Below are 72,089 nucleotides of genomic sequence, written 5' to 3' on the forward strand. Positions count from 1 at the left end.
GACAGGGTGAGACCGGAGCCTGAGGGAGGGTGGACGCGGGTGCTGATATTGAAGGTGCAGTGTTGGAAACTGGGCTGCCATAGCAGGTGCCTGTGGGGGCCAGAAAAGTTCCTTCACACCATCTCAACCACGTTACCGAAACTACTTTCATTAGTAGTTGTTTGTACTTTCATATAATAATCATCAATTTTTGTTAGGTCTCTTGGGGTATGACCAACGCATGTTTAAGTTTCATACCAATGAAATAATGTCCTACATCCAATCACTCTCTCTTGAATGTCGGGTGACAATACCTTGAGGTTACCTTGAGGTGCTTCCGGGGCTTAGCGTCCCCGCGGCCCGGTCGTCGACCAGGCCTACGGGTTGCTGGACTGGCCAACCAGGCTGTTGGACGCGGATGCTCGTTGCCTGACGTTTGAGTCACAGCCTGGTTGATTAGGTATCCTTTGGAGGTGCTTATCCACTTCTCTCTTGAACACTGTGAGGGGTCTGCCAGTCATGCCCCTTATGTGTAGTGGAAGCGTGTTGAACAGTCTCGGGCCTCTGATGTTGATAGACTTCTCTCTCAAAGTACAATCAACTATTTGATATTTTGCTGTTGCAATTAAAAAAATTTGTAAATTTGTAGTAGCATATTGTTTAGCCTCACTGGCGATAAAAATATCTGGGGTCACCCTTTATTAAAAAACACTAGAGCAAAAATCGTGCAAATAATTTCCCATTATACTATATTGCCCAATAAGCTAAAACTTTAGAGTTATAAGACCACGCACAAGCTGTCGACCTCATATTAATACGAAGACACTTAAGCTTTTAATCTATTGAACGAAATCAAAAATGAAAACAGCCTCAACCGAGATAAAAAAATCGATTCCCGGTCTCTACGAGTCCTTGTATTGTGCATAACAGCGGCCCGGTCTCTACGAGTCCTTGTATTGTGCATAACAGCGGCAATGTAATAAGCAGTCCCCCGTGGCGAGGTGGTAACACGCTCGCCTGGTGTTTCGCGAGCGCTTTAGCCTGGGTTCGTATCCTGGCCGGGGAGGATTGACTGGGGGAGCCAATCCTTAACTGTAGCCTCTGTTCACCCAGTAGTAAAATGGGTACCTGGTGGTTCAACTATTTGGCGGGTCGTATTCCGGGGAAATTTAAGATTAATGACCTGCCCGAAACACTACGGGTGACACACGCAGAGATCACACTAACGTGATGCATCAAATGAACAAATCCACAAGGGCCGTGACGAGGATTCGAACCTTTTACCCTGTCGTAGCTCAGTCGATTAAGGCAGTGTCTGAGATGCTCCCGGACGCAGGTTCGAATCCTCGTCACGGCCCTTGTGGATTTGTTCGCTACGGGTGCTTGTGGCTGTACAAGAATATAAGAACTCTTGTATGTATAAAGAAATAAAAATAAAATGTCGGCTTCGTATGCCCTTACCTTACTTCCGGGACACCTGATAGACCATACCAGATATTCCCTTTCAATACACGCATGCTCCCACATATTAGGATAATAGTTAAAACAGCCCTCACCTGTGAAGGGGCCTGACAGCTGAGTGGACAGCGCTTCGGATTCGTAGTCCTGAGGTTCTGGGTTCGATCCCTGGTGGAGGCGAAAACAAAGACTTTTTTCACCCTGATGCCCCTATTCACCTAGCAGTAAATAGGTACCTGGAAGTTAGACAGCTGCTATGGGCTGCTTCCTGGGGTTGAGTAACAAAAAGGAGGCCTGGTCGTGGACCGGGCCGCGGGACGCTAAGCCCCGAAATCATCAAGATAACCAGAGACCATCCACCCATAACTGTAGTACTTAAACCAATAAGACGCGGGTGTACAAACACTCAAACGTACAAACATTGGCTCTTGGACTCAAAAAGTAAATATATTATCTGATTTACCCAAATGGCAAAACAATTTTTTTTTATGATTAAAAACAAAGATTTGGGACCTGTCCCTCCAGCATTTTTCATGTGTATATTATTTGGTATGTGTGAAAATCACGAAAAATAAACACGATTAAAAATGTGACAGTGTCAGACCACGGAGGAAAATTGAAACAAGAATTTCCTTAAGTACTTTCGTATATTAATACATCTTCAGAAGGAGTCCTTCTGAAGATGTATTAATGTACGAAAGTACTTAAGGAAATTCCCGTTTCAATTATTTGGTACCTCACTCGTCTCCTTTCTAGTGAGTACATTTGGAGAGCTTTGAGACGATCCCAATAATATAGGTGCTTTATCTTGTCTATATGTGTGTGCTGTGTGTGCGCGCTATAGGTGCTACACTAGGAATGTTTAAGTGTGCTGCTTCTTGTTCGTGCTCTCTACACAATTAGCAGTACAAAACCTGATGGTTGGTGGATGCAACAGTCGATTTGTGCGCGTTAGACCAAATAATAATAATGATAATTAATAATAATACAAAATGAAAGCAGTAGTAGTTAGACTATGTAGAACTGGCAGAAAAAGTGGTAGTAGTGGTAATAATAATATCAATGAAAATCATTTTGAGTCAATGGAGTGACTCAATGGAACCACTAGAGTAAAAACAAACAGAAAACCAACTCGGTATCCCTTAAGTTAGGCTGGCCAAGTGTTCTGGAGATATGACGTGGGGGCAGAGTGGCCAGATGGAAGCGACTGTTCACCACACAACATACCATCTGTTGCTCGCTACAACCCAGACCAAATACTGCACCACACACCTGATGCCAGATTCACGAAAGCACTTACTCAAGCACTTACGAACGTGTACATCTTTCCTTAATCTTTGACGGCATTGGTTACATTTATTAAACAGTTTACAAGCATGAAAACCTCCCATTCAACTGTTGTTATTGTTATTAACAGCCTCCTGGTGCTTCCGAGCTCATTTAACTGTTTAATAATTGGAAACAAAGCCGCTAAATATTGAGAAAAGATGTACAGGTTCGTAAGTGCTTGCGTAAGTGCTTTCGTGAATCTGGCCCCTGGCCTTTCCGACCCCCACTTCCTTCACAACCACCATTGCAGGTAATGCAACAAATTAGTCTTCAGCATTTCATATGTAGCGTAGATTTCTGTGTGGTGGTGCGGGTGAGGTGGGAGGGCAGGGAATGGTCGTTAAGGTTATGGATGCTAAGTACAGACTATATTGGAGATGGAGCGCCGCATAACACTATATTCCAACATACACGACACACTAACCATACTAGGCGTCTGGGAGCAAGATGTGACCACTCCCCCCAACACACCACCACCCGCCAAACACACACCGAAACTACGACGTTGGTACAACGTTCGAACAAGTTTTAACACCTCCAAATCAGTTATAACAACCAATATAGCAAGTTGTAACAACGTTCTAATACGTCATAAACACGTTAAGCCAAGATGTAACAACTTTATTACAAGTTGTAACAAGCGGAAAATAGAGACAGTTTCGGTTTGTGTTTCAAGGGCAGTGGACGAAGACGGGGGATGGAGAACTGAAGGAAACACTGGAAGAGAGGAAGTGGATACCCAAGAGAAACGAAGGAGAGTAGATGGAATAAAGAAAGAAGAAAGCTAGCGGAACATATTCACAAACGTCACCCAGATCACCACCTAATTAAAGTTCAGGCAAGCATAGGCAATGGACCTGCACAACCAGCCTCGTATCCAAAAGGAGGAGAATTCAGCAAATTAAATTGTAATAAACCGATTAACTGGAAACAAATATACCAACACCTCACAGAAATCGGCTGGAAAGAAATGGTAGACACTGCAAACCCAACTCAACGGGTTTGCAATATCAAAAACTTACAGACTGATAACATTATATCTCACAACATATTTTTTTTAAAAAGAGCGCAAAGTAGTAATGTCACGAAAATGGAATCACACCCTCTACAAAACCCACGAGAACATGGGTTCAGAACAGGGCGATCTTACCTCTCACAATTGCTGCACCAATATGACATCGTCTTAGATGCCATGGAAGACGAGCAAAACGTGGATGTAATAGGCACAGATTTCACGAAAGCCTTCATAAGTGTGACCCGCAGCAAGTGTGACTTGATCCAGGTAGGCTCATACCTTCGAGCAAGTGTGACCATGATGTTATTGAACTCAAAAGAAATTAGTGGTAAAGTTGGAAGATAGAACTTTAATTTCCTTACGAACACAACCCAAAGACCAATAGTCAACCATTTTAAGAGGCCGTATTACAGTAAATCAAAAGTTGTTCAATTTCAAACTTTTTTCCACTAGTTGTAAACAAAAAGGGCTGCAACTGTTCTAAGTTTCAGTATCGCATCCTAAATAAAAGGGGAGGAATTTTTTTTTGTTTTGTTTTGTTTTTTCAACGAATTTTACACATTTTCAATAATACATTACAAGCACAAGCTTAAAATTAAATAATTTCTATCACACTCCATCTATCACATTAGCATATAATAAAGGATTACAAATCTTTTTTGTAATAAAAAAAATAATAAGGGGAGATTATCCAAAATATATTTAGTTTTAATAATACAAATAGTCTAAGTTCCCCCTCCCCCCTCCCCCCCAAAAAAAATTATGCCAATATATCATATTTGCAAATATTTATAAAATCAATAAATAAACTTAAGAATAAAATTTTGTATAGAGATTGTGTATGACACGTTCACTCTACAATAAGGTGTAAATTTCATGTAAATTGGAAAAAAAAGGAAAGGAGTGTCAATTTTATGTTACTTGACAATAAATAAGGTCAAAGATTCTGCCACTTGTGGTTGAGGATGACATCAACCAATTTCCTCCAAAATTTGCACCCTTACAGATAGGCTCACGTTCTGTAAGGTGCATAAGTTTCATGCAAATCGCCTGATATAAAATATGAGAAAAAAAATCGAGAAAAAATCTTTTTTTTTAATTTTGTTGCATAAAACTAAATACTAAAATACTCTATTATATGCTATTATGATAGTTTAAGAGTCATAGACATGATTTCAGTTGACACTTGTATTTGATGCTAATTTTTGACCATTTTGGAAAAAAATGACAATTCAATATTTTGTTCTCCCTTCCTATTTATGCTACGATGCTGAGACTTGGACCAGTTGAACTCAATTTCATATACAACTAGTCAAAAAAGTTTGATTGAAATCGAACCAGATTTTATTTTTTGTATATTTTCGTTATACGGCCCCTTAAAACGGGACGGGCGAACCGTAGGGTGGGTGGGATGGTAGAAAGGAAGAGGAGTGGGGAGTATGGATTCAGGGAAGGGGACGAGTTTCGGTTAGTTTATTTAACAAGCTTCAGGCTGTAGGCTACTGGGAGGGCTACAGCCGCCAGCGCTAGGTGTGGGCCAGCTTTGGGAGGGAGAGAGAAAGCTGCAGATTTTGAGCGAGTACAAACTAACTGCCATATAGATCAACTAACATGTAAAACTCAGCACCACGGTCATGCTCAACTTTTAATTGGCAAAAAAACTACTTTGGACAAGTTCGGAAACTAACAAACCAACATATAACATTTAGTTATTTTATATTTACTTTAAAACACTGTGCAGTTATTTGCCTCCTACCCTCGATCCCCTATGTCCCTTCCCCCCGCACTCCCTACCATCCCATCCACTCGATTCTGTTTTACTGGCTGACAGTTTTCAACATTCCCTATACCAACCCTGGGACCCCCTCCTTCACCCCCTGCATCACCCCTCTCATCCTTCCTGCTCCACCTACCTTGTCATGGTATTGACAACCCAAGTCCCCTGCGGACCCGGCCTCCTGGTTGGTGGTCTGCTCTGGTCGCCGCAACATCCTGTTTGATCTTGGCACCTTTGGAGGTGTTTATTACTTCTCTTTTGGGAACCGTGAAGGGCCAGCTAGTTATATACCTGGAGTATACCTGGAGGTTGAGGGTTGAGAGGGTTGAGAGACTACTACTACTACTCCCCGAACCCGACCTGCGACCAGGCTAGACTTATAATTTCATCCAACAGCCTGTTGCTTGGAGAGGTCCTGCTTGATGGGGTTTTGGGAGTTGTTCTACTCCCTAAGCCCGGCCAGAGGCCAGGCTTGACTTGTGAGAGCTTGGTCCAACAGCTTCTTGCATGGAGCGGCCCGCAGGCCCACATATCCACCACAGCCCGGTTGGTCCGGCACTTCTTGAAGATGTCCACGGTTGTTCCGGCAAAATTTCTTATGCTCGCTGGGAGGATGTTGAACAACCGTGGACCTCTGTTGTTTATACAGTGTTCTCTGATTGTGCCTATGGCACCCTTGCTCTTACCTGGTTCTATTCTGCATTTTCTTCCATATCGTTCACTCTAGTATGATATTTTACTGTGTAGATTTGGGACTTGGCCCTCTTGTATTTCTGACTGCCAATAAAATCTCTACTCTTCATTGGGTCTGGGAGACCCAATTTCGAGATGTTTTGCTGCTGCTGCTGCTGCTGCTACTGCTACTGCTGCTACTGCTGCTGCTGCTGCTGCTGCTACTACTGCTGCTGCTGCTGCTGCTGCTGCTGCTGCTGCTGCTGCTGCTGCTGCTGCTGCTGCTGCTGCTGCTGCTGCTGCTGCTGCTGCTGCTGCTGCTGCTGCTGCTGCTGCTGCTGCTGCTGCTGCTGCTGCTGCTGCTGCTGCTGCTGCTGCTGCTGCTGCTGCTGCTGCTGCTGCTGCTGCTGCTGCTGCTGCTGCTGCTGCTGCTGCTGCTGCTGCTGCTGCTGCTGCTGCTGCTGCTGCTGCTGCTGCTGCTGCTGCTGCTGCTGCTGCTGCTGCTGCTGCTGCTGCTGCTGCTGCTGCTGCTGCTGCTGCTGCTGCTGCTGCTGCTGCTGCTGCTGCTGCTGCTGCTGCTGCTGCTGCTGCTGCTGCTGCTGCTGCTGCTGCTGCTGCTGCTGCTGCTGCTGCTGCTGCTGCTGCTGCTGCTGCTGCTGCTGCTGCTGCTGCTGCTGCTGCTGCTGCTGCTGCTGCTGCTGCTGCTGCTGCTGCTGCTGCTGCTGCTGCTGCTGCTGCTGCTGCTGCTGCTGCTGCTGCTGCTGCTGCTGCTGCTGCTGCTGCTGCTGCTGCTGCTGCTGCTGCTGCTGCTGCTGCTGCTGCTGCTGCTGCTGCTGCTGCTGCTGCTGCTGCTGCTGCTGCTGCTGCTGCTGCTGCTGCTGCTGCTGCTGCTGCTGCTGCTGCTGCTGCTGCTGCTGCTGCTGCTGCTGCTGCTGCTGCTGCTGCTGCTGCTGCTGCTGCTGCTGCTGCTGCTGCTGCTGCTGCTGCTGCTGCTGCTGCTGCTGCTGCTGCTGCTGCTGCTGCTGCTGCTGCTGCTGCTGCTGCTGCTGCTGCTGCTGCTGCTGCTGCTGCTGCTGCTGCTGCTGCTGCTGCTGCTGCTGCTGCTGCTGCTGCTGCTGCTGCTGCTGCTGCTGCTGCTGCTGCTGCTGCTGCTGCTGCTGCTGCTGCTGCTGCTGCTGCTGCTGCTGCTGCTGCTGCTGCTGCTGCTGCTGCTGCTGCTGCTGCTGCTGCTGCTGCTGCTGCTGCTGCTGCTGCTGCTGCTGCTGCTGCTGCTGCTGCTGCTGCTGCTGCTGCTGCTGCTGCTGCTGCTGCTGCTGCTGCTGCTGCTGCTGCTGCTGCTGCTGCTGCTGCTGCTGCTGCTGCTGCTGCTGCTGCTGCTGCTGCTGCTGCTGCTGCTGCTGCTGCTGCTGCTGCTGCTGCTGCTGCTGCTGCTGCTGCTGCTGCTGCTGCTGCTGCTGCTGCTGCTGCTGCTGCTGCTGCTGCTGCTGCTGCTGCTGCTGCTGCTGCTGCTGCTGCTGCTGCTGCTGCTGCTGCTGCTGCTGCTGCTGCTGCTGCTGCTGCTGCTGCTGCTGCTGCTGCTGCTGCTGCTGCTGCTGCTGCTGCTGCTGCTGCTGCTGCTGCTGCTGCTGCTGCTGCTGCTGCTGCTGCTGCTGCTGCTGCTGCTGCTACTACTACTACTACTACTACTACTACTACTACTACTACTACTACTACTACTACTACTACTACTACTACTACTACTACTACTACTACTACTACTACTACTACTACTACTACTACTACTACTACTACTACTACTACTACTACTACTACTACTACTACTACTACTACTACTACTACTACTACTACTACTACTACTACTACTACTACTACTACTACTACTACTACTACTACTACTACTACTACTACTACTACTACTACTACTACTACTACTACTACTACTACTACTACTACTACTACTACTACTACTACTACTACTACTACTACTACTACTACTACTACTACTACTACTACTACTACTACTACTACTACTACTACTACTACTACTACTACTACTACTACTACTACTACTACTACTACTACTACTACTACTACTACTACTACTACTACTACTACTACTACTACTACTACTACTACTACTACTACTACTACTACTACTACTACTACTACTACTACTACTACTACTACTACTACTACTACTACTACTACTACTACTACTACTACTACTACTACTACTACTACTACTACTACTACTACTACTACTACTACTACTACTACTACTACTACTACTACTACTACTACTACTACTACTACTACTACTACTACTACTACTACTACTACTACTACTACTACTACTACTACTACTACTACTACTACTACTACTACTACTACTACTACTACTACTACTACTACTACTACTACTACTACTACTACTACTACTACTACTACTACTACTACTACTACTACTACTACTACTACTACTACTACTACTACTACTACTACTACTACTACTACTACTACTACTACTACTACTACTACTACTACTACTACTACTACTACTACTACTACTACTACTACTACTACTACTACTACTACTACTACTACTACTACTACTACTACTACTACTACTACTACTACTACTACTACTACTACTACTACTACTACTACTACTACTACTACTACTACTACTACTACTACTACACTATACCAAATCTTCGCGCTTGTGGCGTCTATCACGCGGAAATTCGCATTAACCATACTCGAGGTCACATTCCCATTCACAATTAATCTGACATAGTACACAACCTAAAAAAAAATAACCTATCGACCAAAAACTGATTTCCTCCTGAACGTTATCTGGGCCATAACCAGCACAGATGATACTACGGAGATCATCGATACGATTCTCACCTGGGCATTATGAGGGAGGTAGCGAGCAGGTGATTCTCAGTCTGGAGTTGTTAAGAGGGGTAATGGAGTGGTTCAGCACCCCAACAATGATCCCATCGCCACTAAAACTGGTGTTATCAACTACACTATCGATTTAAAATGGGGTTTACCGCCCTCTTACACTCTGTCTATCGAAGAACGTTCTCTCGAAAGACACCAGGGCCATAGATAGCAACACCTGGCGACTCAACCCCCACCAGGCCACCCGGACCAATGACGGGACCTCTGGTCAAGGACCGGGCCGCGGGGACACTAAACTCCGAAATTATCTCAAGATAACCAGGGGATCACTATCACCAGCTGCACCTCCAACACAAAGACCAATAAATACCGGCAGAACTCGACACACCATTCACACCGCGCAGGAAGCTAACAAAGGCTGCAGCAGGGCGCCACAGTCCAGGCGAAAGCGCCATAATCACTACTGAACGAGCAGCAGCAGCCATGGATGACAACGGGTAAGGAAATCCAAGAAAACAAAGTAGAAAAGATAAGACGCCACACGAGACGCAGAATAAAAGGAGGCATAAAAGGAGGAAAACAAGAAGAGCTGGGAAAGAAACAGAGCACTGAGGAGAAGAAACCGAGAGAGAACTATCAGGGGAAAGCGCCAAGTCATTACGACTATTTAGCACTGGGTCAGGATAAGGATTTAGGATAGGACGGAGGGAAGAAAGTACAAAAAAAAAAAAGGTGCCCAACCAGTTGGACGGTCGGGGATTGAACACCGCCCTGCATGAAGCGAGACCGTCGTTCAACCGTCCAGCCCGAGTTGTCGCGAAGAAACCGAGAATCTAAGCATTATCACTCGGTAACAAGGAGGAATATTTTAAGTTCTATGAAAGTGAGAAACAGGCCGGGGAGATCAAAATGCTAAATATAATTGGTTCCGTTAAGAACTAACTAAAGCTGCATAAACTAAGTATTTATCTTAACATTATCTTAACATTGGGAACGGTTTACAATCCAGGCTCCTAGCCGTGGACAACTGGTCCCTTCTATCCTCACCTGCTCTCGGCCTCTGGAATCCCATCATGGTAACTTGTGTTCCAGAGGAATAGTTGAGCAGGCAGTGTGTTGGCTCACCACAACATGCTTGCGACCCTCCAGCACAAGGAGTCCAGGACGCACTTGTACTAGTCAACATTTGGAAGCGTTCTGGGACCTTTAAAAAGATCCGTGACAATCATTATTCCGTGTCGAGTTCACTTTAAATTTTCTAATACTAATTGGATTGGTCCTTGAGAGGGTTCTGGGAATTCGACTCTCAAATCCCGGCCCCTTAACAGACTGTTGCTTGGAGCGGCCCGTTGCCCACATATCCACTACAGCCCGGTTCCTCCACCACCACTTCCAGAAAACTCTCCAAATGTTTTCTTGAAGACTTACACTTTTGTTCCGGCAATATTTCTTATGCTTGCCGGGAGGATACTGAACAACTGTGAACCTCTGGTGTTGACAGCGTTCTCTGCGTATGCCTATCAAAACATCTTAATATTAAAGTAAGTCTTGCAAGAGAGCGCCTCAAAACACGTCCTAACCAAGGCTATACACAGTAATTTTGGACGCTGTATATATAGGTGAAAGTCAAGGAGAGTTATATTAATTGTTTACTGTGCTTTAATGACTTCCCGAATCCATATATCCAAATCGAAACCCATGAGCCGTAAATTCTAGGTTGAAAATATTGGAAGCTTAATACTACAAAAAACTTTTATATATATAAATCATAAGTATATACCATTTCCTAAATATTTTAAACATTTTACGTGGCTCAAACAGCTTTCATTATTTCTTTGGGGTTTTACACATGCATTACAGGAAATTGTACAAAATTTAAGTTAAAATAAGTTCCATGATAACAAAATAATTTCATTACTTAATAACAGGAATATGAGACTTGTTTCGGTCAAGTTCTCCATTTGGAAATGTTATTGTAAACATGACCTCTATGTAACTGGACACGTTCAGGAACTTAGACTCGCACACCATAAATCAAAAGCTATTCCCCAAATAACACCGCGCCCTCACACACCCTTCCCATTATGCCACTCAGATTCAAAAGAAAAAAAATCCCAGAATTTCAAGGCACTTTAACTAAAACTTTATCGCAATTTCCCCACAAATTCTTGCACACTTTTAGGAGAACTTTTCATTTGTGGATTTTAATGTGTTGTGTAAAAGCTTCCGTCTCCCACAGTGCTTGACGCATATACCCCTCTCCCCTCCCACAGTGCTTGACGCATATAACCCTCTCCCCTCCCACAGTGCTTGACGCATATAACCCCCTCTGCTCCCACAGTGCTTGACGCACAACCCTCTCCCCTCCCACAGTGCTTGACGCACAACCCTCTCCCCTCCCACAATGCTTGACGCAGATAACCCTCTCCCCTCCCACAGTGCTTGACGCAGACACCCCTCTCCCCCTCCCACAGTGCCTGACGCAGATGACCTCAATCTCCCACCATAATCACGGGGGCCAGGAGTAATAGTGCTCCCAAGCCAAAAAAAACAATAAATGTACAGAATAAGACGACGATTTTGTTAATTAAGAAAATTAATTAACGGTTAACATAAAAGAAGAGTGATCGCTGGATTGTTCCAAGCAAAGCGTTCACCAGTGTTAGAGAAGTGCATATCTTCTTGACCAGACCACACACTAGAAGGTGAAGGGACGACGACGTTTCGGTCCGTCCTGGAACATTCTCAAGTCAATCTTGAGCCACGTTATTGTGACTCATCGCCTGCATATCTTCTTGAGGTTATCTTGAGATGATTTCGGGGCTTACCGTCCCCGCGGCCCGGTCATCAACCAGGCCTCCTTTTTGTTACACACCTCCCAAGCAGCAGCCCGTAGTAGCTGTCTGACTCCCAGGTATCTATTTGCTGCTAGGTGAACAGGAGCATCCGGGTGAACGAAAATCTCCCTATGTGCTTCCACTTCCACCGGGGGATCGAACTCGGAACCTCAGGACTACGAATCCCAAGCGCTGTCCACTCAGCTGTCACGCATGAATAGATGACTCACATAGGTAACACACTTAACGTAAACTTCCTTTGTTATTTTCTTGTCCATGTTCAAGATAACCTGTGACTCCCCTGTGACACTTGGCTTGGACGGTAGAGCAACGGTCTCGCTCCATGCAGGTCGGCGTTCAATCCCCGACCGTCCAAGTGGTTGGGTACCATTCCTTCCCCCCTCCCCATCCCAAATCCTTATCCTGATTCCTTCCAAGTTTTTATTATTATTATTTTCTACCACAGACGTGGCCACACATTTACAATGCTAACCAGAACATATACATTTTCTCCTGTCCTCCATGGACAGGCAAGTGTTATACAGTCGTAATGGCTTGGCGCTTACTCCTCATAGTTGCCGCCCCCTTCCCCAAACCCCTGGAGTAGTACCTGACGCCAATGGCCGGCTGAGCCTCGTCAGGGTGGAGCTGGCAGCCTCGCTCACCACAGGTTGCAGACGCCAAATTACCACCATATACAACACGCCCTTACGCCTTCTCCACAAACAACTCCCCGGGTCGTCCAGCTTAAGAGTGCTTCGCAATGATACTACGCTGGATCGACTACCAGCAGGACAAAAAAAAAAAAATCCCTAACACCAGCCGCTACAATAAAAAAAATAATAAAAAAATTTGCAGCAGCAGAAGTGGAAGATCCAGCAACACCATTTCTACAATGTGTGCTGCCACAACATGCCCGTATATTTTCCCCAGCAAGTGCGGTAAAACACAACAAAGTGGCCAATATCATGCTACCACCAAAAGCAGAAAACGCTGCAGGGAAACAGCCAACACTGAAGCAACAGCATCAGAGACAACAGTGATCAGCAACAGGGGCCACATCAGGAAGGAACGAAGAGCGACAGTTGCAGGAGGAGAATGCAGGTGAAGTAACATTAGCATTGAGAGTGAGAGTAAGACTAGCAGTTGTATGAGCAGCAAGCACACAGCAAGAGCACTAGGATGAGGCAGGAGCGGCGGCCAAGTGAGGGTCTGCCAGAGGCAACTTGGCGCGCGGCCACCAGCGGCTGCTGGATCAATAGACAGCCCGACGCCCACATCCCAAAATTCATTCAAACCGGGAGTGTGAAAGAACAGTGAGCGTGTAGTCCGCACGCGCCTCTCACAGGGCCGCCACCGCCACATTCATTCACAACGTCTCTACCACCACGCTACCAAACACTACCCAATGACCTTGCATAACACACCGCCACAACACACTACCCCACCTCAACGTAGGAGGAGAGTTTTTAGACCAAGTGACGTCAAGGATACCTGGTTGATGGGGTTCTGGGAGTTGTTCTACTCCCCAAGCCCGGCCCGTGCCCAGGCTCGACTTGTGAGAGTTTGGTCCACTAGGCTGTTGCTTGGAGCGGCCCGCAGGCCCACATATCCAACACAACCCGGTTGGTCCGACACTCCTTGGAGTAAATGATCTAGTTATAAGATATAAATATATATAACATTTCTGTCCTCCAGGACTTTATTAAAGATCAGCAGTTCTCCGACATACAGTGAGTGCAGCGGGCTACTGAGCACTATCACGAGGGACTGCTCCTACTGGGGAAAACAAAACAGTGGGTGGAAGAAGGCGAGGGAGAACCTGACATACAGCACTAAGCAGGAGATAAGGACCAAGGGCTATACGTTAACTATTTGGGTAGAAGTGGCCGAGGGCCTCGACAGCTACTCGGAGTAAAATATATACCTCCCGAGCTTAAGGTTATACGCAGATTTATCTGGGGGACAATTTCTAATCTTCCAGAGGTTGACCAGACCACACACAAGAAGTTGAAGGGACGACGACGTGTCGGTCCGTCCTGGACCATTCTCAAGTCGAATCGACTTGAGAATGGTCCAGGACGGACCGAAACGTCGTCGTCCCTTCAACTTCTAGTGTGTGGTCTGGTCAACATACTTCAGCCACGTTATTGTGACTCATCGCCTGCTTCCAGAGGTCTTTAACTATGGAGGAATTAATTGCAACTCTGAAACAAGACAGCCAACAGCAGAGAAATTTTTAAAGGTTGTGGAAGACTGCTGCCTGACCCAATATGTAAACAATACCACTAGGGCTGAGTACTGTCTGCACCCAGGTCTGCCAAACAGGAAACCCTTGTGTTGTATACCGGAAACACGTTGGGAAGCGAGCCATCATCGGGAGATTAGAGTTAGGATTATATGGAAGATTGGAGCTCGACACATCGTGGTTTCACAAGAGACCAGGCGGCAGGAACCGTGACACTGGAATATACAGATGGTATTACACTAAGAAATTATAATAAGGCACAATGCAGGAATTAAGAGTGGCTCAATTTAAGTAGATAGTATACCACAGTTAAGAGCCTTTCAGCAAATTAAGATGCACGGAAAAGGTGCAAATTAACGAGGCAATTCAAGCAACATAGGAAGGTTGTAGACATTTTATCTAAAATTAGTTTCTCATTAAACAAGATAATGCCCAGAGAAACGAGCAGCTCGAGACCATTTACCTTGTGGACGACCACTTTCTCGCTAATGTATAACTGTATAACACACAATGTGTGCCACTGGCCCTGGCACTCCGGGTCACACTCACCAACAGTTGGGTGCCACGCTCTTGTAGTGGCCTTAGGCCTATGCACTTTTTATAATTTTCAGGCCTAGTCCTTAAACATACTTTAAGCACGACAAAACTATTTACCCTGGATATACCACGACGACATGTCACACTGGATGTCCAACAACCACATAATACTGTGTATGGTCTCAACAAATGTGTATAGCTTAGAATATTAAAAAAAAAAAATATAAGAATCTACATTGTCCAATTCTGAAACTATATAAAAATACTATATATTCTTTACATTAAGTATAAATTTAATTTTAAATTTATTAAATTTATACGCTTTGTACTCTGACTCAAAAATCGTATCTTCTCTCTAATATAAGAAACACCGGCCGCGGGTCATTCTTTAATAACGGATACGTTTATCTGCTCCCCGAGCACGCGTGGAGTGGTCCTCCACCAGTGGTCCTCCACCAGTGGTCCTCCACCAGTGGTCCTCCACCAGTGGTCCTCCACCAGTGATCCTCCACCAGTGGTCCTCCACCAGTGGTCCTCCACCAGTGGTCCTCCACCAGTGGTCCTCCACCAGGCACTCTCAGCTACACGGTGTTCTGGAATATTAGATAATGTCATGCTCTCTCCCTCCCTGTTGACCCTATTCCTTCCTTCACAATGCTTGGGTCCGCCTGGCTCTTATCACCTCTTCCACATCACTTTTTTCTCCTCTCCTTCTAAACGGCACATGTCTTACACTTTTTTCTAAATATTTAAATCCTCTTCTAGAATCCCTTCACAGTTCCCCCCCCCCCCGCCCCAAATCAGTGCGTATTTTCCTGTGACCGGTTTCGAGAGTTGTTCTATTCCCGTAAACCGGTTGGGGACCAGTTTTTTTTTTTTTAACATTAACTTAATTTTAAAGCTGTTGCTGGCAGCGGCCCGCAGGCCCACATATCAATCACAACCTGACTGCTCCAGCACTCACCGTACCAACCTGTCTATCATTTAAGAAGTTTTAACTTTTCTGGTAATATTTATGTTGTCTAGAACGTCTAGGGGAGCCTGACACCTGGGTGGACAGCGCTTCGGATTCGTAGTCCTGAGGTTCCGAGTTCGATCCCCGGTGGAGACGAAGACAAATGGGCAAAATGTTTCTTTCACCCTGATGGCCCTGTTACCTAGCAGTAAATAGGTACCTGGAAGTTAGACAGCTGATACGGGCTGCTTCCTGGGGGTGGAGACCTGGTCGAGGACCGGGCCGCGGGGACACTAAGCCCCAAAATCATCTCAAGATAACCTCAAGATAACGTTGCACTGTCGTGCGCCACTATGTCCATACCAAAGGTTAAGATGCTTTACCGCACATCTACTCTTCACACATTAGTCTACACTTGCTCTCTTATCATTCACAAATTGTATTGTGCAGATTGAGGACATAATTGGATTAGTCCTATCCTACTGTTATCCTTTAACCCAATCCTCCAAAACAATTCCTCGTTTCACAGTTTTATCTATCACATCAACATACCCCCCGTGGCCTACATGGGTTGAGGCCACTGTCTCATTATTGCTAGACCACTGTTACATGGTCTTCAATGTCATGGAAGACGAGCAAAACGCAAATTTAACACACTGAAATATCTCCTCAAGAGACCAGAAAGCACGGCAGGAATTGAAAAATAGGTTGGTTGAAAAGTTAAGAGGTACAATGGGTACGCCGAGACCCACTGCACCTCTACTCTAGTATCGCAAGAGCCCCAAGACTTCTCGCAGGAATTGAAAAATAGGTTGGTTGAAAAGTTAAGAGGTACAATGGGTACGCCGAGACCCACTGCACCTCTACTCTAGTATCGTAAGAGCCCCAAGACTTCTCAACACACTCCCTATAAAAGGAATAAATATCCAACCCTCTCACGATGTTCAAAATAAAAATAAACTCAAAATCATAAACTCTAAATGTTACTTGATCCACCGGGCTAAAAACCCAGCCAAAGGAACACTGATCCTCGAGACCACTTTAAGGTAATCCTACCTAGGACTCCTCCTACCTGACTCCATTTGAGTCCTTTCTGGTGATCTCCCCCCCCCCCCCCCCGTGACCACGCTGCACGTTTCTTAAACACTTAATGAAACAATTACGTATAACATTAAAATAAATATATATATATATATATATATATATATATATATATATATATATATATATATATATATATATATATATATTATATTATATTATATATATATATATATATGTCGTACCTAGTAGCCAGAACTCACTTCTCAGCCTACTATGCAAGGCCCGATTTGCCTAATAAGCCAAGTTTTCATGAATTAATGTTTTTTCGTCTACCTAACCCACCTAACCTAGCTTTTTTTGGCTACCTAACCTAACCTTACCTATATATATAGGTTAGGTTAGGTTAGGTAGGGTTGGTTAGGTTCGGTCATATATCTACGTTAATTTTAACTCCAATAAAAAAAAATTGACCTCATACATAGTGAAAAGGGTAGCTTTATCATTTCATAAGAAAAAAATTATAGTAAATATATTAATTCACGAAAACTTGGCTTATTAGGCAAATCGGGCCTTGAATAGTAGGCTGAGAAGTGAGTTCTGGCTACTAGGTACGACATATATATATATATATATATATATATATATATATATATATATATATATATATATATATATATATATATATATATATATATATATATATTAATTATATGCGCAAGATAACGCTTGTACCAGTAATGTTGGCCTACTCCTAACTCATCAACACCTCAGCAACTCTACTCGCAGTCGTTACATACGCTCTTAAAATTAAACAAGATGCACAAATGAAAATAATGATGACAAAATCTAGCAGCATGCAAACAATGTCATATCAAAGGATATATATCAATAAACAACAATGAATATAATAACAAAAGCTGCCGGAGCGTTGACAACGAGGCATCAGCTGCTGTCACACCAACTCGTCCCCCCCAATTAATAGATGGCGTTTTGTTTGTTACGGTAATCAACGTCGCAAATACATCCTAGTATGAAAAGTAATACACCTGAAGTACTAACTGTTTTTTTATACAACAGACTCGATAGGTCTGATGGGATGCATGGAAACATACATCTCTGGTTAGGAGGTTGGATTTTTGACGTAGTGGGGGAACGAAGAGAACCACCACCAAGTGATGCTCCAAGCAACAGCCTAGTGGACCAAACCCTCACAAGTCAACCCTGGCCTCGGGCCGGGCTTGGGGAGTAGAAGAACTCCCAGAACCCCATCAACCAGGGATCAACCCCCCCCCCCCCTGGTGCCTCACTAGTACTAGCCTAGTATAGTGGCCACAAAGAGGCGGGACCAAAGAGACAAAGCTCAACCCCCGCAAGCACAATTAGGCGAGTACAATTAGATGCGTACACACGAGACGCATGTTAACCTACATAATACTGTACCGAACATGTTGCCAACACACTTGCCCCTAAAACAAGAGGATTCCTGCATAAACTTCAATATTGTGCGTGAGTGCAATGTGGCACAAAAGACATAACGAGACCTCACGTTTGTCAAGCCGTGAACACGCTGCACACAACCTGTAAACACGCGTTTAAAGACGCACTTGCGGTATAGGCCACCCAACTGGACGCCATATTAAATATAAGAACCCTCTTGTTAACTTGCAGTTCTTCCGAGGATCAACGTCCCCGCGGCCCGGTCTCTGACCAGGCCTTGGTGGGGGTCTGATCAACCAGGAAGGTGTAAACAATTTTCGGGCCCTCAATGATTAACGAAGTGTAGCTTAGACGAGTACTTTTTGCATCCTTAATTTTTACCAGGATTGGTCTACACATTTTAGCGTGCTCTTGATCTCTTTAAGAGATTATCTAAAGTGTGTCGATATGGCATCAGCCCCTCCAATATTCTCCAAGTGTAGATTATATCCCCTCCCCCCTACTTTCACCTGAGCTCCAAGGCGCACACACGAATTGTTAATAAATCTCGATAAATTAAAAACTTTCTGGAATGGATTCATTAAATGGAAGTTCTATGCACGTTCTGCAAGCAACAGTTATCCAGCCTTGATATTATTGGCGACTTAATCAGTAACCGCATTGGTCTTTTCTTTGAAATATATATATATATATATATATATATATATATATATATATATATATATATATATATATATATATATGTCGTACCTAATAGCCAGAACGCACTTCTCAGCCTACTATTCAAGGCCCGATTTGCCTAATAAGCCAAGTTTTCATGAATTAATGTTTTTTCGTCTACCTAACCTACCTAACCTAACCTAACCTAGCTTTTTTTGGCTACCTAACCTAACCTTACCTATAAATATAGGTTAGGTTAGGTAGGGTTGGTTAGGTTCGGTCATATATCTACGTTAATTTTAACTCCAATAAAAAAAAATTGACCTCATACATAGAGAAAAGGGTTGCTTTATCATTTCATAAGAAAAAAATTATAGTAAATATATTAATTCAGGAAAACTTGGCTTATTAGGCAAATCGGGCCTTGAATAGTAGGCTGAGAAGTGAGTTCTGGCTACTAGGTACGACATATATATATATATATATATATATATATATATATATGTCGTACCTAATAGCCAGAACGCACTTCTCAGCCTACTATGCAAGGCCCGATTTGCCTAATAAGCCAAGTTTTCATGAATTAATGTTTTTTAGACTACCTAACCTACCTAACCTAACCTAACCTACCTTTTTCGGCAACCTAACCCAACCTAACCTATGAAGATAGGTTAGGTTAGGTTAGGTAGGGTTGGTTAGGTTCGGTCATATATCTACGTTAATTTTAACTACAATAAAAAAAATTGACCTCATACATAATGAAATGGGTAGCTTTATCATTTCATAAGAAAAAAATTAGAAAAAATATATTAATTCAGGAAAACTTGGCTTATTAGGCAAATCGGGCCTTGAATAGTAGGCCAAAAAGTGAGTTCTGGCTACTAGGTACGACATATATATATATATATATATATATATATATATATATTGTGACAATAATCTCCTTCAAGAGATTGAGCCTGCTCTTCCCTCCACAAACACGTCGTTGAAATTATATAAAACGACTATGGAAGACATGTCCAACAACAACAACAACACCAGCAAGGCTTGCCAGGGTGAGCAAAACAGATGCAGCCAGCCACCTGTTCGGACTCAAACCACCAAACTACATGTTGATCGCTACCGGCTCCGCTGATTGGTCGCCGGTCTGGCTGCACCTGCACTCGCCCCCCCATACTACTTGATGTCTGGGGTCGCCCCAACCTCCTACCTCAGAATGTTCAGTGCTCTCGTTGTCACCACTCCTCCCGGCTAGACGCTAGCGTGTACTGAGAGAAGTGGTGGCTTAAAGCCAATATTCCAACACCTCCCATTTACTTTTGTATTGCACTTCTTGTTATTTTGCCTTAACGTAACTTTTCATTGTGTCATCTAATTATTCTTATTATTTTGATTGATTTTATTATAAGAATTTGTTTGTGCATTTTATTCATGTTTTGATTTAATTAACGTAATTAAAATTTCATTGTTAAAGTTTACTTGTGTTTGTGTGTCTTCTCCTTACCTTACCACAGACGAAGTTCCAGTTTTTTCTATTTTTTTTTATAACTATGTGACGAGGCCATACCCCTAGCCTTAAACAGCCGAACACCAACGCGTTACCGTCACAATATATATTAGTATATTTTGGTAGCAGTCTTTCCTGTAGACATATATTATTAAATATGACCGAAAAAGTAAGATTAATAATTCTAACACGAATTTTCTCAATCTTTCGTACATTACGCTTCACTGTTGGAGGTAAATCAAAAATCACTTCTCCAAAATTCATTTTTATTTCTAGTCTGACGCGACACGGGCGCGTTTCGTAAAACTTATTACATTTTCAAAGACTTCACAAATACACAACTGATTAGAACTTGCGTTTCCCTGATTTTATATCTACATTTGAGTGAGGTGGGAAGGGTGATGTGGCATTACATTTGAGTGAGGTGGGAAGGGTGATGTGGCATTAACACAAGACAGAACACTAGGGGATATTAATAGGGTATTAAAAGTATCAACACAAGACAGAACAGAAACAATGGGTATTGAATAGAAGTGTTTGTAGAAAGCCTATTGGTCCATATTTCTTGATGCTTCTATATTGGAGCGGAGTCTTGAGGTGGGTAGAATATAGTTGTGCAATAATTGGCTGTTGATTGCTGGTGTTGACTTCTTGATGTGTAGTGCCTCGCAAACGTCAAGCCGCCTGCTATCGCTGTATCTATCGATGATTTCTGTGTTGTTTACTAGGATTTCTCTGGCGATGGTTTGGTTATGGGAAGAGATTATATGTTCCTTAATAGAGCCCTGTTGTTTATGCATCGTTAAACGCCTAGAAAGAGATGTTGTTGTCTTGCCTATATACTGGGTTTTTTGGAGCTTACAGTCCCCAAGTGGGCATTTGAAGGCATAGACGACGTTAGTCTCTTTTAAAGCGTTCTGTTTTGTGTCTGGAGAGTTTCTCATGAGTAGGCTGGCCGTTTTTCTGGTTTTATAGTAAATCGTCAGTTGTATCCTCTGATTTTTGTCTGTAGGGATAACGTTTCTATTAACAATATCTTTCAGGACCCTTTCCTCTGTTTTATGAGCTGTGGAAAAGAAGTTCCTGTAAAATAGTCTAATAGGGGGTATAGGTGTTGTGTTAGTTGTCTCTTCGGAGGTTGCATGGCTTTTCACTTTCCTTCTTATGATGTCTTCGATGAAACCATTGGAGAAGCCGTTATTGACTAGGACCTGCCTTACCCTACAGAGTTCTTCGTCGACTTGCTTCCATTCTGAGCTGTGGCTGAGAGCACGGTCGACGTATGCGTTAACAACACTCCTCTTGTACCTGTCAGGGCAGTCGCTGTTGGCATTTAGGCACATTCCTATGTTTGTTTCCTTTGTGTCCAGTTATGTTATCCAGGGCCAGTTATGTCCCTTATGTGTAGTGGAAGCGTGTTGAACAGTCTCGGGCCTCTGATGTTAATAGAGTTCTCTCTCAGAGAAAGAAGACCAAGGAAGATATCTTCCAGGAACCTGACATAAATGAGAGAAAGAAGACCCACAATGCAAAAGGTTTTAACAATAAGGTTTTCCGAGACGGACATCTAAAGAAGAGATTTTCTGCGACTTTCTTTCCGTTTTTAAGACATGAGAAGCAATATGGCTGAAAGTCAGACACGGAGGGATGATAAGGATGAATGTAACGGAAATGATTAGCACACGTAGACCAGAGAAGCAGTGTAGACAACTAGAAAGGGCGAGGTTGCCACAGTATCTGCCCGAGACTTAAGTCCGCACAGCACCACCTTTATTTAAACCACGGGTGCTTTACAAGAGTTAAACACCTCCCGGCAGAGAACTAAGTACAGTGTTACAACCCGTCTAGGAATTCCTATTTAAACTTGAGGTTGAGAGGTGAGACCAAAGAGCCGAGAAGGTCAACCTCTTCAAGCATAATTAGTAGAGTTGAGCAGACGCGAGTCAGGTGATAAACGGGAGGGGGGGGGAGGGGGGGAGGTGGGGGTGGTGGTAGCAGCAGCAGTCACCTAATTGTGCTTGATTAAGCTTCAGCTCTTTGGTCCCACCTATCAGCCTTCAACCAACGGGTTTACAGGATCCAAACCGTACTGGGATTGTCATATCAACATTTAAAGGTGTGTGTGTAGTGTGACTCCACCACTTTCAGAGTGAACGTCACGTGTTCGCTACAGGCCTACGTGTAAGCCTGCGGGCCGCTGCAAGCAACAGCCTGTTGGACCAAGCTCTCACAAGTCAGGCTTGGGGAGTAGAACTACTCCCTGAACCCCATCAACCAGGTGTTCACTACTGACACCAACAAAATTCTAGGTACTGTCCGTGGCTCATTGGCCCTTGTTACCATCTGTGCCACTTGTTTGTGTATCAGCCATTCCTAATAATGTCCTTCTCAATTACCCCTGACAATTTTTAATGTTGCAATCATGTCTCCCCTAAATATTTTGCCTTCCAGTGATGTGAGGCTTAATTTCTGTAGTGTCCTCTCGTACGTGATCACTCTGGGTCTAGGAAGATGACAAAATAACAGAGATTGATCATGGCTCCTCGAGTGTTCACCCACACACACAGTTAGCAGTAATTGGGGATCTGGTTGTCCAATGATTGACAGATCGTGTTCCAGGGAAAGCTGGCAAGGTGAGGCTTACCATGAGCTGTGGGAGCGAGTGCTCTTAAGCTTATTAAGAGGAGTATCTATCAGATGAAACATTTTCAGAGAGCTACTACAAAGTGCATAAAGATATAAATATACCTATAAAAATAAATGGTTCGCAATTTATTTCTACTTAGCATGTCAAACGGCCTTGCCATTTTTACTATACAGAATATACTATATAATTATAATCTGTGTTAGGCTATTAATATTACATTTTTAAATTTCAAATTAATAATAACTTCGTTTATACAAATTTCAAATACAATTATAAATGCGCAACCAATTTATGAATTTATATGAATGTAAACACTTATACATTTATGAATAACGATTTTCAAAGTTCATTTTCACTTCACTATGGAGAGGAGGAACGTGGGGGAGACTGTGGGAGTGTGTGCAGGGGAGCAGAGGTGGAAGGAGAGAGGGGGCGGGGGGAGAGGAGAGAGGGGGCGGGGAGAGAGGAGAGAGGGGGCGGGGAGAGAGGAGAGAGGGGGGCGGGGGAGAGGAGAGAGGGGGGCGGGGGAGAGGAGAGAGGGGGCGGGGGAGAGGAGAGAGGGGGCGGGGGAGAGGAGAGAGGGGGCGGGGGAGAGGAGAGAGGGGCGGGGGAGAGGAGAGAGGGGGCGGGGGAGAGGAGAGAGGGGGCGGGGGAGAGCGGTCATTAGCAGTCCCCGGAGGGAGTAGAGTGAGCGAGCCGCTGATCACCGGATGGAATGGATAATACCAGTAATGAGCGAGTGTGTGCCAGTTGGGTCATTACTGGCAGTCATCAGCCGACCCGGTGCGCCCCGGCTGGACCTCATTAGCCCTAGTTTACCTGCAGGTTTATGTCGGGGTTTACACCCTAATAAGTATACCTCGCTTCATCATAGAGCATTGCTGCTGCTGCTGCAGGCTGTCACCTGCACACCGTTCATATCACAGAGTTTGAGAGCATTCAGCCCATTCTCACCAGTAGTAACAATCTTCACCTTGCCATTATTTCAGGGCTCAACGTCCCCGCGGCCCGGTTCTGGACCAGGCCTCCTGGTTGCTGGACTGGTCAACTAGGCTGTTGGACGCGGCTGCTCGCAGCCTGACGTATGAATCACAGCCTAGTTGACCAGGTATCCTTTGGAGGTACTAGTCGAATTCTCTCTTGAACACTGAGGGGTCGGCCAGTTATGCCCCTTACGTGTAGTGGAAGCGAGTTGAACAGTCTCGGGCCTCTGATGTTGAGAGAGTCCGCCACACATGCGTATAACTGGTACATGTATTGTTACAATATGCTACTGAAAATAATTCAACCCCGGCCGTAGCCTAATTAAAATAATGGCTTTTTTTATGAAGATCGTAGGTTGTGCGAGGCTAGATTTTGAAAATTATAACACTGCTCTGTATTACCTCGTATTTAAAGCTTTACGAATACAGTACATAGTCACTGACATTTGCTGCTCTAAATTTGTCCCCCCCCCCCTCCATATAACATGATTCGTCTGTTTAGTCATTATCAATGCAGTATATGAAATACAGTATATGCAATGCAGCATATGCTGAGTATGCCTGCAGGGGAACTCTGGGAGCTGTTCCACCCAACCCCGGCCTGGGGCCAGGCTGGTCTTACCGTAACTGGGTATTCCTCAAGACAATTCTACAAACATTAAAGCCAAATGCTTCCCAACATCCTTCAACCTATAAAGGTTACGTCTTTCGTCATTTAAGAGGTAACGTCATTAGCACCTGCAAACGGGTACTTGATCAACCAAGGCTGTGATTGCTACGTCAGACACGTGCAGTGGTTGGCCAGAATGTCAACCAGTAGGCCTCGCCGAAGACCGGGCCGCGGGGACATTGATCCTCTGGAACACCTTAAAGTAGCTCAAAAGTTGGAGGAAAATGGTGAAGTGAAGAGGCATTAATATAGTGTACGTATGTAAAGAACACGAAATTAAAACTTTTATGTCCATTCACATTTACACAAAATACCAAAATCCCGACCAACTCTGCCAATAACAATGAATCAACTAATCCCTCGTCTAAACGAGGGCAGCTAATGAGCACAATTTTTTATATTAATGACTAATAGCGAGGGAAATAATTCATGCAATGCTCATTAGCACATTAAGCAGGATATTATGTCACGGTGCAGTATTGTGTCATTTCAACAATCTGAACCAACATGTTCCATGGCGATTTAATATATATTTAATTCTGGAGCCTGTCGGCCGAGCAGACAGCACGCTGGACTTGTGATCCTGTGGTCCCGGGTTCGATCCCGGGCGCCGGCGAGAAACAATGGGCAGAGTTTCTTTCAACCTATGCCCCTGTTACCTAGCAGTAAAATAGGTACCTGGGTGTTAGTCAGCTGTCACGGGCTGCTTCCTGGGGGTGGAGGCCTGGTCGAGAACCGGGCCGCGGGGACACTAAAGCCCCGAAATCATCTCAAGATAACTCGTTCGATAAAACCTTCTAAAGTCGCCAGATTCACAACAATATCAGTTTAAGAGACATTGGAGCAGAAGCTCCTTGCGTTTGTCACCCTTCGAGCGTCCCAACTATCTTCTTTATCTTCAATTTAACTTTAAATATTCAGATAAAAATACTATTATGTAAAACGTTTCAAGAGTTTGAAAGCTTTGCTTTCTCCTTTTCCATTTCACAGCCATCTTTAATATACGAGATCTTAAAGACAAATATACGAGATCTTAAAGACAACATATCCAATTATTTGAATGATCTCCAATTATTTCCAATTATTTACCCTTCTTAAATTTATGAACTTAGTTTATGACTATTTCTTTGTATAGAATTTGAATGTACAAACAAAATTGGGGAAAATGGAGGCGTCTCAATTGGCTAGGATAGCGCTTCTGTCAGCTGTACCCTGATATCATACCCATACCATAACCACCATGCCAAAGTTATATCACAAGAGACGTTGATTTGTAAGCCGATCTAAACATTAAGTTTAATGCTAAGACATGCAAAGTATTACACACTGAACACTTAAAACACCAGACAGTCTATATTGGATGAACACCAGACGTAGTCCATCTGCAGGTCTCCTCCACTGTACGACGGGACCCAGCACACCTGTCCTCTCCAACACTGTACCTACTATCACCACGACGACGGGACCCAGCACACCTGTCCTCTCCAACACTGTACCTACTATCACCACGCAACCCGTTCTCGCAAATTTAATAAGTCAATATTGACTTATTAAATATGTGCATAGGTGACATACTTAACATAATAGATACCCTTACAAAGATTCATAGAAAACACCGACCTTACCTAACCTACTTAGTATGTTAAGATAAACATCTTATTGCTTCGTAATTACAATTATTACCTAACCTATAATAGGTACAAGTTAAGTAATAATTGTAATTACGAAGCAATAAGATGCTTATCTTAAGATACTAACAAGGTTAGGTAAGGTCGGTGTTTTCTATGAATCTTTTTAAGGGTATCTATTATGTTTAGTATATCACCTATGCACGTAGTTAATAAGTCAATATTGACTTTACGAATTTGCGAGAACGGGTTGCACCACGACGACGGGATCCAGCACACATGTCCTCCCCAACACTGTACCTACTATCACCACGACGACGGGATCCAGCACACCTGTCCCCCCAACACTGTACCTGCTATCACCACGACGACGGGACCCAGCACACCTGTCCCCCCAACACTGTACCTGCTATCACCACGACGACGGGACCAAGCACACCTGTCCCCCCAACACTGTACCTACTGTCACCATGACGACGGGACCAAGCACACCTATCCTCTCCACCACTGTACATATCACCATGACGACGGGATCCAGCACACCTGTCCTCTCCAACACTGTACCTATCCAGGGTTCCACCGTCACATTCCACTTACCTGAAAAAAAACAGAAAAAACTATTAACGCACGTTACCAAATAAATATTTCAATTTTAAATTCCACACAATATAGTTGCAAGGAAGAATTGCATAAGTAAGATATCTTGAGCATGTAATCGAAGTATCACCACAGTTTCCATTGTCTGAGAACATCTGGCTAACGTATGCTCACACCAACCGACCCAATTGTCATTTAGTGTCCTCCCTACAGGAATATTCCTGCGTGCGTTCAGAACCCCTGTCATACTCATGCCACCGTTATTTAACAATTTAAATTTCCTATTTCGATTTCAATATGGTTATGTTGACTGTGCATTACAACTACCTCTGGGCTGCCAGCCATCATGGTTTGTTTGATATAGTTTGTAACTTAACATTGTATTATGTAGTCTGCCAGGTCTTTGTCTAACATGCTGGCATTTCCTCAAATACTGTAACCTTTAAGCTATTTCCTGAGTATATGCGTATCAATGCCGGATGCACCTCTCCTGTGCGCGCCTTAAGTAAAATAGATGGTTTGCATATATTAGGTATCTTTTAGTGAAATTCTCTGGTGCGTTATGAAGGTCCCTCTACATCACGTGTAGTGATTTTAGCATTAGGCGTTTTCTTATTTTTGCTTGTGAAATGCAGCGCCTAATTGTGAAGACCACCTATACCGAGCATGAAGATTCCCTTGTACGCTTTCGACTCAAATGTATCGTATGTGGGTACTTCAGGTCTCCCGATCACTCGGTGAATCAGGGTTGATTTTGACATTAATCTGTACCTGCTTCATGGGATTCTGGATGTACTTGATGTGGTACTTGATGTGCAATAACGCGTAGCAGATAGTGGTTAGTTCAGTCTCTCTACTGCAGTGTCTCAACGTATTGTATGTTCTCGCGTCTCGTATCAATACTCTGGAAGTTACCTGAAGAGGGGTTCCAGGAGTAGTTCTACTCCCCATCTCCAAGTGTGCTGCTTCTTGGTGTACCCAAGGGCTTGGCCAGCATACAAGACCATGGTAAACGACTCCAAATATCACCCCCGCTTCTCTTGTCAGACTGCATATAGCGGCGTCTAACAGTTTGGTCAACCAGGAAGCTTTGTCAGCCTCAGGGCCGCGGGGACACTGATCTCCGGAACTCACTCTCTCTGTAACCAAGGATTTTCTTCTAAAAAAATCCTCATCAATACACTCGTACCGGAAGAACTATGTTTTTTATATATTCTTTAAGATTTTCTTTGACGTAAAATATCAACCATGAATGAGTGAAATGTGACACATTCTTCACATATATATTGCAAACAAGCACAAGTGTGTGCGCATGCGCGCACACCCACCAGTCTTTGCCGGCTGAGTGGACAACGCTCTGGGGTCGTAGTCCAAGGGGCCGGGTTCGATCCTCGGCAGAGGCAGAAACAAATGGGCAGCTTTTCTTTCACCCTGGTGCTCATGTTCACCTTACCTGGGTGTTAGACAGCTGCTACGGGCTGCTTCCTGGGGATGTGTATGTAAAAGAAATATATGTAGTATATATAACAGAGGAAAAATCAATTGGTTAGAAACGCGGGGTCCAAGAGCTAATTCGATTCTGCAGATACAAATAGTAAATACACACACACACACACACACACACACACACACACACACACACACACACACACACACACACACACACACACACACAGCCATTCGTCTCCTCTGGAATACCTATTACCATTAACATGATTAAAGAAGTTAACTGAGGAAAGAACAGCTGTAAAACTGTGTTTAATAGTTTCTCAAACTAGTCAGGAGCAGAGACAATCGTCAGGTCCGCTTCTCCTGTCACAGTCCAACCACTTGGGCTGGACGGTAGAACGACGGTCTCGCTTCATACAGGTCGGCGTTCAATCCCCGACCGTCCAAGTGTTGGGCAACATTCGTTCCCCCCCCCCCGTCCCATCCCAAATCCTTATCCTGATCCCTTCCCAGTGCTATATAATCGTCATGGCTTGGCACTTTCCCGACAATTCCCTTCCCCTTCTCCCGTCACAACATTCCCAGCTTCTTACAACACTTTTTCATCACACTGAAAAAAAACCACGTTCAAGCTCGAGTGAACTTACGCGTCTAATACAGGTAATATACAACACATGTTCGACTTAATATATATTAGTGAAAATGCAATATATTCCAATACATATTTATTTTCGAGGTTCGACCACCCTCACAAGAACAAAATGAACCACTGAAAAAATTTAAAATATCCGGGAATTTATGTATACCAGGTTAAGAACAAGATGTAACGAGCAGGGGGGGGGGGAGAAGGGTGAAGTAACGAGCAGGGGGGGGAGGAGTAACGAGCAGGGGGGGGGGGGGGAGAAGGGTGAAGTAACGAGCAGGGGGGGGAGGAGTAACGAGCAGGGGGGGGGAGAAGGGTGAAGTAACGAGCAGGGGGGGGGAGAAGGGTAAAGTAACGAGCAGGGAGGCGGGTTGAGACACGAAAAGAGTGACTCTTGTAGCAGGTGCAGAGTATCTACCATGAGGCCCCAAAGACGCTAGAAAACAAATGTACAGGGGATACAGGGTACAAATGTTTATACAAAGAAAACCCAGTACAAACCACAAGGTACCCCCCCCCCCCCCCCCCACTGAGAACACACAGGAACAAGGCAGGCGAGCCACAAGCCCTGCGAGGCCTTCACAAGAGGCAACATATTGGATCGCAGTGTGCTAGTGACAGTATGATTAATCTGGTGATTGTGTGCCAGGACGAGGGTGGAGCATACCCCCAGCAGGAGTGGATTCACTGACATGGAAACCGCGGCTCGACATGGAAACTTGGCACGTGGTATGTGGGATGGCGGCCGGCCGCTTCCCAAAGATTCAAGACTGGTAAGCACAAAAAACTAAATAAACCATCAGGCGACGGTGTAAGACGACAAGAACCGGTTCATGTGACAACGCAAAAAGTGGGAAAAGAGAGAATAAGTCGAGACGAGGTAATGAAAAATCATCGAGCGCGGGGACCCTTTTTTTCCCCAACTTTAATAATACGTTGTTGTCAGGATGGATGGATGGGGGGGGGGTGAGGGGAGCACTGGCCGGGTCTTTGGACAAAGGTGAACTAGTACCAGCGACGGAGGACAACCTGGCATTTCTAAAGAGAGATACTTTTAATGGCCGCATATGAAACTACTATTAACTGCTCGGGTTCTTATGAACAATCCGGAAATCCCAAATTAACATCAATGTGTTATGTGGGTGGTGGGAGGAGCGGCTTGCCTTGGAAGCCAGCCAGTCGTCAATAGTGGGCGTCACATCTATGCAGGTCACTATAGACTGCTGGCAGCGTGCCATAGGTCACTATAGACCGCTGGCAGCGTGCCATAGGTCACTATAGACCGCTGGCAGCGTGCCATAGGTCACTATAGACCGCTGGCAGCGTGCCATAGGTCACTATAGACCGCTGGCAGCGTGCCATAAGTCACTATAGACCGCTGGCAGCGTGCCACAGGTCACTACCGACCGCTGGCAGCGTGCCACAGGTCACTATAGACCGCTGGCAGCGTGCCATAGGTCACTACCGACCGCTGGCAGCGTGCCATAGGTCACTATAGACCGCTGGCAGCGTGCCATAGGTCACTATAGACCGCTGGCAGCGTGCCACAGGTCACTATAGACCGCTGGCAGCGTGCCACAGGTCACTATACACCGCTGGCAGCGTGCCATAGGTCACTATAGACCGCTGGCAGCGTGCCATAGGTCACTATACACCGCTGGCAGCGTGCCATAGGTCACTATAGACCGCTGGCAGCGTGCCACAGGTCACTATAGACCGCTGGCAGCGTGCTCCATACATCCTGCTTGACAATGCCAGTCATGACGGTCTGTGTGACGAAGGAGACATTACAGGTACAAAAACAAGCGCTTTATAATAACATTCAGAGAAATGTAGACAAATTATGTAACACCGAAGCTTTGTTGATCATAAATCAACTTGACAAAATATTAACCCCGGTTACTTTATCTTTATGGTTTGACTGTTAATTCAAGACTCGCTTATTCTGACAGTTACTGTAGATGTCATTTGTTTACATATCATAATTTAGTCATAGTTGTCATCTGGACCTATTTCACTGCAGGAAATTTCAATTTTTTTTTTGTATTAATACATTTAGCTACATCTGCATTTGTGCAGCTACCCTAGACTGTATGAGACAGTACAGCGCGTGTCAAAAATACTAGCTACGTGATGACTACAATCCCCCATCACCAGGATGGTTAGTCATACAGAGGCATGTGATCAGTAGTCTGCACTGGCAAATTTTGGCTGTATATGAGGATATCACCATGAACACGAGTGAATCAAGTAATTGCAAAGCTCCAGGTACCTCATGCCAATGGGTCTGAATGATCTAATAACTGGCCATTCGGTGATGTGTGCAAAATGATGATGAAGTTACGAAATTTTTTTTTTTTTTTTTTTTTTATTAAGTTATGAGGTACATCTGCATTAGTGCAGCTACCCTAGACTATATGAAGTGGAGTACAGTGTGTCAAAAAAGCTAACTAGGTGATGCAATAAAATCCCCATCACACAGGATGGTTAGTCATACAGAGACATGTGATAAGCGGTCTGCACTGGCAGACTCCGGATGCATTTTGAGGATATCAACAACACAAGATTGAATAAGGTAGCAGTGGTAATACAAGTCCCCATTTCGCAGGATGGTTAGTCATACAGGGCCATGTGTTTAATAGCCTGCACTGGCAAATTTTGGGTATACTGTGAGGATATCTTCAAGAATACGAGAGTGAATAAAGTAATTGCAAAGCTCCAGGTACCTCATGCCAACTGGTCTGAAAGGTCTAATAACTGGGCATTCAGTGATGTAGTGCGGGAGATCATGCCGTAGTTCCTGCTCACAGAGTTTGCAACTGGAGTGCTCAGGATTGGGAGACCCGTCACCTGCAGCCACCTGCCACAGGTAACGGTAACCCAACCTGATCCTTGCAACCACTGTGTCGCACAGTCTAGTGGACGTTTTGTGCTGTCCATAGATGTAGGTTTCAGATCTGAACAAATCATAGCTTTTTATACTAGTACTTTCAGGTCGTTGGGAGTCAGTAAGTTCTTTCCTATCAGATCTGAATGTTTGGACCAATACAGTTTTGACAGCAGAGATGGGGATACCTAGATCTAATTCAACTTCAAACTTGTTACACGCTAATTTGGCTGCAATGTCTGTCTCATTATGATGGGTTATATTTATGTGTGAAGGTATCCATACAAAGGAGATTCGAGACCCTTTACTCTGTGCATCAATTAGGTCATTTATAATTGGGAGTATTAGGTTCTTGCTGTCGATCTTCCAAGAGAAGTTTTCGATTGCTTGAAGAGCAGACTTTGAATCGCAGAATATTATTCCTCCTCCAATGTTTTTTAATGTGCTGGTTGCTAAATGTAATGCTGCTAGTTCTGCTTGTGTGGAGGTCAGCCAGTTGTTTAACCTGACACTGACAGACTTTGTGCAGATATTATTTCTATAAAACCTACATGCCGCTGCAGTCCGTCCAGTAGAAGACTGGACTGAGCCGTCGGTGTAGACACAGTGCTCGTGAGATCTTAGACTCTCGATGGAGGAGGCAATTGTTTCAAGAGTGACAGCTTTGAGTAGAGCAAGATTCTCATTATCTTTCTTGGTGACAGGTGTGTATGATACTTGAATGGTGGGGTACAGATAAAGAGGAATATCAGAGACTGGTAGATTGCACTTAAAAGGAATGTTAAGTTTAATGAGATTGTAAGCATTGTTTCTCAGCCAATTATCATAAAAGGAGTGAGTTGGTATGTCGGCACCAGTCAAAAGGGTGTTAACAGCACTAAATAATTTGTCTCTGAGCAATGCAGGAGATGTAGGATCTCTCATGACTTTAAGACAGAAGGTAGTGTTAACTTGCATTATTCTCTCTAGTATGGTTGGAAACTTCAGTTCTTCCCTCATGTTGATGATTCTTGTGCATCTTGGGGCACCAAGAATTATCCTCATGGCCTCGTTCTGTATTACTTCTAGTTTGTCCAACACAGAGGAGGGGAAATTAATTAAGTGCAGAGCATTATAATCAACGAGAGATCTAACAAACATCATATAGAATAGTCTAGCATATTTAATATTGATACCAATATTCTTACCAGTAAGTGTTCTCAATGGTTTTAGTCTTTCTTTTAACCTACGGTGTAGATCATTTACAATGTCACTGTTAATACCAACTCCAAGGTATTTGTGCTGCCCACACGTTTCAATGTTCTGGTTGTTGACCTTGAAAGCTATAGGGACATGATTTTTCTCTTTGGGATGGAGAACTCTGGATTTAGTTATAGAGATAACAAGACCACATTCAATGCTTTTAGCAGCGAATGAATCAAGTAGAGCTTGCAGTCTAGTTTGGGAATTTGCAACAATGCATATATCATCGGCATAACAAATGACGGCTTCGTCAGGTAGTGTGGGAATATCAATTGTTAATTTGTGCATCAGAACATTGAACAGTGTGGGACTTAGCACTCCACCCTGGGGTGTACCCAACTCAAAGGGTGCACAGAGTTTACTTTTGACCCCCTTGAAAAGGACTGAGGCGGTTCTGTTACTCAGGTACCCCCTGAGCCATGTCAACAGTCTAATTAAGTTACGAAATTGAATGTACAGTATATAAAAAGTCTAAGGTAACTACTCCCCGCATTTAACTTACTAATCCCAACACCAGTGAGCACCAAGATGGTTCACCACGCCACGGAAGCTAATTCTTGTTGTTAGTTTAAGCATAATTAAGGCATCCAGAAGAACAAAAACAGAATAGTTTAAACATGAGGAGCATAACTAGCCTACTTCTCACTGTCCAAAAGAGAAATTAATAAATCCATTTAAAGGATAACTGATCAACAGGACTGTGATTCATGTATCGAGCTGCGAGTAGCTGCGCCTAACAGTCTGTTTGATCCGATCACCAATCAGAAGGCCTGCTTAGAGACCGGCCCGAGGGCATGTTGATAGCCGGAACCAACGCAAGATGGTGGTTTCGGCTGTGAACATCCCCGATTGGATATAAATTTAATGTTAGTAACCATACTAGACATTACATTGATATTAAACCTCACCTATCCATATACACATCTAACCTACGTCCCCAACACGTCATCGGCAACGGGTCTCACTAGCCTGTAAGGTCTTCCGTAACTCCACAACAATTTAAAACAAACATTCACCAAATTCTTTTCGGGAGAAAAAATCGCATCCAATATGCATTCGCTGTTATGTTCAATTTTGTCTATATATTCGGCAGCCTATTCATAAACCCATATTACACCCATTTTATATATTTATATACTTCTATCATGTCACCCTATAGTATTTGTCTCGTTCTCTCTTCATATAGGATTCCTAATGCCTGGAATTACATTTTCACCATTAGACCAGCTTATATGTATAAAAATTTATTATTATTAACATCTTTATTGACAAAATTAATTACAATTTTGACTAATCTGAGGATTTCGATTAAGTCTTATTAAAGTGAGGATAATGTTGGTATTCACTGTCACGCAGGACAGAGGGTCATACATAAGACAATAGGTCTAAACTGTAGGCGGACGTACATATATATCACGGTTACAATCAATGTTTTAATGTATGGATATGTGAAAAAAAAACTTTCTATTGTGCACTGCCACACAAATTGATGGCTTCATTCTGCAGGAGACGAACACCCATGAGCCAACCTGTCCTCAGGCCAGGCTCGTTAGAGCGGCAGCCATCAACAAAGACAGAATCATTAATTTTAATGTAGTGTAATAATAGTAGGGTTGTTCTTGATCATATTTTAATATTATACATGAAAATTCTATGTATATCTCGGCGTAGGTTTGGTATTTAGGTTCTGTTTAGGCGATTATTTGTATTTGTAGTACGTGGGTGAAGCATTTACAGATTAGCGATTCGAGGAGAGGTGATGAGCGAAGTACTTTTCGAAAACAGTACATGCATCATCATCAGTTGTTTGTAAACATAATTTTTTCCATAAACATGGGGTTCGGTGGCTGGATTAACAAACATTTGGTCTTTGCTGATGAGGACGGGCTGCATGAGTGGACACACGAGGCTCAAGCAACGTACCGATGGGCGCACGGTTCATACCAGTCATTAAATTAAACCCGTGCGTCGTTCCCAGCCTGGGCTGGGAATAGGTGAGAGCATTTTAGGCAAAGTTCCTAACTCTATTTCCCCCCCAAGCACCAGACAGTGCTTGGGGACCTGGAAGTAAATCGATTTGCGGATCGTGTTGCGAGAATAATGGTGTGGGAGTGCGGGTGGGGAAGCGGCCAGTCTCCCAGAGTAAACCCTGGTAAATATCTAGTAATGAATTTTGCGATATGGGAAACGAGGAAAAAATGGAAAATAAAGAATAAGATGGAGGCAGTTGCGGGAGTTCGAAAAGGAGAATTTTGGCTTGGGCATTACATCGGAGGCACGAAGAATATCACCACCACATGCTAAACATACTTACTACATTTAGAAACTTAAACAGGCTTGAATTTCTAAGTTCAGAACATACCATGCAGCTTATGTCAGTTCTTGAATATGCAGTACTCGCTGCAGGATGCGATTACTGAGCAGTACTCGCTGCAGGATGCGATTACTGAGCAGTACTCGCTGCAGGATGCGATTACTGAGCAGTATGCGCTCCAGGATGCGATTACTGAGCAGTATGCGCTCCAGGATTCGAGTACTGAGCAGCACTCCGTGCAGGATGCGAGTACTGAGCAGCACTCCGTCCAGGATGCGAGTACTGAGCAGCACTCCGTCCAGGATGCGAGTACTGAGCAGCACTCCGTCCAGGATGCGAGTACTGAGCAGCACTCCGTCCAGGATGCGAGTACTGAGCAGCACTCCGTCCAGGATGCGAGTACTGAGCAGCACTCCGTCCAGGATGCGAGTACTGAGCAGCACTCGGGATGGGACAGCACAAGTAACTTGAATATTATGATGGAATCCCAGGACATGAAGGTTCTCATACCCCATCCCATCATTTTCGTGGCTGACGCTATATTCGTTCTGTTACACTCACTAAAAGTTAGGTCGTCTGACCAAAAACTTCAGGGATATTTCAGAGTTAACATCATTGTTCGCGAAGACTTAATACTATGAAACAAGATAAATACATTAGCCAAGTGTGATTATTCATATGTTTTTAATTTTGCTATTTTGGACATAGCAAATTCAATGTTTGTTTGCAGGTCTAAACACAGAGTGGCGGAGTATGAGAGTTGTGGCCTTCGTCAGGCAGCTGGTCGCCACAGTGACTCTCGGTCCCATAAATTAACAAGTTCCATGTTGCCCCAACCCCTCCACACCCCTACCAGGTTCCTTTTCCTCCTTCACGTCGTCTGCTACGAAACAGTACAGCTACGTAAAAGAACTCGACTCCGACACTTCCCAACTCTCCTTTCGAAGGTCTGCAGTACCCTATGCTCTCAGCTGCCTCGGCCCGTCGGACAGCCCGTACCCACAAACAATCCTCTGCTATCTCCATTTCAGACACAGATCCACGCTTTTCCTCATCCCAAACTGCACCGCCCACGCCCACCCCCACGCCCTAACAGCATCCCCCTTAGCTTAATTCCCCTCCCCTGCCAACTATTTCCGTCCTACCTTCCCCTCGTCCACATTAAAACTTGTGGGGATCTGCCACACAAGAGAACCAAACATTCACAGAGCAGAACATGTTTTTCCTGCTCTTCTGAAGAGAGGCTCCAACAGGCAAAGCCCCGAGGTTTTTCCTCTTAGTTTGCTCCGTCCGCACAGCCCCAACCTGGCTTGGCTTGCCAAGCACCATCGGCAAGCTCTATGTAGAACTACAGTCATCCAGTCGCCACTCTCCTCAACATCCATATCCCATATTAGGGTAATATGAGTTGACCCAGGTGTTAGCGACGACTGTGAGTACAAGTGGAGCTGAATAGGGGTCCCTTCAAGAGACACGTTAACGAGGACGAGGGATTACAGATGCGAGGACTTCAGGACGGTAAAAAATAAAAAATGCAAACCACTCCATGAGTGGGATGAGCCACAGAACAGCTAATACCTCTCATGCGAGATGGACGAGAAAAAACAAGTTTTTTCTCGTCCTTGTAAATGTTACAAGTAAACATTTAATGAAATGTTTACTTGTAAGTAAACATTTCGTTAAATAGTCAATACAGGGACAGAAGTTCAAGACCAAAATAGAATGGAAAATTTAACTTGCAACAGTAGCGCACACTCCAGGGCGTTACTATTGCGTCGTCAGCCTCCACCGGTGTTAGAAAGTCAATGGATTTGAGAAATAAAAAAAACTCTTTTGAAGATTAGCATTAGACCATTGACCGTACTATATATATATATGCAGCAAAGAACGAGCGAGGTTGTGCCTGCTGGCCCCTCATGTGTGATGTGCCCTGCAGGCCCCCATGTATGATGTGCCCTGCAGGCCCCCATGTATGATGTGCCCTGCAGGCCCCCATGTATGATGTGCCCTGCAGGCCCCCATGTATGATGTGCCCTGCAGGCCCCCATGTATGATGTGCCCTGCAGGCCCCCATGTATGATGTGCCCTGCAGGCCCCCATGTATGATGTGCCCTGCAGGCCCCCATGTATGATGTGCCCTGCAGGCCCCCATGTATGATGTGCCCTGCAGGCCCCCATGTATGATGTGCCCTGCAGGCCCCCATGTATGATGTGCCCTGCAGGCCCCCATGTATGATGTGCCCTGCAGGCCCCCATGTATGATGTGCCCTGCAGGCCCCCATGTATGATGTGGCCTGCAGGTCACGTATGATGTGCGTTGGTAGGCTGAACTTGCCGATGTAGCTTACGTGTAAGTTTGCAGTGTGACAGCCAAACGAGTCATCTTTATCATCGCGGTAGTTGCAAGAGGGCAAGGAACAGAGGGGGAGGAAATTAGGGACTGCGGGAGAGTCAAGATTTTAACATGAGCGACAAGACAAAGAGCTTAATAGCAAATAAATGGAATGGATGGGAAAGTAAACATGTGGACGATGAAAATAACAAAGAGACCAAGGGAGGAGAGCGCTAAGTAACAGGAGAGGAGTGATGAGAAATAGTGAGATATAAAGTAAAGCTAACGAAGAACAAAAAATTATCGACTAAAATATTCAGGTAGTTACAAATATTCCTCTAGCCTTTGTGTTAGGCTTACAAGGACTTACCTGGTTGATGGGGTTCTGGGAGTTCTACTCCCCAAGCCCGGCCCGAGGCCAGGCTCGACTTGAGAGCTTGGTCCACCAGGCTGTTGCTTGGAGCGGCCCACATACCCACCACAGCCCGGCTGATCTGGAACTTCTCTTAGAAAACCGTCCAGTTTTCTCTTGCAGATGTCCTCTTGAAGACTTGACCGTTTCAACAGTCTTCCATTCGTATTTTCACATCGTCAGAGAAATAACGCAAACTTCAGGATAAAACGAGACACTAAACACACTCAATTGAAGCCGGACGAAGATCACGAGGATAAACAGTACAATTATGAGTAGGGTGAAGATTTTAAGTTGTCAAGTCAACCATAAATGGAAACAAATGAATGGAACAAAACGATAAATAAATCTTAAGAGCTGGTGCTGAAGGATGGCGCCACGGGCCTCACGGACACCAACAATCTTCCCCAATTCCTGAAAATCAAATTTCCTCCCGGCGACAGGCCGGATGAAGCAACAGTTGAGACAGCAGCAGAGGACCAAACTCGGTAATTACCCTCCGGTATTAGCTTACCTCGCCATCATGCAGAGCTAATGCCAGGTTCCATACCCTGAACAAACTCCCACAACATGTGTCCCACTCCAACCACCACGAAAACGCTCCACAGTAATATTATTGCACGTTCCAGTTGGACGACCACAGTGGGCAAGTTTAGACAACCTGTTACTGGCGATTACCGGTAAAGAACTTAACTTAAAGAACCGGTAAGGAAGCAGCTGCTTACTTGCAGCAGCTGCTGACCCACCAAACTAGGCGGTTGCCTCAGCTAAGTTCTCATACCACACTCAAGAGCTCTTTATGAAAACAAACTGGTGCGCCATCTTTCCACATTGCTTTTTACTGCAAGGGTCTTTTGTTGGTTGGTTGTGCGCGCGCGCGCGCACAGTACATTACATTACACACAGGCTGCTCACTGACAAAGTATTAAAAACTTGGCATCCTCATTCTTCGCCCCATGTATTTGATTCCAAAGCAGCAGCAGCTTAACCCATAACCCGATTTGTGTTTCTCTCAGAATACCATCCATAAACCGAGTCCCTTTAAAACATCAACTACTACTAGTTTAAATCATCACACGACTAGTTTACCTCCAGAACATTCATAGTTCATGACAAATCATACCAGATATAACTGAGCCACATGTACAAGTCTAATACGGAATATGGAACTTGGAAACGGAACTTGAAATGCTTGGATATGGAACTTGAATACGGAACTCCGCTCTAATACGGAACTTGGCATCATGTGATGAAGGTGTTACACACACTACTATTCTTCTCTGAGCACACAGCAGCCAATGTGTCCACGAACGCATGCTGACGGCAGCCATGGACCAGGCCTAAGTCAGCAGCCATGGACCAGGCCTAAGTCAGCAGCCAATGACCAGGCCTAAGTCAGCAGCCATGGACCAGGCCTAAGTCAGCAGCCATGGACCAGGCCTAAGTCAGCAGCCATGGACCAGGCCTAAGATCAAAGTTGTCACACTAATCCACAAACGTGGAGGCCTACGACGCTGGACAACGCCTGGCAGTGGGCAACAATCCACGCACAGTTCCGGCAACAACATGCAACAGGATCTTCCTAAGTCTTCAACATTCAAGTCTGGTCTGAGAGCACAACTATAAACCTCTGAGATTTACAACAAAAAGTCGGAGACAAGACGAAGAGAAGAGTGAGTGGGCTTGGAGAGAGCGGGAGTTGAGAGAGAGAGGAAAAGAATGAGTCAAGGAGTGCTAAGTGGGCCTCACTGAAGCCAATAACTGGGAGATGGGGAGTGACGGGGTCTCACGAACAGGGACAACCGCTCAACAAAAACCCAATGCGGAGGAGAGGAAGGGTTAGCTGGCACGACTCCAAGTCTTGAGACGAGAGGGGCGGCTGCTGCTCCTGCTGCTAATATTGCTGCTGCTGCTGCTGCTGCTGCTAATATTGCTGCTGCTGCTCCTGCTGCTAATATTGCTGCTGCTGCTGCTGCTGCTGCTACTGCTGCTCCTGCTGCTGCTGCTGCTACTGTTGCTAATGTTGCTGCAGTGGTCAAAACATGAGGCACTATGGCTCTATGGCGGACCTTGGACCCCACCCACGATATATAGCAGGAGAGAGCAAGTCTTGCGTCTCTCAATGTTCAATACTCCCACCCATACGTACATGTACACACTCGCCCCACACCTAAACACGCTAGTAATGATAAATCGCCAGTAAAGCAAACTTAAATCATCGTGGATGTGAGCTAAGACGGAAAAGCAATTAACTCAATCTGCAGTAGTTGAGTGCGGAGGGTCTGGTGGCTGCCCTCGTTAACAGCGTCTGCATATTTTACAGGAGATTGTCTGCTACGGGGTCACCATAGCCCGTGCTACATGGACACTTCGTTCTGAGTAGCTGAATCTAAAACAACAACATTTGCAGGAGAGGCGAGGCCGCCACTGCGTGCTATGACAAACCCAAGTCACTGAGCGCAACACTAACAAGCTGGTCGCTCAAAATCTCACAATGACATTTTGAAACAAGCACACATTCAAATATATTCAGTTATTTGTTGCATGAGCACACCCATACGCGCGCGCGCACTCACCACACCAACCCAGTCTCTTGACCACAATTAAATTAGCTGAATACCTTCATTAAAGCAATGAGACGAACATTACCACTGAGCATTTCCAGAGCTGACAGCTGACGTGAACCCCCCTCCTCCCCACCGACGCCAGCCGCGTCCGCCCCCCCCCCCCCTCTCTCCCCCCCTCTGGCGGTCGCATGCGGCCTCCACCCGCCAATAATAAAGGCCTCCCCACCAACCCTACTCATCAGTGCCGCTCTTCTCGCTTAATTCCAGCAGACTGCGCACACTATTCTTCCTTTAATATTTTAATATTAACTTTATCCAGTCATTATACTCTCAAGCCACAGTTTCCTGCGTCCGGCCAGTACCCGCTCCCCTCGGCCAGTGTCCGGCCAGTACCCGCTCCCCTCGGCCAGTGTCCGGCCAGTGCCCGCTCCCCTCGGCCAGTGTCCGGCCAGTACCCGCTCCCCTCGGCCAGTGTCCGGCCAGTACCCGCTCCCCTCGGCCAGTGTCCGGCCAGTACCCGCTCCCCTCGGCCAGTGTCCGGCCAGTACCCACTGTCCTCGTCATGTGCTCGAGGGGTCTACTCTCCCCTAGCCAGGATATCCTGCCATTCCCACCGTTGACTAAACCTTTTCATGTTCTCCCCGGACCACACTCGCCCTAACCATTTATCTGACCCTTCAACCCAATTACCATCTCCAGTCCTCTTTTAATATCGTTCACCCTTCGCATGTACCGCCTTTCTCAAATATTTTTGTTTCCTACCTTATCCCGCCCCTTCCATTGGATAACAAATGTGAACTAGTTCTTGCTGCCAATTGCAAATTTAAACGAGTCAACGAGTCTTCGCTGGACGCTGCTCCAAAATGCTTTAAAAGATACTTTTCTAGATGATGAATGACAATGATGAATACAACTTCAACTATGAAATGACCACCATTATGACTTGTGTTACAACACTTGTACACTGGTAGTATACAATACACCTCGTGGGTGTACTATGAGAGGTTATCTTGAGATGATTTCGGGGCTTTTTAGTGTCCCCGCGGCCCGGTCCTCGACCAGGCCTCCACCCCCAGGAAGCAGCCCGTGACAGCTGACTAACACCCAGGTACCTATTTTACTGCTAGGTAACAGGGGCATAGGGTGAAAGAAACTCTGCCCATTGTTTCTCGCCGGCGCCTGGGAACGAACCCAGGACCACAGGATCACAAGCCCAGCGTGCTGTCCGCTCGGCCGACCGGCTCCCCTTGAACACCAACCGTGTTAAACTACTGCTATGCAAAATCCCGATTTATCCCGTAATTTCAGTCAACGTGATTTTGGAAAAAAAAAACAATCTTAAGTTACATATTACCAGGCGTCTCGGTCAAAGGAAACGAGTATAGGTTATTTTATTTTGGGAAACGCGTACTAATAAATACCAGAGATGGTTGGCACGGGGGCAGCACTGGCCGCCCTCTGCTAACATGTTACCCTGTAAAGTTTAATTAACTCTACAGCCAGGCGAGGCACGAGAGGTCAGGTGGTAATGACAGTCAAGACACACAGTCAAGACACACAGTCAAGACACACAGTCAAGACACACAGTCAGTAGTAATATGTAGTAATAAGGCAGCAACTAAGGTAACTTGCCTTACTTGTTCTCCCTCTGCCCCCAAGTCAGAAACTTAGCTCGATTATTTCTAGGAAAAAGGCTTCAACCAACGTCTTTCCAATCGTGTCTGCCTCTTGTTTGGTAATGTAATAAACCGCCTTGAATTCTTCACGACAGTGTTTGTGTTGGGAAACACAAAGAGAAGGCTTTCCAGTGCTATCTTGGGGAAGAGCAAGTTGGCAGAGACTTTTCGTGAGATCACCACCTCTGATATATTTTAAGGATGACCACACATAAGGTGTTCTTCAGCTTCGCTAGCGTCATACTTCAATACCTGCTTGATAAAAACTTGCAATTGATAAGAACTGCAATTACTTTGCCATACAAAAAACAATGTGCTTTTGTATTCCGTGAGCTTCATTTATTCATTGTATTTAGTATGACAATCCATTTCGACTGGTTGGTACAGCAACGGCCTCGTTTCTGGCACGGACGGCGTTCAATCACCAATCGTCCATATGGTTGAGTACCGTTCTTGCACCTATCCATTTATGCTTTCAAAATTCTATATAGTAATATTAGTTTAGCACTTTCTCTTAATGATTAAATTATGTATTTATGTCTGTAGGTTAGATTAGCATCTTAAAAGCACTATAATCACCTTCTGTGGTTGATTGTTCAATAAATCCCTGGACTATATGTTTAACAGATCTCTAACTCTGTCCATGAAGGACAGAAGAAAATGTATATATGCTGGTTAGCATTGTAAATGTGTGGCCACGTTTGTGGTAAGAAAATAATAATAATAATAATAATAAAAACCTGTCCTATAATATTTTCCAATTTTATCCAGGCTTGTCAAACGGAAAAAAACCAAGTCAATAACTCCATTTTCCAAATGGCAAAAAGCAGATGGAAGTGTCAAAAGCTATCTTAGCACCAAGGGCTGCAATAACCAACCAATCTCCCTCACCAGTCACCAGTCTCTTCTACCCCTCCCTATTCACTCCTCTTTATCTCTTCCTACTCTACCCTCCCATCTACCAGTTACAAACCAGCCACCCATCACAGTCTACCCGTTATTCTACCACAAAATTCGCCACCTGTGTTAAAAGATCAAGATCGATCGATCGATCGAGCGCGCTCTCGTTTTCTCTATCTCTCTGTGTCTCTCTCTTCTCTCTCCACCTTACCAGCAGCACTGTGAAATGAGCTTAAAATATTAGGGAGACTCGTTGCAACGATGCTATCCAACAAAGGCTCGACTTTATGTTTGAGCCTGAGAGCCTTTTTGGCAAAGCAGCATTATACATCCAGTAATCGACACAGCCATAAAACATTGCTCGTGTCTTTACTCTAAATTGACTAGTTCTAATGTGTGTGCAATTTGGAAAATTCTTGCTTATTTTGATTACACGCGAATATTACTGAACCTGGCCAGGAGTACACTGTACAATCCCAGACTGGTTACGGTGCGCTCTCACGATAATAGTACATAAGAACGTAGATTCAGCGTTCATGAATGAATAACGATCAAGTGAAGACAGAGAGGGACATCAACATGCAAGGAAAACGTTTGACGAAGACAATCATAAAAGATGAGAGTTCCAGCAGCGTGTTCCTGCCCAGATCCACCAGCAACAGCCGCGTGTGGTGTACTGGTAGGCCACACCAGGGCCTGACACTGGCACCCCATATCACACCACAATGAAGACTGGGTACACGTGACAGTATGAACAACCCAGGGGGTTTTCTTCCTTTTGGGGGAGTGATGTACATGCTGCTATGGCGGTGTGTCCACTCACAGGATGAGAGGCGCTGCCCAATACTGTCACTATGGCGGTGTGTCCACTTACAGGATGAGTGGCGCTGCCCAATACTGTCACTATGGCGGTGTGTCCACTCACAGGATGAGTGGCGCTGCCCAATACTGTCACTATGGCGGTGTGTCCACTCACAGGATGAGTGGCGCTGCCCAATAAACTCGCCCCTCGGGGCAAAATTTAAAAAAAAATAAATGAACACTAACAAAGGTTACGGACACCTGCTGTGTTAAGCGTTACCACCAGGCTTCACCTTTTCATTCAGCGCCTCCGGGTTCAAATAGCGCCTTAACATACTGCTTAATGTTTCAATCAACATGAAGAATGACTGGAAAGTTGCATCGTGACTGACTTTGGTCATGAACATGCACAGTTATGGTTCAAGGTTCACCTGTCTGAGTTGGTTCTATGCTAAAAGTTCTAAAGCAAAATGTAAGGAAGTGAAGTCTAGAAAGCTTGACTAATCAAGAATCTTCACCTACATAGATTTAATTAGCATGTAATTATATAGAATTGCCGATATATTCAGCTGACTTAACTGCAGAGATCAGGCAAACAAAGGTTATTTGTACGTGTACATATGTACATTATATATAGTGTTATACAAATTATACACTCAGCTTGAGTGACGTAGTAACATGGGGTAAACAATGTACAACTTCAAGAACAACTATAACAGAGCAGGAGGAGAGGATGTAGTTTTACTAAACAAAGCTACAAGGCGGGGACCAAGAGCTACAACTCGCAATCACGGAAAACCACCAATGCACACTTGAGTCTAGAACGAAACCTGTCTGCAATAAAGTTTAATGGAAAATAACACTAATCTCTTCTGCAGTAATATTTAAATTTAAGTTAGAAAAACGTCAAGACAGATTCCCAATATTAACAGCAAAAGTTAAAATTACAAGCAAATATTTCTCCTTGCACAATGTCCAGTATTTTCACAGGAGACATTATCATTATTGCTTCGGTGGCAAGTAAATTGTTCCTTGCTATACCATTACCAGGGTCTGGCAGGCTTCGGTCTGGACCCCCACGGTCCCCGGGGTCCGGGGGTCTGGACCCCCACTGTCCTCGGGTCCCCCGAGGTCTGGACCCCCCACGGTCCCCAAGGTCCGGGGGTCCGGACCCCACGGTCTTCGGGGCCCCTGGGTCTGGACTCCCCCCCCCCCCCTACTGACCCGGGGCTCTCTCACCATCTCTCACATTTACTGCATTTCGGCAGCATGTAACACGGAAAGGGAGGGAGGATTTCCATTGTACATTACCCTGCAACCACCACTTTGGTGATGGTCCAGCAATCCGTGTCCCCCCATGGCCCTGGTTGGCAGTCTGATCCACAAGACTGTTGACAGTGTTTACACACACACACACCATGGCCTCAATGCACGCCTACATGTAAGCGAGGCTATTTTGTACCTAAAATCATGCTTTTTTGGTACACTAAATACCACAATCTTCCCTCATTCTTCAACTCCGCGGGTAAATAGTAGCACCAAGCCTCACTGCAACACTGCCAGGGCACATCTGTGCCAGGTGAGTACTACAGCCTCGCCATAGCCGTAGTACTATGGCTGCTTGCAACTTTTGGCTCAGAGTGGCTGAATCTAAAACCACCACCACCACCACCCTGCCCACTAGGATGCCGCGCCACTCATCACAACAACCTTCATATCACATATTTTATATTTTGCTTAAGCCCACATTCTAGTTCCTCAGTACACCCTGTTTCTTGTTAGCTGCGTTCCAGCACCCCCGCCCACACCCCTCACACCCCACACTTATCCCGCCCACACCCCCACATTTAGGCCTTCTTTGAACTCTTCAACAGTACCTCAACCCCCACATTAAATGTGCATTATCCAGTTAATTAAATGAAAACTGATGGTTTTATTATATATATATATATATATATATATATATTATATTTATTATACCCTAACGCGTTCAAGTGTCACGTCAGACTAAAAATAAAAATGAATTTTGGAGAATTGATATTTCAGTTACCATCGACAGTGAAAAGAAACATAAGAAAGAGAAAATTCGTGTTAGAATTATTAATCTTACTTTTTCGGTCATATTTAATAATATATATTATATCCTGTGAATGCAGCCGCCAAAACTTGATATTGTCGTGAATGCCGTTACAACATTTTCTAAACGAGCCCAATTGCACAGCGAAAAAAACTAAATTATTTTCTGCCTGAAGCAAATTACATTGGTAATAAAGTGACAGACTTCACGGCGTCAGGTTCTGAATAGGTGTTGTTAATGTGAGAGCGGGAGTATTGTCAGGAGGTGGATTATCAGGTATTAATGGACTGATCAGGTATGTTTACAGTATCGTTTACCAAGTACTATCTTCAACGCCAAAAGAGGTTTGCTAGTTAGGACCCTTATACTTAAAGGGCGTTGAAGTGTGTTGGTATATTAATGTTGATGGTAATGTGTCTCCGCGTACCTATTGCATCTCTACTTTTCAATGGAGCTATTTTACACTGACTGGTCTTATTAGGAGGTATTTCTCGGGAAAGAGATTAGGAACCCGTCCCTCTAATATGTTACAAGTGTAAATTATCGCGTCTCTCGTCTGTGCTCCTGGGAGTACAGTTTCACAGATTTAAAACGGCTCCAATAATTGAGTTGTTTTAGTGAATAGATTCTGAGCGTAAACTGCACACGCTCTCCAGATCAGCAATTACTTTAAGACGTGTCCATGTGTCAAACTGTTCCTAGTTTGGTACAGGGAGCCTAAAACCCTAGAGAGTACTAGTGTTCTAAAGTGCCATCTTTAGTTTGGCATATCTTCTCATCCAGCCAAGTACTTTCCTTCCGGTTGTGACAGCCACTTCAGTGTGTTGTCCAAAAGAAAAAGGTTTCCAACATTATTACTCTACGAACATTTCTTTCTTTTCTTTCGTCTATAACATTTCTTTCTTTTCTACCGTGTGATTAAGATGAAGCAGACAACCAGAGCATCGTGCCTGCCTCGCACGCCACCAGCCAGCCCACGTGTGTGTGTGTGTGTGTGTGAGAGAGAGAGAGAGAGAGCATCCTCAGTGTGCTGGTGTGAGTGCGCCTTGTGGCCTCGTACCACGCCGTGAAGGCGTCTGTGTTAAAGCGAGCGTGACCCAGCTACACCTCTGGAGTGTGTGGTGAGGAGGGAAGGCGGGCGAGGGGGGATGAACTGCGTTTCAACATTAAAGGTGTATCTCTTGTGTGCACCTCCGCCAGGTTCATGCATCCCCCCTCCCTTTCGTCGAAAGGGAGGGTGGAATGAAACGTAGGACAGGGGAGGGAGGGAAGGAGGGAGGGAGAGAGAGAACGAGAGAGAGGAAATGTCAACTTTATGGTAAATTAATTATTACAATAATGCCCCTCTCCTATATCCTTCTTCTCAGCAGTCATTTATACCTGCCGAGTTCCATAAAAATTACAAAATATTATGTCCCGCAAAACACTGTAGGAACATCGCCGGCTCATCAACCTCCTGCCGCCTTGTACAAGAGATTGTTGGAACAAGACAGGCAGTTAGAGGACGTCTTCCAGGTGGCAGAACAGCCGGGTTGTAGTGGGCATGTGGGCCTGCGGGCTGTTGGAAAGTCTGCCACAGCAAGCTATCGCCGAAAGAGCTTCGCTCCAGGCCGGGCTTCAATACAAAAACTTGTTAAATTACTACGTGTAAACTACTGGAACACCAATCGCTGGCTAGACCTGCAGAACTGTCAGCAAATAGCTAAAATAAAACAAAATTTGTAGGTTTTTACAATAAATTACAAAATTAAAAACTTACAGCAAGTGAAAAAATACAAGTTATACTTACCGAGGCTGGTTTCGGAACTTGACAATTCGTGAAAATTTCCGAAGATTTAACACAGTTTACTTTCATATTCAAGAGCAATTAACCAGGTTGCGACCTACAAGCACGCCTCCATTATGCCTCCATTCATGTCCCTCCTCTAATAATGAACAACACACAACTCTTAACCTCGGACCTAATTTACGCCAACTGGACGAGGCTGCAGACTTACTTTCTAACCAACACGCTTAACGGAGACTTTCTAACTACCAGTCCATACATATTAATTCTAATAACCTAACATACAATTTAAACCTTGACACAAAATGCATAATATACTGGCTATACAAAATACAGCTGTTAACATTAAACTAAAGGTCTTAGGAAGCACACACGCGTTGTCAAGTATCCATTGAGCAACTGCCAGTTTTTCCATTTAATATACCTGGTTGATACCTGCTTGATGGGGTTCTGGGAGTTCTTCTACTTCCCAAGCCCGGCCCGAGGCCAGGCTTGACTTGTGAGAGTTTGGTCCACCAGGCTGTTGCTTGGAGCGGCCCGCAGGCCCACATACCCACCACAACCCGGTTGGTCCGGCACTCTTTGGAGCCAAAGAGCTAGTTTCCTCTTGAAGATGTCCACGGTTGTTCCGGATAAATATATAATATATTTACATTAATATTATATATTAACATTCACATTAATTTTTACATTATTATTTATTAATATTTATTATTTATTACATGTTTACAATCCGAAATGTTCTACCACTAGTAGCGTGTGCTTGCTAGCTCCTACACTCACCAGAGGACGTCTCTCCCTCCACATCTCTACCCGCAGCAAGTGCACACATCCCTCAAGCTTTATAAACACAAGCGTGTTCATACCAACTTGAAACACACCACCCGCTATGACGTAATGCAGCAATCTTCAGCGCGCGCGCGCACATCCCACAAGGAGTAACTGTCAGTCACTGTCATCTAGAGGACGGATGGACGGAGACGCGGGCTGGCTGGCTGGCTGGCTGCCTCCTGAATATGGACAGTGATGGCACAGGCGGGGATATCTGGACGGGGCAGCTTTACGAGTATGATATATTTATCCCAGTGGAGGTAAAGTTGGCATGAGAAAGATCGACGTAGTATAGTTTTCTACAATATATGTCCAATATTAATATACCGGGTATCTGACTCGCTGCGGTTCAGGCCGATATGCAGGCAAATGCGAGGCTAAACTAGAGCCATCAACAACATTAGAGAAGCTTCCCTTAGTGGTCTACGAACGCCTATTCAATACTCTCCCAGCAAGCAATAGAAATATTGCCGGAACAAACGTGGATTTCCTCAAACTGCAACTAAATACGTTCCTGCAGGAAGTGCCGGACCAACCGGGTTGAAGTGGGCCTGCGGGCCGCTCCAAGCAACAACCTGTTAAACTAAGTTATCACAATTCTCCGGGGAGTAGAAATTCTCTGAACCCACTCAGGTAAGATCCAGGTACGAAGCCAGGGAACCAGGGAACACGCACAAGATCGAACGCCACTAGAGCCTCAGTTCAAATCCAGTTGAAACACTTGCGGCTTTTAGGTGTGTACACAGAGCCACGCTCCCACTGACAGGCGGTCATGGAATGAGAGGTGTCCACAACGACGGTAAGTCGTTACTAACTCCCGAGTACCTAGTACCGAGTCGTTACTAACTCCCGAGTACCTAGTACCGAGTCGTTACTAACTCCCGAGTACCTAGTACCGAGTCGTTACTAACTCCCGAGTACCTAGTACCGAGTCGTTACTAACTCCCGAGTACCTAGTACCGAGTCGTTACTAACTCCCGAGTACCTAGTACCGAGTCGTTACTAACTCCCGAGTACTGCATATCTACTGCCCTTAACGGCAGTAGATATGCGGTAGCAGGCAGTTTGCAAGGTAGTCGACAGGCTTAGGCTCACAAACAGGACAAAGACAGTAGATATTTGGATCACACGTCAACATTGGATTCGAGTAAATTGCAGCTCTATTGGACACCATCTCCTAAGTGGTCAGAGAATCAATATTTTCAGAGAGCTAGTCTTGCATTACTCTTGTACATAGCAATAAAAGAAATACTGACATTTTGCCCTGGTTCGTTTTTGTCTTACTAATACAGTAGTTTAACGACGGACGATGCACGAGATACATCCTGATAGGCCTTCGTGTTTGATGAAGATTAAGCCACCCAAAAGGAGGCACGGGCATGAATAGCCCGTAAGCCTTCGTCGTAGAGGCTTGAGATCAAGCGAGCGCAAATTGTCAGACGCTCAATTTCAACAAGCTCTTCCAAGAATCAGAACCGACTATCTAGGCCTAAGTCTGTTGGCACTGGGTGGTTTTGGCACCCCTATGACACGGTTTGGGTAATCAGGGGTCAACCTCAGGAGAGCCAATAGCACCAACACACTGCTTGCGTCACTACAAGTGCCACCTTTGTCAGTTACAATTGTGGGCAGCTGTAATGAAACACACACACACACCACCCCTCCTACTCACAGAACTGTTACTGTGTATGCTTAGAGGAGGAGGAGGAAGGAGGGAGGAAGAGCAGCAGCAGCAGCCGCAGCCGCATCCTCCTCCTCCTCCTCCTCTTCCTCCTCCTCCTCCACCATCCCCCAAAGTTGTTTCAGACGCAGATTACCATTAACATTTCTGGCCTGCGCACCAATTCGGGGATTTTCCAATAGTTCACACATTCAGATGTTCGACTACACAGTCATTCCCAAAACTATATTAACATGTCTCTGAAGAACAGGTGCGCTCGTTCTCGACTCTCACTAGGGTTAAATCGGGTTCGGATCCCGGGCGGGACGGAAACGGTTGGGCAAGTTTTTTCCACCTAGGTGTTCACCTGACAGTAAATAGATACCTCGCGAGTTAGTCAATTGTTGTGGAGTTTCATCCTAGGGAAGCTTAGTAGCCTCCAAGTCAACCCCCCCCCCCTCCCCCCCCCCCCTTGGAAGGGGGGAGGGGGGGGTTGCCTTGATACCAGCCTAATAAATATGCATAATAAATATACAGGCTGCCTGTCCTCGACAAAACGAATTACATAGTATTAAATTATTAATTGTCCCAAGTAATACCCGGAGGGACATGTTCACATAATATATAATTCACAAGACATTCAGGGGGCTTTTTAAGTTAATGTTTAGAGTTATTCTACTCCCGAAGCCAGGTCTGGGAACCAGGTCTGTGAGTCAGGTCCGAGAGCCACGTCCGAGAGTCAGGTACGAGAGTCAGGTACGAGAGCCAGGTCCGAGAACCAGGCTTATCTTGTGTTAGATCTGAAAGACTGTTGCTTCGGGGGGCCGCCCCCCCCCCGGCCATATCCATGAGAACCCGGATGGTCCGGCCCGTCCTGCATTAATCAGTCAAAATACCTCTTGAGATTTTTCCCCTTATGTTCTGGTAATACTTCTTATATTAGTTATGTCCTTTTCCTGCCAGAGGTTAATGTGCCACGGACCCCCAGCAAGTTGTCAACAGGGCCAGAGGTTAATGTGCCACGGACCCCCAGCAAGTTGTCAACAGGGCCAGAGGTTAATGTGCCACGGACCCCCAGCAAGTTGTCAACAGGGATCACGCAACAATATACTGTACACACTACTCCTCAACATTTGAATACGTCGCACCCAGCAGGCTAGCCAACCCTTGCTCGACGACCTCTTTCCCGCAGTGCCCCGCAACGCTTTGTATTCGCCGGAGGCGCGTCTCCTCCTCCAAGGAAGCCCTCGCCTCCCGCCCGAGTTGCTTCACTACCCCTCCTCCTCCTCCTCTCTTGCCCTCACCCCCCCCCCCCTCCACGTTGGCCTCGTGCCCCACTAGCACACATTCTTCACCTCGCCAACCTTGTATTGATTATCACCTTATTCAATACCTCCTCAATTCCAGTTCATGTAAATTTCCTCTACATTGTTTATGCAGCGTGTTAAACCAAGCCAGGAGATGCATAATGTACTCTACATCCTCCATGTCGACACCTTCACTAAATATTCATGAACGTACTTGCCTATTCGTGCATATTCGGAGACCAGCAGCATTACATATTGAACCTCATACACAGTTTCAAATGTAGATATGACGAGCCCAATAGGCTCAGGTCTTCTCTTAATACTTTATTTTCTTGTCCGAGGCTATGGGTCCCTACACTTGCACCAGAGGTGGCACACAACACGTGCGTGCGTGTGTGTGCGTGCGTGTGTGCGCGCGCGTGTGTGTAGATAGATATATAGAGATGATCCTGGCATGCAGGCGCGTGCCTGGGGAACACACAGCCAGGACGGCAAGGTCCCGCTTACTCAGCACCTGCATCGATCGCGTTAACCTGATAAATCGCGACAATGGTCCAATTTCTGCCAACCGAAAACGCTTCGAGACTAACGCCAGGTTACGCTTCGATTGATACAACTAGGTCACCGTGGCCGCCTTCATTAGACGCTCCTCCCTAACTGGGGGAGTCTACCCTTCCACCGTACCCGCCTCACTCCAATTTATCGAAGATAAATTATTTTATCGAGGATAAATTAAATAAACCAACCCCCCACAGGGTTCATAAGGGGTACGGTACGGACTAAAGCTCTGTAACTTGCATGTGTGTGTTAGGTTGTTTCACACGCGCTGAGATGGTCTCTACAACACACAGTTCAGCTCTACACACTAAGCAACAACCATACGGCTGTGTAGTTTTGTCACATCTCAAACAATTCTAACGCAAACTAATTAAATGTCTCATGTAACGGAGGAGAAAGGTTAGAACATCCACTTCCTACGACAGCCACAACTGTTGAAGGTGTAAGGGGTACTTGTCTACCCACTATAGCCTTGGTGATCTGGCCCCCCCTCCCCCCTCCCCTGCAGCCCCAGGGGGAGGGGTTGCCAGTCAACCTGTCAAGTTCCGTCCTGTAGACTGTTGCTTCCAAACTTTGTTATCCTTACTACGCCACAGTAACCTTCCTAAATTCAAGGGTCACTATAACATTGTTTACTGCTATTTTTGTCAAAGTTTGGTTGCGTTTGTGCATTAAAGGGCCTGACAGCTGAGTGAACAGCGCTTGGGATTCGTAATCCTGAGGTTCCGGCTTCAATCCCCAGTGGAGGTAGAAACAAATGGGCAGTTTCTTTCATCCTGGTGCGCCTGTTCACCTAGCAGTAAATGGGTACCTGGGAGTTAGACAGCTGCTACGGGCTGCTTCCCGGGGGGTGTGTAACAAAAAGGAGGCCTGGTCGAGGACCGGGCCGCGGGGACGCTAAGCCCCGAAATCATCTCAAGATAACCTCAAGATACAGTAGTGAGGCCGTCACCTTGACCAATGTCCCCCGCGACCCGTCACTGATCAGGGGCCAGATTCACGGATTAGTTACGCAAACACTTACGAAACTGAACATCTTTTCTCAATCTTTGGTGGCTTTGTTTACAATTATTAAACAGTTAATGAGCTCCGAAGCACCAGGAGGCTGTTTATAACAAGTTTATACAAGTTTTCATGCTTGTAAACTGTTTAATAAATGTAACCAATGCCATAAAAGATTGAGAAAAGATGTACACGTTCTTAATTAAGTACTTGCGCAACTGCTTCGTGAATCTAGCCCCAGGTCCACTGGGGCTAGATTCACCAACCCCAGATACCAAGGAATTTGGTATTTATAATGTTAGTTTTTATTAATTAAATTGCACAGTTACAGCCCCGCTCCTGTGCCAGTTATGTCCACAATGGGTTCACCATAGCCCGTGCTACTTGGAACTTTTTGTTCCAAGTAGCTAATCTTAAAAAAAAAAAATATATATATATATATATATATATATATATATATGTCGTACCTAGTAGCCAGAACGCACTTCTCAGCCTACTATGCAAGGCCCAATTTGCCTAATAAGCCAAGTTTTCATGAATTAATTGTTTTTCGACAACCTAACCTACCTAACCTAACCTAACCTAACTTTTTCGGCTACCTAACCTAACCTAACCAATAAAGATAGCTTAGGTTAGGTTAGGTAGGGTTGGTTAGGTTCGGTCATATATCTACGTTAATTTTAATTCCAATTAAAAAAAATTGACCTCATACATAATGAAATGGGTAGCTTTATCATTTCATAAGAAAAAAAATAGAGAAAATATATTAATTCAGGAAAACTTGGCTTATTAGGCAAATCGGGCCTTGAATAGTAGGCTGAGAAGTGCGTTCTAGCTACTAGGTACGACATATATATATATATATATATATATATATATATATATATATATATATATATATATATATATATATATATATATATTACTTGTACTCCGCGATCAAGAGTTCGAGATCGCCACGGCCAACCTAATTATTAAAAATTCGGAGCCCTCGTAGTAGTAGTAATAATTAATAAATAATATATTAAATAATAATGATTAATACTTTTTTATCAGTGAAATGCAGTCACAAAAGCAAATGACAAACATGTCAAATACTTGTGTAAAGGAGGAAATGTATATGTTTATCTCTCAATGTTTGGTAATATGTTTATTGTTTGTGATGTGTGTCTATGTATGTATTAACACGATGTACTGAACGGGGTGAGAATAGCTTGAGCTACCTCATCCCTTTGTGTGTATTTTACCTCAATAAACTTATTTCAATTTCAACAAGTCAAAAATAGAATGAATATAATACTGGAGGACAAACTACCGCTTCAACACCACGGCCCAGCCAGACCTCCCCCCCCCCACACACACAGATCCTCAGAAATCTGTACACCTGTTGATTGACGGTTGAGAGGCGGGACCAGAGAGCCAGAGCTCAACCCCCGCAAGCACAACTAGGTGAGTACAACTAGGTTAGTACACACAAGAACAAGCGGAACAATGGACTATTTTAACACCACACAGAAAACCTGTCGAGTTCACACAATTATTGCATACTAACATTTCAACGTTAATTCCACCTTTATAAGCCAGAAAGCTACAGTAAAGAATGACGGGCAACCGGTTTGAGGATAATATAAACCCTCTCTGAAACAATGTCACGATAGCTTAGGCTATTATAATGCAGCCGCGCGTGGGAGAAGAGAATCACACGAGTCTTGATGCGCGAGGATCTTTGTACAAGGCCCTCCAGCCTGTGGTTGGCCCAAGGTAAGGAGGAGGAAAACGTGGGAGGAGAACGGCAGCATGATGGATGCTGGTGGGGGGGGGGAAGGAAAGCAGAGGATTGCAAAGGATTGAAAGGAATGGGAGGGGGGGGGAGGTGAAGAGGCTGTATTCCTCCCAGTATCCCTCCCCCTCCTGAAATGCCATCTTGAGGTATTTCAGCTGTACTGATTTGGCAATCAATCCAGGAATAGAATAACACATTTCTAAACTCCACTAAGGAGTACACACACACACACACACACACACACACACACACACACACAGCAAATCTTAAAACTGTGCCACACTAATCTTAATAACTGTGCCTGCTGTTTGCAATAGTGCACGTGTTCATCTTTAATGAACATACCAGGTAATCGGTTTTATAACAATTGCTGAATCTATTGACCACCTAAGCCTGGATGAGCTTCTAGTTTGACAGTATCGTAGACGAGATCACTCGGGGAAGTTAAGTGTTGCACCTTATCCACAAGGTCCGTGGCGAGGATTCGAACCTGCGTCCGGGAGCATCCCAGACACTGCCTTAATCGCCTGAGCAACGACAGGGTTAATTAATAGAGTTGAAACCGAAGTTCTACTGAACTTACTGGATCCCGTAGCCTCTCCGAGGCACAAACCAGGATTTTACACAACTCCCCCCTGCACAACTCCTCCCCTGTTGTGTAATGTACCTTGGCTTCTCGCTTATCCTTTCCCTCAAACAACAGCTAAAACAATATTCTCTAACTATATAAATATTAAACTATAAATATTCTTTCTCTAAAGAAACTATATAAATATTATTTATATAGTTTCACAGAAGCCATTTAGAAGCCATTTACGAGGGTTAACTTGCCTATGATGTCCCTTGAAGTTAAATAGCATTACCGGCCCAACTGGCGCTGACGCACCAGTCTCGTCGTCCTCGAGGCCGGTGTTGTGACGCACCAGTCTCGTCGTCCTCGAGGCCGGTGTTGTGACGCACCAGTCTCGTCGTCCTCGAGGCCGGTGTTGTGACGCACCAGTCTCGTCGTCCTCGAGGCCGGTGTTGTGACGCACCAGCCTCGTCCTCGCGGCCAGTGTTGTGACGCACCAGTCTCGTCCTCGAGGCCGGTGTTGTGGCGCACCAGTCTCGTCCTCGCGGCCGGTGTTGTGACGCACCAGTCTCGTCCTCGAGGCCGGTGTTGTGACGCACCAGTCTTGTCCTCGAGGCCGGTGTTGTGACGCACAACATTGACACTAATGTCATCTAACTAGCAATGCACTAATCTTGTCTCCTAACTCATTATTCTAACCCAAATAGCGCTTCGTGTCAGATACCCCGACGGTGTATATCTATAAGATAGTTGACTATGTGGCTTGTTCTGCACAACCTTCATGTGTTCGTCCAACGTCAAGGGCCACACGTGGGGAACACAAATGAGGTGTATTTGATAAAATGCCCCAAAGAATGAGGTGATTTGATAAAATGCTATGCCCAAGATTACCATCCGAGTGCCGGCGGGGAAGTGGTTCAAATAGCTTCGGCTACCACTTCCTTATGTCCGGTCGTGATGGTCAAGCGGAATAAGGCATCCTATACATACCAGTTGCGTTGCTCCTGGCAGTATGGGTTAGAGTCACTTCTGGGGTGTGAGTTTTCAGTTTATATATATATATATATATATATATATATATATATATTATATATATATATATATATATATATATATATATATATATATATATATATATATATATATATATATATATGCAGCCCTGGGAACTCGCCTCAGTCATGACGCTCTCCGCATTGGAGTTGCCCTTCGCCTTGCCGCCCCGATCCTCACCGAACATAGGTGCATCTGCGGAACTGCGATGGCAGACCAATATGGTCGTCATGGTCTGGTATGTCGTAAATCACAGGGTAAAATCGCAAGACATGAAGAAGTCAACGACGTCATCAAGAGGAGCCTCGCCACAGCCCGCTGCCCGGCACAAAGAGAACCACACTTATCCAGACCTAACGACCCTCAGAAGCGCCCTGATGGGGTCACCTTGCTACCTTGGAAGGATGGTAAGCAAGTGGTATGGGACTACACGTGCGCTGCCACACTGGCCAGTACCTACCTCCACTACAGCACACGTGAAAGCGGTGGTGCTGCTTCTTTCAGGGAATCGCAGAAAATTATTAAATACAGAGGTCTAGCACACTGCTACAGCTTTGTTCCGATCGGCTCGGAGACCCTCGGTTCGTGGGGAAAATGTGCATTGAAGTTCCTGAAGGAATTGGGGGACAAATTGATCAGCGCTACAAAAGACCAGAGAGCAAAAAGTTTCTTGTTCCAGTGCCTCAGTGTTGCGATTCAGAGGGGAAATGCCTGTTGCGTCTTGGGCACTAGTCCAACTTCAGAGGAATTCGAAGAAGTGTTTGACTTGCAACAATGATCGAACCCGTCTGTGACATTCATCAATGTTTCCCATTGTTGTGTTTTTCAAGAGATCCATAACCTTTAAGCACCTTTTTGCATTATTATATATATATATATATATATATATATATATATATATATATATATATAAAATATATATATATATATATATATATATATATATATATATATATATATATATAAAATATATACATATATATATATATATATATATATATATATATATATATATATATATATATATATAAAATATATACATATATATATATATATATATATATATATATATATATATATATATATATAAAATATATACATATATATATATATATATATATATATATATATATATATATATATATATATATATATATATATATATATATATAAAATATATACATATATATATATATATATATATATATAAAATATATATATATATATTTATATATATATATATATATAAAATATATATATATATATATATATATTTATATATATATATATATATATATATATATATATATATATATATATATATATAAAATATATATATATATATATATATATTTATATATATATATATATATATATATATATATATATATATATATATATATATATATATATATATATATATATATATTTATATAAATATAATAGAGGTTCTCGAAGTGGAAACAACTTCTGAAATATGGGCATCAATACAAAGGGTAAGTCAGTGATGGTTCTTGGGCGTGATCCAGCACATCGTATCCATCAGCTGTTAAGCCCGCCAGAGTGCGCCAGTATAATGGCTGCGACGAAGCAGTTCCATTTCTATACATCCAAGCACCCATTGTGCTCCAGTACTGGCGCGAGCCACGACGGGCCTTGGCCATCTTGCCACATCATGCAGTAATTTGTAATTGCAACAAGACCTTACAGCAAGCGCAACACTCGTGCTAAACAGGTCAATAACAATGTACTGACGCTCTGCCTCCAACTGAGTTTGTGTCGGTCAACATTTAGGAAGCAGGAGACGGCTTGCAAAAGAACGCGGGGACAAGGGCGGAAGGCAGGCGGTCAGGGAGACACATGACAGCACCAAACCCAAGATAACATGATAACACCAAACTTAAGATAACAAGATAACCCAGGAAGGTGGGAGGTAAGAGAAGGCAAACTTCCTCCATAGTACCAACGAAAAAAGATGAGGGAAAAGGGGAGGAGGAGGAGAATAAACTTTAAACATGGACGAGGCAAATTAAACAAAGAAAAATCTGGAAAATGCAAAGAGCAGTGAAGTATTTACCTAGTTTGTGCTCGCGGGGGGGGGGGGGGGGGGGGGAGGGGGGGGGTTGAGCTATGCTCTTTCGGTCCGCATCTCAACTGTCAATCAATTACTACAAGGTAACAGTAAATCAGTTTTTTAACAGTAACAGTTTCTATCAGGGTGAAAGAAACTGTCCATTCAATTTCCGCCATCGCCGGGAATGGTGGGTGAGTGAGTGAGTGAGTGCGGTGAGTGAGTGAATGAGTGAACGAACTGTTGGGACCGTGGGTGAAGGAGCTGTAGCCATAGGAAGACGACGGAGGGCATTAGAAGTGAGCGCAAGGAGGAGTTAGGGAAGATGGAGGAGCGCCATCCATCAGGTGGACGTGGGTTCCGCAACACAGGCCGCTGATGGACGACCACACCGGCGTCTCATGCCATCCACCACACGTGGGTAAAGTGTCCCTAGCCGCCCCCACAGCACGCCCGTTACCTCGCCCCACCGCTACCCTGAGCAAATGTAGCAGCACACACCCCCACACTTCAACCTGCCCGAACATGTCCACCTACCGTGTCAAGGTTACCTTGCCTTACCTTGAGGTTACCTTGCTTACCTTGAGGTTACCTTGACGTGCTTCCGGGGCTTAGCGTCCCCGCGGCCCGGTCGTCGACCAGGCCTCCTGGTTACTGGACTGATCAACCAGGCTGTTGGACACGGCGGCTCGCAGCATGACGTATGAGTCACAGCCTGGTTGATCAGGTATCCTTTGGAGGTGCTTATCATTGGTCATTATATCAAATATCATTGGTCTGGCATATCTTGTTTGAAAGTGTTTTTTGTTTTATCCTACGTGTCATTATTCTTGCAGTTGTAACAGCTATCTTTATGTTTTTTAAAAAGGTCTTCCGACATTATTCTATTACAGTGTGATTTGACTGCGTTTTATATGTGGTTTCTTTGATATTTTCGGTTTAACCAAGGCTCACGGGGTGGAACTTATCTTCATTAAAAATATTATCTTCTCCTGGCCCACTGAAAGACCTCACTTACACAAGTTTACAGGTTTGCTGCGTCCTCAATATGGTCTACTCTCATAACAATCCTAGTGCCATCTACAAAAGATGATGCGGAACTATAGTTTGAGTCCGTGTCTGATACAAGGTTGAGAAACAGTACTGGAGCAAGCACAGCACCCTGGGGATAGAGGCTGAGATTCTCATGGTTGATGGTCCTGATCATCTGTTGACTATTATTCGCTGGGGTTTGTTCATCATCATATTAAAAGTTCAGTCTTCCTACTTTGCTAGTAACTCCTTTGCTTCGCAATTTATGACGATAAGTTTTTTGGCAGGTGTTACAGATTACATTTGTAATCCATTGAGTGTTCTCCACTTGTTTTGTGTAGTACTGGCAATTACAGTGTTAGATGTATCAGTGTTAATGGTTTCGAGGGATGAAGTAGTTGTGGATCTGGGTGTATGTAAGGCTTGGTGTACCTCTTCACCTTCTGTGTCTTAGAAATAGATGGACTTCTTTATATAGACATTGTCTGCTGTGTAGTGCTCCGTGCCTTTTATGTGGCAAACTAGTCATCCTAGATCATAAGTATTTTTAGTGAAGTCGGCCTCATTTCTGGAGAAAATACAAGCAAATTAAGCAGAAGCATTTCTAGGCATGTTAGTAGCCCAACTACATTTTCTGATCTCATGGTTATAAACATTCTCTTCACCGTATTATCTTATTTCCAGCTTCACTTGACATGTGTTTATTTCTTTGCTTTACTCTTATCAGACCGAATTGGATAAATATAACGTCGGAAATTCGTCGACGACCTCCGACCTCGGTCTTGGGTCAAGTTCAGTGTTTGGCTGACGTACAGGTGCAGTATTATAGGCAGGTGAGCCTGAGGGGGGACTGACACCCTCACCTGCCTCGACATAACACCAGAGGACCACTTACCCTCCTATACACCCACACGCCAGAGAAACACACAGCCACACTCACCTGAAAAGGAAATAGAAACCCAATTAATTTTCCATAGGCCAAGGTAGTATAAAACAGGGAAATATATACGAGATAATATACTACGAAAGTTAGCATTTTGAGATCAGTCTTGCATCCCAAATTTCTTTTAGTGTTTTTGCTTTTTCCATACGGAAGTAAAGACAAGTGATCACCACTACAGACGCGCCCACACCTCACTCCTGCCTGTGTGCACCAGCAAATGAACAAATCCGGCGAATCCCTCCACGCCTTAAATCGCATTGCATAACAACGGTTATAGGAAATAATGCTGAGAAATACTTTTATGTAAAAACATAGAAATCAGCATTTAATGTGGCGAAGCACGGCTTCCAGCACTACGGAATGCTTCTAGATTAGGACCTCTCACTCTTACTCTCCACCCTCCCTCCCCCCTTCCCTGGAGTATACCTGGAGGGGGGGGGGGGTTTAATTCTTGGGGAGTATACCTAATCTCCAAGTCCGGCCTGGAGTCAAGCTCCATTGGTTTATGATAACTTCGTCCCCGAGGCTTGCTTGGAGCGACCCGCAGATTCACATACATCTTATCTTGAGGTTATCTCGAGATGATTTCGGGGCCCGATCCTCGACCAGGCCTCCTTGTTACACATCCCCAGGAAGCAGCCCGTAGCAGCTGTCTAACTCCTAGGTACCTATTTACTGCTAGGTGAACAGGTGAATCAAGGTGAAAGAAATGCTGCCCATTTGGTTCTGCCTCCACCGGAAATCGAACCCGGAATCTTAGGACTACGAATCTTGAGCGCTGTCCACTCAGCTGTCAAGCCCCTATTAACCATTACATTATATTACTATTACATCCATTACATCTCGGCTGGTCCGGCACTTCCTGCACTTTCTTTAACACCTCCACTGTTAGAAAAAAGAAAACAGTGTTAAAGAAACACTTTCTTTTTTTTTTAAAAAGAAACACTGTTTCTTTAACACCTCTACTTTAGTTGTGGCAGCCCTGGACCTCTACTGTTCATACAGTGTTGGCTGACTGTGCCCGTGGCGCCTCTACTGTGCCCGTGGCGCAAGGGTGAGAGGCAGCTTTCAAGACAAATGCCAAGTAATTAAACTATCTGATCTCGAATTATATTAGCCTAATGAGCGCAGGATATTAGTGTGATTTAAATCCGCAGGGCCAGCTTGGGGCTTGGGAGTTGTAAGGAGGATTAGAAAGTAGGGAGTTAGTAATCTGAGGAGAGTAGGGGAAGGGAGAGGGCGAGAGGACGGCAGGGTGAAATGACTCAATGATAGGGGAAGAAGAGGGATGGGGAAAATAATGTTAGCTTAAAGCCTCGTTAATTTTCTCCCTATCTATACTCGTCCAATAAAAATTGAGTGACCTGAGGCATCTATCCAGTTTATCTTTATTGTTGTGTTCGTCTTTACTACATTCATTTGAAATATAGTTCAGTTTATATTACCTTATTACTAAGGAAACGATTTTCTACGTTTGAACGAATTCATAAAATCCAATTACATTTCCGTTATTTATGGTTACGGTAACAGTTTAAAGTTCCAAGAAATGGCTTTCATATAAAGTTTCACCATCAGTATACCTTACGGTTATCTTTCCATGATTTCAGGTCTCTACGTCCCCGCGGGCCGGTCCCCAACCAGGCTGTTGGACGCGGCTGCTCGCAACCTGACGTATGGTATCACAGCCTGGGTGATCAGCTTGATATACCGACACGCACAATAATATTCACTCAAGATTCTATGTTATTTTTTATAAGAAAAACAATTGTGGATCAAGCAGGCAAAAGTTCTCTAAATCCTTAATACTGTTAGTCGCCTTCCTTTAACTGGCTGAAGTGTCTTGGTCCTTGTAGTAATTTAGTGGACAAGATCGCAGCGCTTACTGTAGGCGTCTTCGAAGTAATCAAGTGTAAAACAAATACTAGCTTCTGCTGCTTTGTATCCGAACATCGAGATCGAGACCTCTCTCTCTCTCTCTCTCTCTCTCTCTCTCTCTCTCTCTCTCTCTGGAGAGAGAGACAGAGGAGGGAGGGGGGGGGATGATGAGCGTAAGTCAGACTAATTATATCTAGTCTCGAGCCGAATGTCTGAATGAACTTCCACACATTCTGTATTGTCATTTAATGTTGCTGTTTCTCTGCACTCCTCGTTACCTCTTGTAGGCCAGCGCTCTACCCCATTTGCAAAGTTACTTCCATGCGACCTAACACCAAGGATATATTTTAATAATAGATATTCACTATAAAAATCTATCCTTATCATCGTGTTTCTCAACAGTTTCTCGTTGTGTACCGTCGTCATATATACATCCCGTCTGTGAACTTACTCTTCACGCACTCATGTTCCGTATTGAATTAAAAATCTCTTGGTAGCATAATTATGTGCGCTTAATACATGCACTCTTAATTAAAAATCATAATATTAAACAAAATTATCTTATAATATAGCACCAATAATCACCAGGATATAGAAGCCACCCGAAGTATTTCATATATAACAGACGCAAGTGATGAGAATAATGTCAATGTACTAAGGTTAACGCTTAAAAATGCGATGTAAAATCTACACTCAACGCAGGCAGTTATACACAATTACCAATGTTTTACAATATGCATATCTGACACCATTTACAATGTATCTGTAGAGATGGATCCCATTCGTGCGGAACACATAAGATGTGTCCCCAAGCCCCAGTGGCAGGTGTTGCGTGGCTTCCCTACCATGTTATTGTATAAACAACTGCATGGACGGTGTTTAAGAACGCTGTTGAGGTGTCAAGGCGCTTCCTCCCGTCTCATACTTGACGTCATTGTATTATGAACATGAATTAAAAATAATTACGGGAGATACGGCTTAAAACTTCATCAGGGCTTATAAACTTATTAACAGGGAACTTTAATTAAACAGTCTCGAGAGTTTAGGGTTAGGTTAAGGATGAAGTGAGCTGAGAGCGACGATAAGGAAAGGGGGTGGGGGTAGGGGGTGAAATTGAGGGGGTGGCGAGTTATTAGCCTCCCCCCTCCCCCACCCCCACTCTCTCCATTCAACCCCTGCTATCATAGCTCAACGTGTCCTCCCCCCCCCTGCCCCCCTGTTATGACAGCACCTGTCACCTGCTGGATGGGGGTTATGGGTGTACTCCCCCAGCCGGGTCCGGGGCCAGGCCAGGTGTACATCGCCCTGTGTGACACGACTGACGCCCTTCCATCTGTCCGGCGAGCACCACACCTCCGCTGCTCTCTCAAGAGTCTTGTGGTCAAAGAGATTCATCTCTTAATGGTGGTGGGCGCCAGAGACCCATTTACAGAACTACCGTCAACCCTCCCCCTAGTGCACCCGTCCACACACACACACACACACACACACACACACACACACACACACACACACACACACACGGTCAAAAATTACGTGCAATGATGCACTTCATAAGTAAACAAACAGGAAGGCAAGACGCCGACAAGACTGGCACAGGAGAGGCTAAGGTTACGACGCGAATACTCAATGATCACAAACAGGTCGGCAAGTAACTCCTTTACACACGTCCACACCTGGCACCATGCTGCCTCCCCCCTCACACGTCCACACCTGGCACCATGCTGCCTCCCCCCTCACACGTCCACACCTGGCACCATGCTGCCTCCCCCCTCACACGTCCACACCTGGCACCATGCTGCCTCCCCCTCACACGTCCACACCTGGCAACATGCTACCTCCCCCCCCCCCCCCACACACGTCCACATGCTGCCTCCCCCCCCCCCCCCACGTCCACACCTGGCAACACACAACCTCCACTTGCCCCAACACACAGATGTGCGACATTAACGATAACGTGGGGAGCTAGGGGCACCTACAAGAAGAAGCAGGTATGGAGACTTACACAGAGAGGAAGTTGGTGGAGATCTTGGAGTGGTGTGTGGCGCGGTAGGCGGGGAGGGGCACGGCCAGGGCTGCCTGCCGCCTCACGGAGCCCATCCTGCCCTGCCCATACCTGGAGTAGGCCAGGTCCCGCACCGGATGGGCCACCGCCGATCTTCTTGCCTGATCCACCATCAACACCGATTTAACACACACTAACACACATTTTGCTCTACCTTTTTTCTTTCACTATTTTCAACACTTTTCACTGGAAGGGATGACCCGTGTGGCACTTTTCCATACCTAGTGCTGGAGGAGGCGGTGGTAAGGCAGCTGCTGGTTGGTCAGCCACGAGTTCTATCACTTCCACCTAAGGTACAGCACTACTGAAGCACTTCCAAACACAATTAAGTTGCTAACTTCACTAACACGCTTCCTCGGGATTAGTTTGTATTACAAGGTATCCAGAAACACTGTGTCTATTCTTTTCTCTCTCTGCTTTTGTTTCACAATGAACTTTCTAAAATAAAGTGAAAAACTTCAGTAATACGAGATTGAGGAGAAAAAAAAGACATTTACATATTTCTTTAATTTTTCACTAAAGTCCTTAAAAGGCAGCAAGAAACCCCGAGACGCAACACACCGCCACAACCTCGGAACATTTCACCACAACAGAGCCGACTTAAGGCACTACGGGCTCACCATACCCCGTGTTACCTGGAACTTGTTGTTCCAGGTAGCAAATCTTTAACAACCACAAGAGCAGACTGGTCACTGCCACCATCAACTTCACCTTCACTACTGCAACATTCAACCATAACTTCCCTCACACAAACTTGAGGTAGTGTACTTGCAGTAAGTTCGTCCACCCTTCTCTTAACCCGCCAAACACACCGAAACTACGACGTTGGAACAACGTTTGAACAAGTTTTAACACCTAACCAGTTATTACAACCAATATAGCAAGTTGTAACAACGTTCTAATACGTCATAAACACCTTAAGCCAAGATGTAACAACTTTATTACAAGTTGTAACAAGCGGAAAATAGAGAGTTTCGGTTTGTGTTTCCAGGGAAATGATGCTAACCTTAGTTATAATATAACTAAGTTTTCCTAAGGCGTCCAAAATACTTTGGTAGTTTTCATACTGGCCACCGAGGATTCACATATTAAAATAGACGACTCTTGCCTTCACTGTTCAATTCTCTCGACTGTAACCTGGCCACCAACAATGATAGTACGGATTGTTACTATGGATGGGTGTACACAACAGACGGTGGCGTCTAGTCTACTATTAATTTGGTAGAGGGAGACTCAAAAAAAGAAGGCACCACCCAACCCTCACCTTTTTTTAAGCCTAGTACATATATGTACTAAATTGACAATAGCGAATATTAGGCATAGGATTGCTTATTTAGACCTACGATAGGCACTTATTATGCCTGGATTTTTGTTTGTTTTATTGGATTTGGATTATTTGTTAAACATTTTATTAGGCAGTTTATTACAAAGTTTTTCTGGGGGCAGGATGATATTATGCACAAACCATCCAGAGTAGCTATTGGTTCTGTCCTCCTGGAGGATGGCAGAGGGACTCGACGATACAAACACTAAAATAAAATTATATTCATCAAATATTTAAAGTTATTATCTAATGAAATTTGTATGGAATGAGTGATTTGTTAATACAAGAAAACTATTTGTAGAAAGATTGCAGCAGATGAAAAGACAGTAGGTGTAAGATGCTGGAGGTCATGAAGGACTGCCCGGAGGAATGCGTACGCAATAACACAGCGTGCGGCGTGGAGAAGTGTTTTGGGAATGAGAGGTCATGCACAAGAGGTGCATGATGAGGGTGCTGGGTGGGGGGGGGGCCAGGGTCCGTGCAGGGTGGGGGCCAGGGTCCGTGCAGGGTGGGGGCCAGGGTCCGTGCAGGGTGGGGGCCAGGGTCCGTGCAGGGTGGGGGCCAGGGTCCGTGCAGGGTGGGGGCCAGGGTCCGTGCAGGGTGGGGGCCAGGGTCCGTGCAGGGTGGGGGCCAGGGTCCGTGCAGGGTGGGGGCCAGGGTCCGTGCAGGGTGGGGGCCAGGGTCCGTGCAGGGTGGGGGCCAGGGTCCGTGCAGGGTGGGGGCCAGGGTCCGTGCAGGGTGGGGGCCAGGGTCCGTGCAGGGTGGGGGCCAGGGTTCGTGCAGGGTGGGGGCCAGGGTCCGTGCAGCAGAGTGGAGGTGGATGCAGTCACTTCATGACGGGAAGAACACGTCAAGTGTTTACAGGAGACACACACCGATATTTATTACAGAAATGAATAAAACTGGTGTTAAGGAGCAATCATGAAAGGCAGTAAAGTTAAACATATTATAATTAACGGCACTGAAGCTTGTAAACACGGTGTACTGAAATAGGGTTATAGTTCTATTAATACAACATTTAAAAACAACCCAAGTGCTGGGGAAGCGCTCCCAGCCTCTCCACCCCCCCCCCCCAACTCACCCACACACACACGCCATCGTCTTCAGTGACCCGGGAAGTGAATTAGATTTGTCGCAAAAGGAGGTGAACGGGAACTTGAGCAAGTAAGTGTCCTCCTTAACGGTCCCCAGCTCTAACCACAACTTGTGGTGTGTACCAAGTTTCAGCGGTGGTTGAGGTACCTGGATTGTACCTGGTGTGTGTGTGGTGTGGGTACCTACCTAACTGCCCTTGCCAGGGTTGAGCTTCGGCTCTTTGCCTCGTCTATCAACTCTAAATCAACTGGTGTGCATGTCCCCAAACCTACTGTGGTGTACGAGTGCGCACCGTACAAAGAGTACAATAAGTACACTGTACAAAGAGTACACTAAGAGTACACATTCTTCTCACTGGTACTACGGCTGTCAGCTCTTGCTCCACTTCTCCAATCTACGTGATTGATTGATGAAGATTAAGCCACCCAAGAGGTGGCACGGGTATCAGTGGCCCGTAACACCAGACGTTGTTGTTGTTGTTGTAGTAGATTCAGCCACTGGGGAACAAAAAGTTCCAAGTAGCACGGGCTATGGTGAGCCCGTAGTGGACTTACCTGGCACAGGAGCGGGGGCTGTGTCGTCGGACGCCGATACACTACATTTTTATATAATAATGAGTACCTCACCTTATTTGCATGGAGCTAGTGGGTCACGCTTCCCCACAAATTGTGTAAATGAATATCTTGTGAGTAATAGGCCAAGTTGCCTTTGAACTTGAAGTTGAAACCCGAATTTTCCTAAAATCTTATATTTCAGTTTTTGATATGGAATGATAAACGTTTTCATTACATTACACAATTTGACTTTTTTTCAAGTTAAAGCCAGCATAGAAGTTTGTGCAGACCTTAACTACCCTAACTTACATAACTACGTAATTCAAGTACTTACTGTAATGATCATTGGAATAAACCAATTTAAAAATAAATATTTGAAAATAACATAAAAAAGGTGCTCGTTAGGCAAATCGCGCCATGCATACTAGGCCAAGTACTACGGGTTGTGGCTATCAGGTACGACAATTTATTTATTTATATACAAGAAAGTACATTGGGGGTTGAGAGAGAACATGGAAATAAGTTGATTTAACATTTTTGTAAAGCCACTCGCACGCACAGCGTTTCGGGCACGGAAATATGTCGTACGACAAACATGTCGTACCCATCCCCTTCCTCTCTCACATCTGGGAAGACGACGGCCCTCCAAATTAAATTTCATGCGAAGTATATTAAATTTGGGCAAAAGACAGACTCCCCCAAGCGAGCGCGGTGCACAAGAGTTAATTAACAAGGAATACTGGCCGGCTTCCCTTGATGAAACACACAGACCAGGTCGAGGTGCCCAGCTGGGGACAGTGGACCTCACAAGGGAAGGCTGATACGAGATCTGGTCTGGAATTTGCATCTGAATAATAGCTAGATTTACTGGGCTTCTAAACGTCTCAAGAGAAAACCGCCAAGTTGGTTGTGCGGGGTCGAGGTGTGTGGGGGGGTAGAGGTGTATCCACCTAGTTGTGTTTGCGGGGGTTGAGCTTTGCTCTTTCGGCCCGCCTCTCAACTGTCAATCAACTGTTTACTAACTACTTTTTTTTTCCCCCACACCACACATACACACACCCCAGGAGGCAGCCCGTGACAGCTGACTAACTCCCAGGTACCTATTTACTGCTAGGTAACAGGGGGCATCAGGGTAAAAGAAACTGCCCATTGTTTCTCTTCGGCGCCCGGGATCGAACCCGGGACCACAGGATCACGCGACCAGTGTTCTGTCCGCTCAGCCACCTGGACCCAAGAGATGCTTTGTCATCCCACACCTGAATGGGGTTGGGGGTGGGGTTGGGGGGGGAGGGGTCCAAATAATCTAGCGCTCTTTATCGAATACAAAACCTCAAATCTCACAGGCAATGGGGGTTGGGTTTCTCTCCCTTATTATACATTGCTTGCCATTAGCTTACGGCAAAGATGCTTAACATTGAAATATTACTTTGCCTTCAGTACAACGACTACTAATTAAAACCACACACACACACACACACACATTCACAGGGCCTCGTAGCCTGGTGGATAGCGCGCAGGATTCGTAATTCTGTGGCGCGGGTTCGATTCCCCCACGAGGCAGAAACAAATGGGCAAAGTTTCTTTCACCCTGAATGCCCCTGTTACCTAGCAGTAAATAGGTACCTGGGAGTTAGTCAGCTGTCACGGGCTGCTTCCTGGTGTGTGTGTGTGTGTGTGTGTGTGTGTGTGTGTGTGTGTGTGTGTGTGTGTGTGTGTGTGTGTGTGTGTGTGTGTGGAGAAAAAAAAAAAAAAAAAAAAAAAAGTAGTTAGTAAACAGTTGATTGACAGTTGAGAGGCGGGCCGAAAGAGCAAAGCTCAACCCCCGCAAAAACACAACTAGTAAAACACAACTAGTAAAACACAACTAGTAAACACACACACACACACACACACACACACACACACACACACACACACACACACACACACACACAGGAGCGGGAGGCTGAACACAAGGTACCATCTGGGAGGTGAAATCCTGCAAGAGTCAAATAGAGAGAAAGACCTGGTTCGGTGATATCACACCGAACCTGTCCCCAGAGGCCCACATCAAAAGAATATCAACAGCGGCATATGCTATACTGGCCAACATAAGAACTGCCTTTAGAAACTTGTGTAAGGAAGCGTTCAGGACCCTGTATACCACTTATGTCCGACCGAAACGCTACGCGTACTAGTGGCTGTACAAGAATGTAACAACTCTTGTATATATCTCAAAAAGAAAAAAAAAAAAAAAAAAAAAAAAAAATGTAAGACCAATCCTGGAGTATGCAGCTCGAGCCTGGAGTCCATACCTAGTTAAACATAAGACAAAGTTAAGAGAAGATTCAGCGGTATGCCACCAGGCTCGTCCTGGAACCGAGAGGTATGAGCTACGAGGAAAGGCTAAAGGAGCTGAACCTCACGTCCCTGGAAAACAGAAGAGTAAGGGGAGACATGATAACCACCTACAAAATTCTCAGGGGAATTGACAGGGTGGACAAAGACAAACTCTTCAGCACGGGTGGGACACGAAACAAGGGGACACAGGTGGAAACTTAGTACCCAGATGAGTCACAGGGACGTTAGAAAGAATTTTTTCAGTGTCAGAGTAGTTAATAAATGGAATGCACTGGGCAGTGATGTGGTGGAGGCTGACTCCATACACAGTTTCAAATGTAGATATGATCAGAGCCCAGTAGGCTCAGGAATCTGTACACCAGTTGATTGACAGTTGAGAGGCGGGACCAAAGAGCCAAAGCTCAACCCCCGCAAGCACAATTAGGTGAGTACACACGGGGTTGAGTGAACAGCGCTCGAGAGGTCGTAGTCCTAAGGGCCCGGGTTCGATTCCCGGTGGAGGTGGAAACAAATGGGCAGAGTTTCTTTCACCCTAATACTCCTGTATACTTAGTAAATAGTACATGGGAGTTAGACCGCTGCTACGGACTGTTTCCTGGGGATGCACGTGCGTGTTCGAGAAATATATGTCGTAAACACAATAAGAGGAAAAATAAGATGAAAGAAATAGTTCGGTTAGAAAGGCGGAGTCCAAGAGCTAATAGTTGGATTCTGCAAGCACAACTAGTAAACACACGCACACAGGCACGCGCGCGCTCCAACACTGGCTCCCTACACCTGCATATTCATCCCCACGTCCTCCTCACTTACCATGACAATTCACAAAATGTATTCAGCCATTAGCTTTATCCAGGGCCGGAAGAGAATTTAAAAAACAGGTCAATACTTCCTCACCCCCTTTGATCATGATCTTTCACTACCAAGTGTGCATGCCAAAATCAGGTTGAGGAACCTGAATACATCATGTTGGTTGTGTGTTCTGCCACAATATTACTGATAATCTTGAGGTTATCTTGAGATTATTTCGGGGCTTTCAGTGTCCCCGCGGCCCGGTCCTCGACCAGGCCGCGGGGACCAGGCCGCGGGGACCAGGCCGCGGGGACCGGGCCGCGGGGACACTGAAAGCCTCGAAATAATCTTGAGGTTATCTTGAGATGATCAGTAATATTGTGGTAGAATACACAACCAACATGATGTATTCAAGTTAGATTGTGACTAACACCCAGGTACCTATTTTACTGCTAGGTAACAGGGGCATAGGATGAAAGAAACTCTGCCCATTGTTTCTTGCCGGCGCCTGGGATCGAACCCAGGATCACAAGTCCAGCGTGCTGTCCGCTCGGCCGACCGGCTGATCTTGCAAGAAGTTGATCATTATAAGAACACGCATACCGCCAACACATTCTAATATAACCTCACTACCGTCAGAGGTACACAGTTGTGCATGCCAAGCAGGCAAACAAAGATGTCCCCCCCTCCCTCTCAACTCTCACCATCCATCCATCAACCAAGACAACGGCCGTACAAATTAAATTTAATATGAAGTTCACAAAATTTGGGGCCGAAGGCGACTCCCCCCAAGCGTGCCTCTCCGCCCCCAGTCAGCATTACTCTACGGAAACCTTCACAATTCTATTTCGTGAGTAAGAATTTAAGGTATATAAACGTACGTTGTTTCGCGTATCTTGCTCAACTACCTGGCCTCCCCCCCCCCCCACACAGGTCCTGGCGGCCGGCCGGACATCATTCCTGAGACAGTAGTCCAAAGGCCCCAATTCGACTTCCGTCCGACGCATAAACAAAAGAACAGTTTCTTTTACCTGATATAGACCTGTTCACCTGACAGTAAATTTGTATCTGGTGCTTAGACAGCTGTTACGAGCTACATCCTGGGAATGTGAGCGAGAGAGAATGAGAATGTGAGAATATGAGCACTTCATGCAGCAACATCAATATCAGCAGCATTAGCAGCAACAGCAGCATCATCAGCAGCCCAAGCAACGGTCACAGGCTCATCACCCACTCTCAACACATCCCATTAAAGCTCGC

At 45.0% G+C, this 72,089-nt stretch overlaps 1 protein-coding gene across 1 annotated transcript; it reads left to right on the forward strand.

Moving 5' to 3' along the window:
* Positions 1 to 35,499: 35,499 nt before the first annotated feature.
* On the forward strand, positions 35,500 to 36,241 carry LOC123773050 (sperm acrosomal protein FSA-ACR.1-like). The gene is made up of 2 exons (XM_045766549.2): positions 35,500 to 35,887; positions 36,156 to 36,241. The coding sequence occupies exons 1-2, from the start codon at positions 35,500 to 35,502 to the stop codon at positions 36,239 to 36,241; spliced, it is 474 nt and encodes a 157-aa protein (XP_045622505.2).
* The last annotated feature ends 35,848 nt before the right edge of the window (positions 36,242 to 72,089 follow it).

The sequence above is a fragment of the Procambarus clarkii genome, chromosome 81 (assembly GCF_040958095.1).
Source record: "Procambarus clarkii isolate CNS0578487 chromosome 81, FALCON_Pclarkii_2.0, whole genome shotgun sequence".
Lineage (NCBI taxonomy): Eukaryota > Metazoa > Arthropoda > Malacostraca > Decapoda > Cambaridae > Procambarus > Procambarus clarkii.

Coding starts and splice junctions, on each gene's coding strand:
- LOC123773050 (XM_045766549.2), top strand. CDS start 35,500: ATGCAGTACTCGCTGCAGGATGCGATTACTGAGCAGTACTCGCTGCAG. Junction 35,888..36,155: donor CTCGGGATGGGACAGCACAA/GTAACTTGAATA, acceptor GTTTGTTTGCAG/GTCTAAACACAGAGTGGCGG.